The sequence below is a fragment of the Hippocampus bargibanti genome, linkage group LG09, assembly GCF_051943395.1.
Source record: "Hippocampus bargibanti isolate YZ-2025 linkage group LG09, ASM5194339v1, whole genome shotgun sequence".
Lineage (NCBI taxonomy): Eukaryota > Metazoa > Chordata > Actinopteri > Syngnathiformes > Syngnathidae > Hippocampus > Hippocampus bargibanti.
In genome coordinates this window covers 11,422,501-11,480,000 of record NC_142742.1, presented here as the reverse complement: position 1 = coordinate 11,480,000, position 57,500 = coordinate 11,422,501, and the positions used below count along the sequence as shown (strand labels likewise).

General features: G+C 42.2%; 2 protein-coding genes across 6 annotated transcripts in view; one reads left to right on the top strand and one right to left on the bottom strand.

Annotated features, from left to right (window-relative positions):
- Positions 1–17,742, bottom strand: part of impg1b (interphotoreceptor matrix proteoglycan 1b) — a 34,385-nt gene extending 16,643 nt beyond the window's left edge. For 2 of the 5 annotated variants that reach the window (XM_089004633.1, XM_089004632.1), the window contains exons 1-11: positions 17,260–17,741; positions 6,104–6,322; positions 4,333–4,499; positions 4,048–4,076; positions 3,259–3,293; positions 3,129–3,175; positions 2,852–3,001; positions 1,287–1,345; positions 902–1,086; positions 452–823; positions 1–384 (exon numbers count right to left, since the gene is read on the bottom strand). The exon at positions 1–384 is cut by the window's left edge and continues 947 nt beyond it. In XM_089004633.1, coding sequence (XP_088860759.1) covers positions 1–384; positions 452–823; positions 902–1,086; positions 1,287–1,345; positions 2,852–3,001; positions 3,129–3,175; positions 3,259–3,293; positions 4,048–4,076; positions 4,333–4,499; positions 6,104–6,322; positions 17,260–17,329 — 1,717 coding nt within the window. In that variant the 5' untranslated portion in view covers positions 17,330–17,741. Of the gene's footprint in view, positions 385–451; positions 824–901; positions 1,087–1,286; positions 1,346–2,851; positions 3,002–3,128; positions 3,176–3,258; positions 3,294–4,047; positions 4,077–4,332; positions 4,500–6,103; positions 6,323–17,259 lie in introns of all 5 variants that reach the window. The other 3 variants (XM_089004630.1, XM_089004631.1, XM_089004629.1) reach the window with 3 other exon arrangements.
- Positions 17,743–23,153: 5,411 nt separating this feature from the next.
- On the top strand, positions 23,154–32,699 carry LOC148893666 (uncharacterized). Its single transcript, XM_089004935.1, has 5 exons — positions 23,154–23,963; positions 24,254–24,299; positions 32,308–32,376; positions 32,460–32,534; positions 32,673–32,699. The coding sequence occupies exons 1-5, from the start codon at positions 23,872–23,874 to the stop codon at positions 32,697–32,699; spliced, it is 309 nt and encodes a 102-aa protein (XP_088861061.1). The 5' UTR covers positions 23,154–23,871.
- The last annotated feature ends 24,801 nt before the right edge of the window (positions 32,700–57,500 follow it).

The window sequence follows — 57,500 nt, the reverse complement described above, 5'->3', positions numbered from 1 at the left end:
TGGGTATTTCACTTGAGACTTCATTTGAAATTTTGCTGGAGGCCTCATTGGGACCTTCATGAAAGATTTTGCTGAGTTCTTCCATGGGAACTTCATTGGAAGACTCACTGCTGGCTCCACTGGAGATGTCGATCAAGGTTTTGGTGGCGGCAACACTTGTTACTTCATTGCTAACCTCGATAGGGGCATTTTCTTTGTCTGCAGGCGATGATATCGGCTGTATGTCAGACTCAGAGTCCATGACTACGATATTATCCTCATGAATGGACAATGGCGATTCTGTGCCAAAGAGGTGAACTTCGTCGATGATCATTATTTCAGGATGGGGGTCTGGTGGTGCCGAAGTGACATAATAATTCTGTCCTGTGTCCCCCCCTTCAAGTTCTTGCAAATGAAAAAAAAACATTTTTAGATGTTGACCCTCAGAGAAATTATCGATTAACCGCCTCACCTCCGCTGTTAATTTCAATTGCACTTGTGTCTTTGACGCCTGCTTCTTGTCCCTGTTCTTGGATGGCCTCTGGTGTTATAACTGGTGTGGTGGCATCATTCATCTCTGCTGAAGGATCAACTCCTGATGCATCCTCCCCTGATACTACCACTGGCACCTCACCGGTGGCTGAGGGTGCAGAGGTAGATTCTGGGAGGGTGGTCAGTATATAAGATGCCAAAACGTGTGTTTGAGGTTTAATTTTCATACGTTCAAATGTATTTTCTGTCGCTGAGAAGAACTTTGTGGTCATGTCTTCTTCAATGACCTTGATGACATCCCCGCTCCCAGTGGTGTACATGCTGAGTGCTGCATCTGGGTAAGCTGTAGTTACTGTGAAGACACACCGGAAAAATCAATTGTACTTTCTCCTCAGCAGCTCAACTCAAAAAACGTGAAAATTGTGCTCACCAGCTTCAAAGGTTAGATTCTGAATGTCCAGAGGAAGCGATGGCTCCTTTTGTAAAGCTTTCACAATCATGTGCCTCAGTTTAGGAGCATCAACATTTGTCTGGCCATCTGGAGACTCAGGGTCATCGCTGAGTTCAATGTATTTGTCAAAAACGGCGGCATAATGAAGAATCGCACCCTCAGAGCTGATGCACACAACAAGTCAAGTCACAAAGCTGCATGAAGGTGACAGACAATTTGTGAACTTACGAAACAGCAACAAAAGTCACTACAAAAAATGGATTCGGGGAAGAAATAATCCATGCAACAATTGTGTTCTGCTCATTTGTTTATCAGACTATTTATTTAAAAAACACACAAACACATGCACACACAGTAAACTAACTTGAATCTCAGCATGCGAATTTCCTTGAATCCTGGAATTTTTTTCAGGGCATGAAGCAACTACCGGAAGAAGAGAAATAAACTCAAATACAAACGAGAATGGCATGATGTCAAAAGTTGCACAAACATTTGTTTTCTTCATAAAGTTACATTCAGTCTGATATTAATCTTATCTCTTAATCAGCGTTAACTTCATTTCCATCACTAGCTGCATCTCACTGAGCGCCCTTTCTGATCTTCAACTAGATAACATGTTACATCATACAGTGGGCATTGATATTGATGATCACTAGATTTACGTCCCTATAAAACCACGCATGACTTTCATCATCTATTCACCACTCAAAAACAACCATGGCCATCAATTCTTGATGTTAGGTGAAATCTGTTCTTCTCCTGGTTCAGTTGCACTGATCTTCAATAAAACAAGTCAACGTCATCTCCATGAACCAGGTGTCTCTAACTCAAGTCCTTGAGGACCGTTTTCTTTCCTGTATTGTTTCATCTCTCCCTTTCTGTCACACACCGGATGGATTTTTTTATAATTTGAGACTGCTGCCCTCAACCTCTCTGGATCCCTCCTCACTCAGAATTATTTGTCACCTAGTCCTGGTGGTGAGCCCAGATGCATCACTTCTTTGATGCCGCTCACATCAAACTATGCAACATTTCTACAGGATCTTGATTCTGCCCATTAATCCCTTTAGATGAATGAAATCCAGCGAAATAAAAACTTTGGCAAATAATATACTTACTTGGAATCGACTTCTGTAAAATCTCTGAACACACGCCAACCTTTTCCCAACATATTCACTGGATCTTTCAACAGGACAGTTTTGTGTCCACTTGGTTCTTCAAATCTCAATGACTTCCTCGCATGTTACCCCCTAGCTCCTCAACCCCAACCTTTCAGGATCTCCGCCCCAGACAGCTGCAACTGTAGATCACTCAACTGATTTAAAAGCCAATTAAAAACACCTCTGTTCAGAAATGCAGATCATCCGACTCCCCTACTGCCTCTCAATACCGTGTCAGTGGCTCTAAATGATTACTTCCATTTCCAAAGCAATGCTGGGCTTGCCAAGAAATTAGTGGCTCAAATACAGCAATGTGTTTCTAGTCCAGTAGAAGTTGCCGCACTGCCAAAGGCGGAAAATTTGAGTTGGTTATAAATCATGACAAAGATGGTACCATTCTCTCACGAGTGAGAATATGAGGTGACACTGGAGTACTTATTCACCTAATTAGCTCAAGACCTAACATTCTGGCCTGCGAGCTGTAGGATCCCTTGTGGACGTTGATTCATGGCTGTGTTTGGGCCAAGAGTAAAGTGGGCACGCTTCTCTATCCCAATGTGGCTGTAGGGGGAAAAGTCACTTGGCTTCAGTCCAGGTCATAACATAGCTCCAGCCTCCAAAGCAAGGCCAATGCAGCCTCCAAGATGAAGTGCTTTTGTATAGGGCAGACTGAAATATCGTTTAAACAAATCTATACTTATTTCAAGAACTCAACTCATCCAAAGTGTTTTCAGAGGAGAACATTGTCAAAATCCTCAGTAGTTAGTACCTTGTCTGTTATTTCTCCAGTGATATCATCAGCATCAGCCGCCTGGGGGTCATGCAGCAGCTCAATGTACGATGGTTCCACAATGGCAGCATTGAACTCTACAATGTACTCCCCGCGGTTTTCTTTGATCATGTCTGGCTCTTCTATGATCTGGCAAAGACAAAAACGTCATTTGATGCAATTGATGCAATCATTGAAAAAAATATACTATATATATATATATATATATATATATATATATATATATATATATATATATATAAGTGTATTTTAATACCACATAATCTTCTGTTGGAATAAGAATCACAGGGGGTGTCCAGGTGCCTGCAACCAATTTAAAAAGGCAGGTATTGTTACTCTGTCAGTTTAACACATACTGTATCTTAGGTCACTTGTTTTGAACTCACATTCCACCCCCGGTCCTGGTGTTTCCATGACAACACTGGTAAACAAGACATTCGCAATTAGAACTCGACTTAGACACTCCAGTTTTCTGAAATAAGTCCTATTTTCAACAAATAAGCCTATTTAGTAACATAAACTCCAGTCAGAATGTACACAACAGTCACATTTATGAAACCCTTTCAGGGAGAGTGGTTAATGGTGTACAGCACAGGTGTCAAAGTCAAGGCCCGCGGGCCAAATCCGGCCCGCCACATCATTTTTTTTCGGCCCGCGAAAGCAAATCAAACTTGTTAAATTCCATGATGATTGCTAAAATCTGAGCCAAAATGTCATATTTTTGGATGTCAACCACAATAAAAGTCATTATTCTTGACTTCAGATTTGAAAACGAGTTATTCATTAATTTGCTGTGTGCTCTATATGTAATATTTGAAGGGATTTAAACATTCTAATGGGTTCCCCAAATTCATAACGGCCCTCGAGAGGAAACCATAACTACAATGTGGCCCGCAGCAAAAAATGACTTTGACACCCCTGGTGTACAGCTTATAATGTTATCAGGTTGTACGTTGCATGAAAGGGTTAAAATATATCTGAGGATGCCATACTTTTTTAACAAGTATTGAAACATATTTTTAGGCGCAAAACATTGAATGACAAAACCAACAAAATCTTGATAACATCAGTGATAGCATACTTAAATAAAACAATTGTAATCTGATCTAAATAAAACTATAATTGTGACCTAAAATGACAGGAAAAATACAAAATGTTAAAAAACGTTAACCTACCCTTCAAGTTCAGCCGGCTCAGCCACTCTCTGAAAGTACAAATAATATAATCAGGTATGATTTGTGAGTCTAAAAGTGTGGTTTGTGTACCGTGAATGATGCGCAAGCTCCCTCTCATGGTATGCCAGTAAATCACTAATTCAGTTGTATTTAACTTTGCAGTTCAAATTTTTAATATGTGGTTTTTTTTGCTATTATTTTTTCACTGTGTCATAATATTAATGTTCATGTAAAATGTTGTAGTAATTTTACAGTCGGAATCAATGCAAAAAAAGTAGCACTCACTTTGGCCACCATATCCAGATGCTCCTGAGAACTACTGAAGTTCTGAGCCAGGTCATCCATACAGAGGTTTTCATGTTGACAGGTGTAAACCCAATATTGGTATTCCTCTGTGTTTGGCACCCTGTCCAGGAAAATGTGAAAGGCCTCCCAAATTGCTTCCTGACAAACTTGAAAATGACATGAAATTTTGTGTTATTGCCAAATTTTAGTAGGAAAACCTCACTTGAAGTAGTGAAGCTCAACTCTTCCTTTCTTGAATCAGTTTCTGTCTCCTCCATATGTGCCCTGGATTTAAAAGGCAATGAGAGATGCCATTTCTGTTGGTCGTAAAGCTAATCGGTTGTGTCTCTGTCATGCCCAGAGTGGCGCACACTGCCCCTTTATAACTGCCCGAATTTGTGACGATACAAAAAAAAAGATACAACGGATTTAGTTTAATATGGGTTGAGAAGGATTTAGAAATTATTTTATTCAATTTTTATTTATACTTTTTTTACCAGGGACACCTGCAAAGAACAGAATCAATAATAATAATAATAATAATAATAATAATAATAATAATAATACATTTCATTTATAAGCGCCTTTCAAAACTCTCAAGGACACTTTACAGTCACAGGATATTTTTTCTGCGGCCAAGGGAAGCACTTTAAAACAGTACGTGAGCTATTATCGGATTGTATTGAATTGGATTAGTCTTTACTTGAATGTTGCTATGCCGATGACTATTTTGTGTGTAGGGGCCTTTTATTGAGCATATTCATCGTTGTTAAGTTCATAGAGTTGTTTGTTCTGTAGCCACAAGGCAGTGTATTATTGTGCCGGACCTAAGCCTGGATAAATACAGCGGGTTGTGTCAGAAAGAGCATCCAACGTAAAAGATTGGCCAAAACATACATGGAAATCAAACCTCTGAAGATGGAGGACACTAACTGTTTCACTGCGGCGACCCCTGAAGGGAAAAGCCGAAAGGAGAAGAAGATTTACGGTACAATGTTTCACCAAGTCCCAACTCCATTAAAATTGGCAATCTTCATTATGAAATGTTCTCAAAAGCGCTTTGCTGGTTTTCTTGAGAGACTTGAAGCGCAGAAAAATTATGCACAAGAAGGCATATGTTATTTGTAGTAAGGAGGAATCAATTATTTTAAATTAATTATTCCATTTTGTTAATTATTCATATCGTCATCCGTGTAATTATGTAATCCACTCTACAAACCGGATTGCTTCCTGATAGCAGTTGAGCACAACTCCAAATACAGTACAGTAATATCAATAAATAAAACATTAAAAGCAGTTGGGCCAATTCAATAAAGGTCAACTTTTTCATGTTTTTTAATCTGCTGCATTTGCATATTTTTATGAATATAAATATCCCGAACACAATGTAATCTTCTTGTGTCGAGAAGTTCTGACATCATCTTTATTCTCTGGCAAATTAATTTCGCCACAAAGCTATTACGTCCGGAACACAAAATCATCTCGATCCTTTTTTTTTTAATGACTCGTTGGAGTCTTGCACATTATCAACATGAATTGTCCCAGCCTGGGTGGCCATTTTAATGCACAGCTTGAATCAAACGCAATCAATTTTTCGTGACAGAAATAATTTGCCAAAAATGTGAATTATCAAGGCTTTCTTTCTGCCTCTACTCAACACGCATATTTTTTACATTGTTACTGACATTGTTTGTTTTTTTACTTTTTATTTTTAGTCCAGTGAATCTCATTTAGGAGGTCGTTAGGAATATAAGAGCAGAAGCCTCTTTACCTCTGAGCTTGTAGTATGCTCGATGGCTGCCGATAACCGCTTTCATGGTCTCATGGGGACATACTTTGACACCAGTGGTGAGAATGCTCGACCTCTTTCTGCGATGTCCATCCTCACTGGCTCTCAGTTTGTTGTTGTTATATTTTGTCATTCGGGGAGCTTCTAAAAAGTATCGGTACCTCACATCCCGGAGTCCGGGAATTCCATGATATTGGATGTCTGTTAGGAGAAATAGGAAACATTTTCTTTATACCTGCAATACATTTTTCACAGAGATGACTTAAATTGTTAACTTAAATCATATTATTAAATACAGAATTCAAACATTTGACAGGTCTTGTAAGAATGAAAAAACTAAGTAAATATACGGGTGGTGTTACAAAAATTTCTGGTCTAAACAAGGCGGATTGACTTTAGTGTGTTATAATTTTTCCACAGAATACTCCTGGAATTCTTCTGTTCCCAAACCAGGTTTACTGACCAGTAATGCCTCATTTACAACACCTTCATCAGTATCAAAATGATGACCACGTAGTTCATGTCTGGGCAAGACAGCGAAGTCTAATGGGGGCAAAAGCTGCCCTTTTAAAAGGGATATATTTGAGGCAATTTGTATCGGTGTCGTTTTATCTTAATCCATCATAGCTCTTCATTGGCTGGTGAAATTATTTCTGTTTGTTTGTCATTCTACATTTCAATTTTTGTGTTAATGCCTAATTTACATAATGGTGCGTTTAGGCACCCTCGTCGTTTTAGATTTTTAGGGACTCATCATTATAGATATACTGTACACTGTAAAGAATTAAAAAAACTGATACCGATGTGCCCGACCTGTGAGATATCGGCCTCGATTATTGTAAATTAGCCTATAGGTCATCCTGTTGCCACCTTTGTTCTACTTGTGCCTTCAGGCAACTGTTTCCGTTGAGTTCAATGTTACACTTCTCCTCTTGCTGATACTTTCTCACCCTGTGCTGTGCCCAGCCTGAGTGACTCAAAATGAAATGAAATGAAAATAATGTGCACATTGTCTTGGTCCGTTTCTCCTTTTCCCTGGCAGGTGTTGTAAAACGTTTCATTCTGTGCAGTAATTTATCCTTCTGGAAGGTGATTATGGGTCTTTTCCAGGGCATGCTTTCTCCAGCCAAGTTTTGTAGCTGTTCTCTCGTGTTGCATTTTGTTTCAATGTTGCTAGTCATTTGTAAATGTTTACACAAAGAAAGCCATCAAACTCATTCAGATTCTGATTGCAAATACAGTACTTCCTTATAGGTCCCACGTTCATCAGCATCTCGACAAAGTCTGACACTTTGTTCCATAGACTTGCTCGTAGTCCTACATAGTACTAGATCATCATTGGCTTCTCTAATTGGCAATCATTACCAGTAGCACTTATAAGGTCACTTTTTCTTCCCCGGTCAGTCAATTATTACATGTCAATTATGAAGGTCAAATGTGCCTGAGATTTCTTGACAGGGCAGCCCAGTTAGCACACCGGCTTCATAGTGCAGAGGTCGCCGGTTCGTGTCCCGGTCCGGCCTCCCTGTGTGGCATGTTCACCCGGGCCCGCGTGGGTTTTCTCCGAGTCCTCCGGTTTCCTCCCACACTCCAAAAACATGCATGGCGGGCAGATTGACCACTCCAAATTGTCCCTAGGTGTGAGTGTGAGAGTGACTGTTGTACGTCTTTGTGTGACCTGCGATATGCTGGCAACCAATTCACGGTGTCCCCCGCCTCGTGACCGAAGACAGCTGAGAGCAGCTCCAGCACCCCCCGCGACCCTAATGAGGAATAAGCGGTACGGAAATTGGATGGATGGATAGATGGATATCCTGACAGCACACAGTTTGTAGACGATTCCATCAGAAGTGCCCCAAAAAAAAGATGAAAATCAACAAATATGAGGCACCGGCTACCACACGGGCACAGACGAGGTACAACGTGTTGCCCACATGCAGGAGACCTTAGCTTGGACGTGGAGTATTACACAAGCCAATGCACCAGTCGTCAGTATTACATCAGAACTGTTTGAGAAGAAAAGGTAGCATTGTGATGCCAGGTGGCAACCCTCAGAGGGCTCCTTAAGACAATAAGCCATGATTTATCAGTCCTCCCCTCCAAACACAGACGGCAAGTCATCAGACCCAAAGGACCACCTTCGGATTACCTACCAAGTTTAAAGAAAACTAAAGATTTTGGGGGGAGTTGTTCTTTGCTGATTTTGCAATGAGCATGGGGGAGAAAAACTAAACACAAGATCAATTCGGCAATGTGATCCTCTTTTGATTCTGGCTGCCGTGTTGCACTCATGCTTGTTAGCAACAAAAAGACAGTGTGCAGCACCAAGCGCTCAGGTTGTGCTGTTTGTTCAAACGTCTGAGATAAATACTTGCTTTGATATTCGAACGGCCTTCGCATAATTCTTTTTGACATTACATTGTGGGCCGTTTGAGGAAATTAGACCGTATACACATAACACATTGCCACTCTTTATGTAAAGTCAGAATAGGTTGTTTTAGTCTTTTAGTATTTACAAAATAATTGTGTTTCGCACTTACACAGCTAGCTTTCTTGTTTGTATGTTTCAAAATTTATTAATAAGCATAACTGAGAAACAATTTTTTGGTAGGATTAAACAGTTATATCTGCCCATAGATTATTTATTTATTTATTTATTATGTATTCATGTATTTAGTTTTTATAGATTATTTCATTGATTCATGTATTCATTTATTCATTTATCCATCCATCCATCCATCCATCCATCCATCCATCCAACTATCCGTTTTCCAGACCGCTTTATCCTCATTAGGATCTCGAGGGGTGCTGGAGCCTATCCCAGCCGTCTTCGGGCATTAGCTTGGATTGCTTGGCAGCCAATCGCAGGGCACACAGAGAGAAACAACCAGTCACTCTCACACTCACATCTAGTGACAATTTTTGAGTGTTCATTCAGCCTTCCATTCCAGTCTGTCTGTGTGTGTGTCTGTCTGTTTTTCTGTCTGTCCATCTCTCCGTCCATCCATCTGTTCGGCCGTCCAGCCGTCCATCAATCCATCCATCCATCCATCTGTTCGGCCGTCCAGCCGTCCATCAATCCATCCATCCATCCATCCATCCATCCATCCATCCATCCATCCATTTATTTATTTGACGAGTGCTGTGAAAGGATGTAAAAGCAATATGCATGAGTTGATGCATTCTTAAGGGCCCATTTTGGTAGACAGGTGTACGAGCGCTCGGCGTAAAAACTGGCAAATCTTCATTTTCACCTGAGGACAAGTCAGTGATTGGGAATTTGGCTTGTTTTGCCACAGTGCGTGTTTCGGCGAATCGAGGGCGTTGTTGAACACGGTGCATTTGACAATTTGTTGACGGAAAATATAGTACACTTTAGACCAGCTAAAAGCAAGTCTAAGTTGCGGCGCAGGTAGTGCATATTTGGGTGATATAATTGATTCTGAGCTCAATGAACGTGTGGTGGATGTCATTGTATTTCATTCATAAATATTACATTGCAAAAATGTATTATTATTATGATCATCTTAACTCATTCACCGCGATTCCCGAATTTACTCGGAAATTGAAAATATGCCATGGAGCACCATTTTTGAATTTGTTCGGGTTTTGGTTTTTCTGGTGAGGGGGCGACGTTAAAGCACCAGTCAGAGCTCTTTTCATGTTTTTTTCCCTTCCACAAGGGGGCAGCATTTGCCTTTTTCTACAACCACCCACACTTGCACCTCAATATTACTCCAGACCCAGTTTCAGATGACCACAACAGATCTATGGGTGTTGGGGATGACACATAGAGCGCACGATCGGAAGTTGGTCTCCAAGTGCCAACTAAGAGACCAACTTTACATTATCCATGAGTGTAGATCTTGCAGTTCCTTAATTCCATCTAAATATATATTGCGCGCCCTCATCTGCATCTCTTTGTGTGCTTAATTTAAAGATAATGAAGGGTAGCTGCTTCCAGTGGATGGCAAACAAGTCAGCAAAAAGCTGTGCAAACCCCCCCTCTACCAGCACCATTCAAGAAAATAACAAAATAATGAAAACTTCCATGCACGCAATAAGACTGCACTTAGTACTTGACTTGTGCAGGACATAAAAATAGGGCCTATATTAGACTTCACGTGAATGTATTTATTTATTTATTGTTCACTTTAGGCGTCCCGGTCGACAAGTGGTGAGTGTGTTGACCTTGCATTGCAGAGATCATAGGTTCAATGCCACCTTTGACTTTCCTGTGTGGAGGTTGTATGTTCTCCCCCGTGTTCTTTCTCCGGGTACTCCAGATTCCTCCCACATTCCCAGAACATGCATGGAAGGCTGATTTAACACTCTAAATTGTCCCTAGGTGTGACTGAGAGCACAGTGGGTTGCTTGTCTATGTATGCCCTGCGATGGTCTGGCAACCGGTTTAGCGCTTCGTCCAATTGACTTGTCCAATGCACACCCTGAGCTTCGTTGGTCATTTTGTTTTGACAATAGTTCATTTGGTCATGTAGATTTCAAATACAATTGCAGTAAACAGCAAATACATTTATGGATATTTTTTGTAATTTTGTTGCGACACTGTCAAATGGTTATATACTGTGTGGTCCACAGTTTGCATGCAGTTATGACATGATGTGATGATGAACACAATGCGTTCTTCATGAACTTCCCTGCTAATTCAACTGTGAAAAGGTAGGCTAATAAAAATGCTCAATGTTCACAATGTGACTAAGAGAGAAAGGATGTGGCGTGGGTGCGTTTTCCTCCTCCATCAGCCTTGAGAATTGACACTCCAAAGCATGTCCTTCAGATTTCCAAGTTAAAGAGCAATGGCATGGCCCTGAGAGTGTGAATAGTGCAGCTCTGACATGTCATGCGAGGTCCACATTTAAATGAACTTTTGTGATGTCCGTTATGTGTCCTCATTCAACTTTTCTTTTGTTCATGCCTTTGCTTCACATGCGCGCATTGTACAGTTTTGCCTTGTGAGATATCTTCGACGTCATACACGAAACGGAATGGAGAAATAACTTTATTTTTGGTCCTGAGAAAATAAAAATAAATTTTAAAATGGTCTCAAATTGAGAAATTCAAAGAGTTTTTGTCAGAAGAGACAACGGGTGATCTTTTGCACTTCTGTGAATTTGTTGGCCGTAAGATTTTGTTTCCTAAAATCAAATACGGACAAAACTTTGCTGCTGTGAAATGTAAATTTCTCCACTGCGAGACTAATAAAGGCAAATCCAATCCAATCCAATCCAAAACTATAATCCAAAACAAATACCTTATTTTCCGATGTATAAGGGGCACCTGAGTATAAGTCCCACGCCCAATGAATGGTGTATTTTCAAACTTTATCCATATACAGTGGGGCCTCGGTTTACGAACACCTTGCCTTACGAAATTTTCGGTTGACGAACGTTAAATTTATGAAAATTAAACCTTGGATTGAGCACTACTTTTCGGGATACACATGGAGTGCCGCCCCACCACGGCTGGTGGAGTAATCTTCGGCGGAAGAACACCAAAGCACACGACCGAACAGCGCCCCAGCGGGCCTACCTTTCCACACCCCCTTTCTATCAGTGCACACGTCAATCGTCTTCAACATTACTTTTGCTGTTATGGGACCGAAAAAGATCCCAGCCGAAGAAGACACAAAACAAAATTACAGTCGAGGAGTATTCATTCATCAAGGAGATCATTGAGAAACACGAACGAGGTGTGCTAAGTCCACCATTGCTATCCTCCTTCACAACAAAGCTTTACACAAAGGCTTTATTTACTCGATGCTTTCACGTGACTAATGACACCGAACTTGTCACGTGCGAGTTGACAGCTCGGGCGGGGCCGCCGCTCCTGCCCTCTGCCAGCTGCTGTCAATCCCCCAATCACCGACACTGGGACATGTAAACGAGTCGCTGTCACCAGTGCCAGACGATTACGACGCCTCGTGCCTCGCCAGTGCCTTGGACTTGCCAGCACAAGAGTTTGCTTCGCCCGAGGTGATTGTTAGCCACGATCACGTAACTTTGTTGACTTCCGGGATCGCGAGCTTTTGCACCCCTGTGTGCCATTTTATTTTTCCTTGCTTGATCGGCTGCACAGATCGCCCCCGCCCACCTACTCGCTGTACCCCTTTTTGGTTTCTTTTGTCGCGTTATTCCGGGTCCGTGGAATCATCGGACTCCTTTTTTTGTAATAAAATCTCTGCCAGCACCTTCGGGACTCGAAGTGGATGCAGATGACACCGAGGAGCTTGATGCTGACCGTAATGAGGTCCTCAACACAGAGGATTTTGATTTGCCTTCAAGAGGACAAGCAGAAGCAAGCCATTCAGGAGTTGTCATCTGAGGGCAATGAGGGGCAACATCAAGTGAGAGCATCGAGGCAATGTTGGATAAGTGGAATGATGTGCAGGCTTTTATTGAACAGTTCCATCCAGAAAAGACTCTGGCTATGAGAATCATCAACATGATGAATGATAATGTGATGCCTCAGTTTCGTAAGACCTTACTAGTCAGAAAGCAACAGGTGTCAATTAAGAGCCATCAACGACCATCACAAATGTCAATAAAGTGACCTTATTATACAGTGCAGTGTATTTCTTTCATTACAATACAATAGCACAATTGTTATACATAGAATATGGTATATTGTGTGTAGTTTTAAGGCTTATTTAGTTGAAAATTATTTATATTATATATATTTTATATATAGTTATATATATTTTATGGAGACCTGGGAACGTATTATTCTCATTTTAATGGTTTCCTATGGGAAATAAATTTTTGGGATACACACTTTTTGCCTTACACACTCTGTCTGGGAACCAATTAAGTTCGTAAGCCAAGGCCCCACTGTATAAGCATTGTTTGAAATAACGTCTGCCCGGAGGCCCGGGGCGTACAATTTTCAAAACGTCTCATCCCGGGTGACCGACAACTTCTTCGAGAAAGACAAAAAAGATTTTTTTCAAATCAAAAGTTTGTTTTATTCAATAAAGCAAAAGCTACAAGCAAACCGCTACAAGCCACATGGACTCCTCTTTCTAAGCGGCTTTCAAAACTATCAAGTACACTTTTCAGTCACGGTGTTGTCCGAAGCACAAAACAGGCTTCTGATTGGCTGCCGTGTCAAGTATGCAAAAACGAACGTTCGTTTGGCAATTTGGCATCCAATCAGAATCCTCTTTCGGACTATACTGTGACTGAAATGTGTACTTGAACACCACTTAGAAAGAAGAGTCCTCGGTTAGTCGTCTTATTGTGTTTCAATTTGTGAAAAATGGGGCAGGCAACTTTATGGCCGGGCAGACAACTTTTCAGACATGTCTTCCCGTGTTTCCGCTGACTTTGTGTCATGATTTTCAGACACTGATATAAGGCGCACCGGACTATAAGGCGCACCTTCAATGAATGAAACAACTTTTATATATATTTACAATATATCAATATATCAAAAGTTTTCCCAAATATAAGGCACACCACTTTACAGTATAATGCTACAGTAGAGGCTGGGATAAGTCAGTGGCTGCTTACAGTTGTTGTGAGACCTGTTGTGCCTAAATATTACTTACATACATAAAGGCACACCTGTGTATAAGGCGCTGGGTCATCTTTTGAAGAAAATGAAGGCTTTTGGGTGCGCTTTATACATTGGATGATCTTTATTCACTTTCAGTGACAGTGGTCACTACAGTGGACAGCCTATCATGTTGACAGGTTGCAGGTTATCATTATTAGAACAAGAAAGGATTTACATTCAGTCCCACTTTTATTGGGTGGAAGGATGGATATGATCCGGGAATAAATCATTCACTTTGGATTACATGCAACATTATTTTAAAACATGATACTTTGGGCTGAAGTGAGTGTGATGCTTTTCAGTGATCAGTCGACGACCAATCGTGGGCGTATACCCCACTTCTCGAGAAAAGTCCATGTGAACAGGCTCAAGCTCACCTGCAACTCTAATGACCACAAACACTTGACAAATGAAAAATGTAATGAAAAAATAATGGATTAATTTGAAGAAAATAGGTCATATCCCAGTTTTTAGGCTTCCAGGTAAACCACAATGATTACCGTGTTTTCTGGTGTATAAGGCGCACCACCAATGAATGTTGTACTTTAATTTTTTTTTCCATATATAAAGCGCACTGGACTATTAGCCGCACCTTCTATGAATGAAAAATGTTTTCCAATATAAATAGATCAAAATTTTCCAAATATAAGGCACACCACATTACAAGGCACGACATTAGAGGCTGAGGTTACGCACTACTTCTACAGGGGGTAATGGAGTTGATTGCTGCTGACAGTAGTTGCAAGACCTGTTGAGGCTCAATATTACTTCACATATAAGGCACACCTGTGTATAAGGCGCAGGGTCATCTTTTGAAGAATATGAAGGCTTTTGGGTGCGCCTTATACACCGGAAAATATGTTATACTTTCAGGCATTAAACGTGGTCTGATTTTTGATAAAACAATGCTGAAATGACAATATTTGTGTGTGTGTGTGTGTGTGTGTGTGTGTGTGTGTGTGTGTGTGTGTGTGTGTGTGTGTGTGTGTGTATGTGTGTGCATGTGTGCGTTTGTGTGTGTGTGCGTGTGTGTGCGTGTGTGTGCGTGTGTGTGCGTGTGTGTGTGCGTGCGTGCGTGTGTGTGTGCGTCTGTGTGTGTGTGTGTGTGTGTGTGTGTGTATGTGTGTGCATGTGTACGTTTGTGTGTGTGTGTGCGTGTGTGCGTTTGTGCGTGTGTGCGTGTGTGTGTGTGCGTGTGTGTGTGTGTGTGTGTGCGTGTGTGTGTGTGTGTGTGCGTGTGTGTGTGTGTGGTGTGTATGTGTGTGCATGTGTGCGTTTGTGTGTGTGTGCGTGTGTGTGTGTGTGCGCGTGTGTGTGTGTGCGTGTGAGTGTGTGTGTGTGTACGCATGTGCGTGTGTATGTGTGTGTGTGTGTGTGTGTGTGTGTGTGTGTGTGTGTGCGTGTGTGTGTGTGTGCGCGTGTGTGTGTGCGTGTGCGTGTACGTGTGTGTGTTTGAGCGCATGTGTGTACACATGCACAGCCACGGGGATGAGAGTAGGGAAGGAGGGACGAGAGGCCTTAATAGCTGACGCAGGCGCAGGAGGCTGCCCTGCAGAGTTACGAGTCAGAAAAGATTAGCGTCCTGTGACGCCGGGAACAGAATGGCTTTTGTTTCCTTCGGCGTAATGAGCTCAAGCGGGCACATCACAGCAATCAAGACACCAGACGTTATCACATTATATTATCCACACTCACACAACCACCTGTTTTGTTCATGGAGGAGCACTTGTGAGCTTCACCTAGCTTTTGTGGCTCTCATAAAAAGTTCCTCATTTGAGCCTTTCAGCGTGCTTGTAAATACCACTGCCGATGTACTCCAGCACGCTCAAGGGCAAGATTCTACCATGCTCAGCTTTGACTGGCACTGTTTGGTAGACTGGCTGTGGTTTGCCTTGGTGGACAATATTTCCTTACTTATTATTTTTGTTCGTGGTTTATCTGTTGTACTGTTGTACTGTTTTTTTTTGTCCTGTTGCTGTTATAATAAACAGCTAAAATTGAAACCTGGAAAATAGACAATAGGAAGCAATTTAGCATTGATAGCATTGCTAGAGTTATGACCACTGATGATAATAATGAAAAAAATAAGGAGAAGAAAAAAATCTATCTATCCCACCTGACTATGTGTTATATCACCCGTGTCAAAGTCAAGGCCCGGGGGGCAAATTTGGCCCGCCACATCATTTTATTCGGCCCGCAAAAGCAAATCAAAGTTGAAATTCCATGATGCTTGCTGAAGCCCAAACCAAAATTTGAAATTGTCCTTGGTAAACCACAATAACAGTCATTATTCTTGACTTCAGATTTGAAAACAAGTCATTCATCAATTTGTTGTGTGCTCTGTATGTAATATGTAGAGGGGATGAAGCATTCTAATGGCTTCCCCAAATTCATAACAATCCTTGAGCAGAAACCGTAACTACAATGTGACCCGTGGCAAAAAGGTTAGTTTGACAACCTTGGGTTAGATTGACTGGTTGTCAACCATTAGAATGACAAACAATAATGATAATAATACAGTACAAACCCCACAAGGTTCTTTTGACATTTCCCCATTTCATCCTGCTAAAACGTTGAACATTTCCAAGAGACTTAAAGTGCCTATTGATAAAACTTTTCCCTATAGCTAACTACAAGCAGATACTTGCTTGTAGTTAGTTACAAGGACAAGTGTCCACCTGATCATGACTAATTTATGAACTTTTTGGGGTATTTCACCAGGGCAAAGTGGACATGTTAAACCAAACAAGACCCAGCTCAATTCAAAATCTAATGAAAATGTCAAAATCAAACCACAAAAATGCTTTTTTTCTAAAACTACCCACCACTACTTATTTCACAAACACTTCAGAGTAGTGTGTAGGACATGCCAAAGTAACATACACCCAAAGACAAAACATGTATCAAATGACCAAAAAGCATGTTACAATTTATTTCCATGTACTATAAGTGTCATTCGTCGCCATATTTTCTGTCTAACGGACTTATTCTGAGGAGGATATTAATGGGCCCTTTTAATGATATTGACGCAGTCCGACAGAAGATAAACAGCTCTCGAATAGATGCGGCAAAATGCGACATGAATGCAATCTGCAGCTGCAATAAGAAGCATATTGCATTGCGTCATGAGAAAAAAAAAACATTTTGAAATTGTCCCGTTGAAATTCACTGTCTTCTCTATTGTATTTCGATATCCTTACTATAATTACATTTTCTTTCATCAGATTTTCTTTCATTATTTTTTTTATCATAGTTAATATCAAATCTCCACTTTCTTGACTGATTTATGCTGAAGTCAGAAATGGTCATAAAACAGTCACATTTTAGGCGAAATCAGTTTGATTAATTTCCAGACATCCACTTGGAATACTTCTGAAGATGGATTCCTACCTTTCACAATCAAAACATGATAACTGTGAAGACTGATTGTTTTGATATACTGTCGCTCTTGCATTGGCTCTCATTAGGTGGTGAAGGTACTTAATTTTCCTCGCCATTCTTCACAAAATGATGTGGACCATCTTCCAAAAATAAGTCAACATCTTGCCCTGGTGCTGTCCTACCTTTAACTTGACTTGCTTGGAGGTCCAGCGGACACCAAACGAAGAAGACTAGTCCCAATTTGAAAAGCATGGCGGGTTAGTTTTCCGAGGTGGTATACAGGATATCCAGGATGTGTACAAGTGTCCTCATCAATGCCGTTCAAGTTCCTGGGTGCCTCACCGGGGTCCTGGTGGACAGGAGTGACGGCTGCATGGATGGACGAGTAGAGGGAGCAGAAGAGTGGGGTGGAACAGCAGCGATAGGGTGGGACACGCTCGGAATCCAGGCTCAAGTTTGGCTTCACTTCCCGTCAGAGCAACAACAGTGATGAGGTAAAAACAGCAGATTCTTTTTCGGGTCTAATCTCTTTACCTTCTTCTCGCGTTTTGTAATCCGCCACGTGGCCGCCTGGCCTCATCCTGTTAGTCGCCTTCTGGACACGAGCAAAACCTGTCAGCTGACCACACGTTTGGGCCACTTCCAAACAACCTGCTGGATGGCACCGCCCACTTCGTTCTGGCCTCGGTCCTGCCTGGCCCCTCGTCCTGCTGTGACAAAGTGAGGAGCAAAATGGGACAGAAGGCCTTTATTTTTGCAAGCACACAATGAGCTTTAGTCCCACTCCTTACACAAGCAAACGTGTGATCTGGAATACTGTGCGTCCCACGAGGTAATGCATGCTGGTGGATGATGTCAATTCCAAATACAGTAGTGATATATACAAACAAATTCCTCCATAGACTCTTTGTTGCGACCCTGAAACGGAAAATCCATCTGTCTCTGGGCAATAGGCGGGGGACACCTTAAACCGGTTACCAACCAATCACAGACCATCCAACAACCATCCATGCTCATACTCACACTTTGGGACAATTTTGAGTGTTCAATCAGCCTGTCATGTATGTTTTTGGAATGTGGGAGGAAACTAGAATACCTACAAAAAAACCACAAAGGTACTGGGAGAACATGCAAACTCCAAACAGGAAGGCCAGGGTTGAAATTGAAGCCGTGACGTGTGAACCACCCATGCCCTCCGAGACACTTCTTCTTTTGTTTATTACTGTTTTTTGATGTTTGTTTTTATTCTCTATTTGTATTTCTATTTTTAATAGTTATTACGATATTGTTTTTTTGTTTCTTTCATTAAGGTATCTCCCTTCTGAATTTTCATTTGTGCGTGTGTGTGTGTGTGTGTGTGTGTGTGTGTGTGTGTGTGTGTGTGTGTGTGTGTGTGTGTGTGTGTGTGTGTGTGTGTGTGTGTGTGTGTGTGTGTGTGTGTGTGTGTGTGTGCGTATTCCTTAGAAAGGGTGTGTGAAAGTGACTGCTGAACTGTGTTCCAAAACAATCCTAAAATCTTGAATGTGTCGTACAGTGCTGACAACAGTTTTAAGTACACAACTATTAAAACATCGATGAGAAGGTTTCTTCAGCCGTCATCTGTACAAAAGTGGAAAAAAAAAAAAAAAAAAAAACTATTAAAACAGTGTAAATGTTTGTGGCATTCCAGACTCCTTTAATTGCTTTTGGTTTCATTTCTATCTGTCTGTGTGTCATTGTTTGTTCACGTCCTAAGCAAAACAACAACAACATCATCGCTTTGGCAGCGTGACACAAACGTGTTGCCGTGCGGCCTTGACTGTCATCGGGGCGTATCGGGGTGGGAAAGCTCCGTGAGGCTGGTCTCCGCCCTCATCTCCTCCCGTGAAGAGGATTAGCCGCTCATGTTAGTTGCTAACAAATTGCTGCTGTTAATAAACCTCTTCAAGAGCAGCTTAATCCCTCTTGGCACTTTTCTGACACACTAATCTCAATTTGGAACCAGCGAGGGATGTGACGCAATGCGTTACAATGTGAAGCGATACAGTATTTAATTGCTGCTATGTGCTTACTTGCATGGCGCCCATGTCCGTGTTAACTCTGTACGCGCATTGTCTAACTTCATTTGTCATTTGGGATGTATATGTCTATTCATTTTCAATTGAGCTTGTCCTCAATAAGGTTGCAGATGAGCTGCCACCTACTTTAAAGTGAGAGGTGGAGTCAACCCCAAATTGGTTTCCAGCCAATCGCAAGGCACTGGGGCCTCATGTACAAACAACTTGTCATACACACTCACATTCATACCTAAGAAAGATTTGAAATATTTATTTTACCTAATAAGCAAATTCTTGTCAGTGAATTTGAATGTTATAGAAAAAAATAATCTCATGTTTCAGCAAACGTATTTCATACAATTTTGCTCCCGCACACACAGCCCCAAAGATTACGTGAGTAGCCTGTAGGCTCACTCATCTAAAAAAAAAAACTCATCAATGGTGGGACATTGTGATTTTCTTCAAAAGTTGCAGAAGAAATCAGATGAGAATGTGGCAAGTGCAATTATTTGTCATCTTTAGGAATACAATTCACATTTGACTAATGTCAATGCATATCTATACAATAAATATCAAGGTTAAATGTTGAGGTGGATAGAAATGCTTCATCATGATGCATACATTCTGTCAGCCTTTGTAATTATGTTTATTGTGATCATAAAATTCTGAAAGCGGCATTAGCTCCTATTGTTCTTTATAAGAGAGTAATAATCATGGATTTTCTGGAACCTAACCTCCGTCATTTATGAAGAAACTGCTTTGTTTTTTTTTTTCTATCATGTGGTAAATATATTGCAGCAGAGGGCATTAGACGGTCACATTGTTCATGTTTTGACCTGTACTGCACGACTGAATTAATTCATCGTCATCGGAATTGTTCAAGTGCACCGGATATGCAGCAATTGTACATTTAATGTGTGTCCGTCTTGCGAACTGTGAACTGTTTCCTTAATTGTAATCTTAAGGATCCAAAATATTTGGAGGCATTCAAAATTTTATTCAAGTACTTTGTGATTTTAGTTTATTGTATATTTATGCTTTAGAGTTCATCCTCAAATTAAAATATTTTGTTCAAGAGGTCAAATCAATGGCAGGCCGTGCATGTCACTCCTAGGCCTTCAGTAGTGCTCCGTCTGAATCACTCCACAGCTGCGAGTGTCAAGTGATTTCCTACAAGTCCACTAGAGGGTACCGTTGGCCAGGAAATAACTGATGGAGAAACTTAAGAAATACTGTATTAAACCATTTTTACTATGAACATGTGTATTCATGACATCCTTATAAAATTGCAATATTATTTGCTATTTATGTGAGCTTAACCCTTACAAAACAAAAATATATTTTCCACTACATCAATGTAATATATTATAATATAAAAATATATTGTTTTCAATGGTATTTCCCCATATATTATATATTGTCAAATCATATATTGTTCAATATATTTTTATACAGTGTAATATATTGCAAAATATGCAAATGATTACCGCTTTCCATATATATTGCAATATATTCAAACATTCTGCTACAACAGCATCTGTGGAAAAGAAAAACATTGATTATACCCATCCCAGTCATCTTGCTTAATTGTCAGTGGCGTCCTAGGACAATTTTTGCCTGGGAAAATGGCTATGAATATGGCCCCCCTACTGGGATTGTGACGTATCAACAGTGTGTCTGTGTGCGCGTGCGTGTGTATGTGTCCTCCTGCAACTATTCTGAAGTAAACGTCACCATTTTTTTCAAATCCCCTTTCAATAACTTTACAATTTAATTTCCCTTAATGTCACTTCTAGTAACCACCAATTAGATTTTCTGAAGCGATTGAGAATTTTATTTTTAACGTTTTTAAGACCCTAAAAAAATGAACATTTAAAGTTATCTATTCAACAAAAACAAGTATGCAGCAACTGAACAGAAACCACCCACCAACTCAATAATATTGAAATGAACAGGCTGTAGGTTTATTTATCGCACTGACACTTTGAGAAAAGGTGTTTTGAAACAAAAATAGGGCATGCGGAAAGATTAAGCCCTACATAATCAAATTACAGACTTTTTGAAGCTTTAAATTGGGACATGAAACATTTTATGTTAATTAAGGCATTTATAATTATGTATGTGGGATAGAACACCTTCAAGGCAAAAACAAATGTAAAATTTTCTGATTGTTTTCAGAACAATATTAGGCATTTACTAACCATACATTTCATTGATTTTGATTAGAGATGGAACCAGTTGCAATAATCAGTGAATTTTTTTCACATATATATTTTTTCAAATTTAATGTTGAGTGAAAATAAGTAGCACCTGTGTCTTGCTTTTCTTCAATCTCTTACTATTGGGGTAAAGGTTTACGGCAACACAAAATTTAAAAGCCTGACGCTGCAATTAAACAACAGAAAGACGTGTTGAGGACCCTGAGGACATGCTGCTCAAACAAACCACGTTCATTTTCTGGATAACCAACAGGAAAGTTATCCCCCTGGCAGAAATGCTACGAAGCTAGAGTACATCTGACTGATTAATTTACCTAGCAAGGCTTGAAGTTTCCTTGGGTCCAGAGCCTGCCGCCGCTCAGCACTGGGGTCCAATTTGCTCAACCCGCCTTTAAGGTTGGATTTCAGGAGGACTTCGAGATCAAAGAGTCCCATTAATAGCACCCGTGCCATCCCATTGGCTGTGGTACATGTTTTTGCAGTCTCCCAACAATGTGAGGAAACTGTGACACTGTCCGTTCCGATTTTCACCTGATGTGAATGAAAGCAATGTAAATCCATGAACAAGGAAATAAGGAAAGTCACTCCAATCTTTAGAATGCATAGATGAAGAAGAAACAAACATTTCAAAGACATTTGATGCCAATAATGTGTTAAGTTTTAATGTTAGAGATGTAATAATTATGAAATACATACTTGTGAGGGTTTCACGGGTGTGCAAACTGATGTTTCACCCGGACAACCATTCTCAGCACCACATTCATCCGCATGTTGAGTAGGACGGCTGTCAACTTCTACGCTGGTGGTGTGAATTGAGATAAGTTTTCTCACCTCCCTTAACAATGTTGGAATTTCTGAGAAAGAATAATGAATACAAACTTATACAGATGGCAACTATAATGTAATGGGCATATTACACTGTAACCATGAAGACCGATATCCTCCGAGGAGCTACAAAAAGGGCCTATCGTGACAAGTATAATAAGAGGAACATGTTATGGGATTGACAGATACTTTATGTACGATAGCTGTAACGGGTTTGCTAACCTATGGTTTATTTACAGCAACAATCTGTGTAAATGATGCAGACAGTGATTGATGGTTGACACACGCACAATCACATAGACAATTTGAAACCTCAATTACTCATTATTATGTGTGTGTGTGTGTGTGTGTGTGTGTGTGTGTGTGTGTGTGTGTGTGTGTGTGTGTGTGTGTGTGCGCGCGCGTGTGTGTGTGTGTGTGTGTGTGTGTGTGTGTGTGTGTGTGTGTGTGTGTGTGTGTGTGTGTGTGTGTGTGTGTGTGCGTGTGTGTGTGTGTGTGATTCTTGGAACATGCTCTGTGAATGCAGCATACATGGTCTATATATATATATATATATATTACACACAGGTATATTGTGTATGTATGAAATATCCAATACTTGCCCTTAACTACAATGTGGCGCAGTTTGGCATTTTCTTCTTGTAAATTCTTGATCTGGCTCTGCTGATCTTTTGTCAAATCATAGGTTTCCTGGTTCGATGATTCTTCGGTACCAGGGCTGGATTGACTGTGCCCTGAAAGTATTTCCTCTTCCATTCGTCTTTGAGCTGCTACTTTGGTTTTTTTTTAAAGGGAAGATATTTTTTTTTAATTATTATTATGGCATAAATGTTACATAATCTGACAACTCTAGATTACCTGTTTTGGATATTCAGTGCCAGAGGCTTTGTCACTGGCACTGCCTTCACCAAAGAAAATGCGTTTTCCTTTTCTCATCCTGTATATCTCCGAGCTGAATTCTGGCGAGTGAATCTCACGCTCAGCAGCTCTCAGTATAGCCTCTCTTTCTACACAAATTTAGAAGGATATATTTCTATCAAATTTGATTTCTAATACTGTAGAACAAATATTTATGTCCCAATTTTACACTGCAAAATGGTGAAATATGGGATACACATTTTAATAGCTTGACCTCTGTACAGAACAAAAAAACAATTTGAAGGAACTAATCGGAAAGACAAATTTGAGAGTGTAAGAAAGACTTACCTGCTAACTGTAGAATTAAAGCCAATTCGACCGGCCATCCATTCACCGGTTTCTTGGTGTTTGTCGTTCGACATTCTACTAGATAGTTCTTGTCAGTAGTGGCTGGGTCAAAGTCAATTATCCAGCTCAGTGGAACGATGCTGGTTTTGTCTTTGTCAGGCCCTTTGGCCCAACTGACAAGTGCAAACCTATATTTTGACATTTCCACAAAAGACAGTATCACTTCTGTTTTCTTGTGTGATAATTGCGCCCAAATAAATTGATTTGAAGTTCTCCCGCTCCTTTTACGAGCCTAAACTATTCGAGGTTTTTCAGCAGAGGGCGGGCTTTAAATATCGCGAGGGTTGGTTCGTGATTACTGTTTTGCGCATGCTCCATATACGCCAAGCATTCTAGTAAATGACTCGTGTTTTTATTTTTTTTACTGCGTCTTTTTCCAAACCACAACCGACCAACGAAAGTTAGAGAGTGCTTTTTCATCACGATTGGAGTAAAACAAAAGTAGAAAATGGACCGACTTCGACTGAAAAGGAAATATATCCTCTTGGGTGCTCATCATATGGATATTCCAAGAAGAACAAGACGTTTGTGGAAGAAAAGGTTCGTATTTTTCATTGAATTATGGCTATACAGAACACGGCAAAGCTAACTGTTTCAAACATCTTAATACTGATTTTATACAGAAGAAAAATGGGCAGCGATTATAAGAATAGCGATGGTGTTAACACTTGTAAGACTATTTTCACGTTAATGTTATTTTACTCAAGCAATAAAGGCATATCCAATCCAATCCAATCCAATGTACGTGTTTCCTCAGAGATGAATCAGACGGATTGACTCATGAATTGAAACATAAAAATGAATCTATTTTGTATTTTATTTTAACTCAGGAAAGCAATGAGAGATGAAAAGATTGATGATCCCGAGCAGGATCTGGTAAGTAATGAACTTTGAGAATACGTCTGTGTAGGCTCTCAGTCGTACAGGAGTGGTCCATCGATGAGAAGGTTTCTTCAGCCGTCATCTGTACAAATTTGAAGGTTTCGGCGTTTCGCCTCCTATCCAAGAGGCTTCGTCAGCGAACTAAAGTCTGACTGGTCGTATCGGCCCTATTTCTATATCCCTAGGGATATATATATATATATATATATAAAGACGACCCCGCCATCCACGAGTCTCCTGCTGCCTTGCGGGTTAGGCTTTATAAAGCCAAAGGCTCATGGGAGCGGAACCTCCCAAGGCGGTTTGGTGGTGAACCCCACCCCCCGTCCGGCAGCTCCTATGGGAGTAAACCCGAAATCAATCCGGTAATGGCGCACCTAAGGCGGTCTGGTGGCGAACTCCGCTACCTCTCCGGCAGCTCCTGCGACCATACTGACCCCAAATTGTATCAGCTCAGCTGTTCCTTTGGTCCAGTCAGCGTGGTGGAGAGGGGGAGCAAGTTGCATGGGCGACAACCTGCTCTCCATAATACACCGCCCAGGCACACTGTCCACACCACAACACAACACAACACAACATAACAACATACACCTACACTCACACCCACACCTGGAGAGGATACTCCAGCTGCGTCCTCCAACGATGACGTTGAAACAAATCGGGAAGCAACAGTTTACCGGTTATAAGCCATGTAGATTGGCGTAGTTCATGGCGCCAGGGGTTGCTTCTGTCGGTGGGAGAGACCATCGTGTCTCATTGGACACTACCGCCCGCCTTAAGCTGGGCAGCCCTCAGCCAATAAGGTGTTGTCCCGTCACCGTCTGCTATCCTTAGAGGGTACCTAGGGAATGGGACAAAATCCGAACGGCAGTTCGTTAAACAAAGTACCAGGCACCTTTGATTTTGCCAGAAACGGAAATGGAAACAAAAGGAAAAAGAAAACCCCCACTCTTAGACTTGGATGCTGGAACGTCCGCACAATGCTACCAGGACTCACAGAAGACCTTCAGGATATCAGTGACACAAGGAAAACGGCTGTCATCAACAACGAGCTCAAGAGATTGAACGTCGACATAGCGGCTCTGCAGGAGACCCGCTTAGCTGACTCGGGCACTCTGAAAGAAAAGGACTACACCTTCTTCTGGCAAGGGAAAAACCCTGAGGGGCACAGGCATCACGGAGTTGGCTTTGCTGTAAAGAACAGCTTGCTGAATAAGGTAGAACCAGGCAGCAAAGGCACAGAGCGACTCCTGACCCTCCGCCTCAACACCACAGAAGGCCCTGTCACCCTCATCACTGCGTATGCCCCGACCTTGTCAGCTAGCCCAGAGGCCAAGGACGAGTTCTATGAGCGCCTGTCGTCCATCCTAAGGAACATCCCCGTCACAGAGCGAGTTGTCCTGCTGGGTGACTTCAACGCCAGAGTGGGTGCAGACAACGAATCATGGCCATCTTGCATCGGGCATTTTGGAGTAGGAAAGATGAACGAGAATGGACAGAGACTGCTTGAGCTCTGCACTTACCACAGCTTGTGCATCACCAACTCATTCTACAAGACCAAATTCCAGCACAAAGTCTCTTGGAGACACCCCCGCTCCAAACACTGGCATCAGCTGGATCTTATCCTTGTCAAGCGAACAGCCATCAAGAATGTCCTCCACACACGGTCTTACCACAGTGCAGACTGCGACACAGATCACTCCCTGGTGTGCTGCAAGATCAGGCTGATACCAAAGAGATTCCACCACTCAAAAAAGCAAGGGAATTCTCGCATTGATGTCAGTAAGATGTCCCAGCCAGATCTTGTCCAGCAATTCTCAGAGGCCTTCAAAAACGAGTATGACGTCCATCTCCAGAACAAAGCTACATCTATGTTTGCCACAGACAAGTGGGAAACCCTGCGACACACCATCCACAAAACTGCACTGGCTACCTTTGGGAAGAAGACAACGAAGTCACCTGACTGGTTTGAAGCCAAGTCGGCTGAGATGACCCCCGTAATTGAAGCCAAGCGGGCTGCATTTGCAGAATACGAACGGATGCCCAATGAAAGGAACCTGCAGATCCTTAGATCAGCTAGAAGCAAGGTTCAACGCACTGTCAGACTCTGCGCCAATGACTACTGGACAGAGCTCAGTTAAAACATCCAGACAGCAGCTACAAATGGCAACATCAGAGGGATGTATGATGGCATATAAACGGCAATGGGACCAACACCAAGCAGAACTGCCCCTCTGAAATCTTCAACAGGGGAAGTGATCACAGATCAGGCACAGCAGATGCACCGCTGGGTGGAACACTACTCAGAACTCTACTCCAGAGAAAACATGGTAACACCCTTAGCCCTGGATAACATAGAGTGTCTGCCAGTCATGGAAGAACTGGATGTAACACCAACAGAAGATGAGCTCAGTAAGGCCATAGATAGTCTGGCCTCCAGAAAAGCCCCTGGCAATGACAGCATCCCTCCTGACCTCCTCAAGAGCTGCAAGTCAACCCTACTCCACCCCCTGCATGAACTCCTATGCCTGTGCTGGGAAGAAGGTGCCGTACCACAAGACATGCAAGATGCCGAAATTGTCACCCTATACAAAAACAAAGGAAAGAGAAGTGACTGTAACAACTACAGAGGGATCTCTCAGCGTCGTAGGAAAGGTCTACGCTCGGGTCCTCTTAGCTCGCCTTCAAAAGCTGGCAGAACGTGTCTACTCAGAATCACAGTGTGGCTTCCGAGCTGGTAGATCCACAACGGACATGGTCTTCTCACTCCGACAATTGCAAGAGAAGTGCAGAGAACAAAACCAGCCACTGTACATTGCGTTCATCGACCTCACCAAAGCCTTCGACCTCGTCAGCAGAGATGGACTCTTCAAGGCCCTCGCAAAGATTGGCTGTCCCCCCAAACTGCATAGCTTGATTGAATCATTCCATACTGACATGAAAGGGACTGTACAGTTCAATGGAAATCTCTCTGAGCCTTTTGGCATCCGCAGCGGCGTCAAGCAAGGCTGTGTGCTCGCTCCAACACTCTTTGGGATCTTCTTTTCTCTTGTTCTAAGGCATGCCTTTGGAACATCCCATGAGGGAATCTACCTCCGCACAAGATCAGATGGCAAACTTTTCAATCTAGCTCGCCTGAAAGCCAAGTCGAAAGTTCGTGAGATCATCATCAGAGACATGCTGTTTGCTGATGACGCTGCAGTGGCAACTCACCAGCAGTCGGAGCTGCAATCATTGATGGACTGCTTCTCTCGAGCTTGCAAAGACTTTGGACTGACCATCAGCCTGAAAAAGACCAATGTGCTCGGGCAAGATACCCCATCAACACCAGTCATCAACATCGATGACTACGAACTTGAAGTCGTCCACCAGTTCACCTACCTTGGGTCCACCATCACTGACAACCTCTCCCTTGACACAGAATTAGACAAGAGGATTGGAAAGGCTTCTACAACACTCGCCCGACTCACAAAACGAGTGTGGACAAATCATGATCTAAACATGAAGACAAAGATGGCCGTGTACAATGCCTGCGTCCTCAACACCCTGCTCTACGGCAGTGAAACATGGACCACACATGCAAGCCACGAAAAGAGACTCAACTCATTTCACCTGAGGAGCCTTCGCTGCATTCTCGGCATTTCTTGGCAAGACAAGGTGACAAACATTGAAGTCCTATCCCGTGCAGGTCTACCCACCATGTACACCCTGTTGAGGCAACGTAGACTACGCTGGCTGGGCCATGTGCATCGAATGGAGGATGGCCGCATTCCCAAAGACATCCTTTATGGGGAGCTTGCCGCAGGGAAAAGAAACACCGGCCGCCCCCAACTGAGGTTCAAGGATGTGTGCAAGAGAGACATGAAGAGCCTAAAAATCAACACAGAATCCTGGGACGATCTAGCCTCAGACCGCTCCAGCTGGAAAAGCACGCTCCACTTTCGGCTGCAGGACGGCGAGAAAGAACTGACAAAAAAGGCAGCGGAGAAACATGCACGCAGAAAGAATTCCGCAGCCAACAAACCGGGACCACCACGAGCAAACAGACCAACAGCATTACACATATGTGACTCCTGCGGCAGGAACTGCCACTCTCGTATCGGGCTCTTCAGCCATAGGAGGCACTGTACAAGCAAAACAACATATGACAGTCATCCATGGTCAGCCATGACCGATGGAGGCCGACGATATATATATATATATATATATATATATATAGCTGCTGATGGATGGGACTCACCCAGGATGGCTAACCGAAGGGCGAACAATCCTGATCATGAAGGATTCCTCAAAGGGTGCAGTTCCTTCCAACTATCGGCCAATAACCTGTCTCTCCACAACATGGAAGCTCATGTCAGGCATCATTGCGGCTAAGATAAGTGGACACATGGATCAATACATGAGCAAAGCACAGAAAGGCATTAGTAGAGATACTAGAGGTGCCAAACATCAGCTGCTGGTTGACAGAACAGTCGCTCAAGACTGCAGGTCCCGACATACCAACCTGTGCACAGCCTGGATTGATTACAAGAAAGCATATGACTCGATGCCACACACATGGATCACTGAATGCTTGGAGTTGTATAAGGTCAACAGGACCCTGAGAGCCTTCGTTGCAAACTCGATGAGGATGTGGAAAACCACACTTGAAGCCAATGGCAAGCCACTAACGAAAGTGTCCATCAAATGTGGCATATATCAAGGTGATGCACTCTCCCCACTGCTGTTCTGCATAGGACTGAACCCCCTCAGCCAGATAATCGCCAAGACAGGCTATGGATACCGCCTCAGAAATGGAGCTACGATCAGTCACCTCCTCTACATGGATGACATCAAGCTGTATGCTAAGAGCGAAAGGGACATAGACTCCCTGATCCACACAACCAGGATCTACAGCAGTGATATCGGAATGTCATTCGGGATGGAGAAATGTAGTCGGATGGTGACTAAGAGGGGCAAGGTAGTCCACACTGAAGGGGTCTCACTCACTGAAGGAACAATAGCAGACATTGAAAACAGCTACAAGTACCTCGGTATACCACAGGCCAATGGCAACCTCGAATTAGCAACAAGGAAAGCGGCTACGACCAAATACCTCCAGCGGGTGAGGCAAGTCCTCAGAAGCCAGCTCAATGGCAAGAACAAGACCCGGGCAACAAACAGCTATGCCCTGCCAGTGATCAGATACCCTGCAGGAATAATAAGGTGGCCAAAGGAAGAGATTCAGACCACGGATGTTAAGACCCGAAAACTCCTCACCATGCACGGAGGGTTCCATCCCAAGTCCAGCACCCTGAGACTGTACACAAGCCGTAAGGAAGGAGGCCGGGGACTAGTGAGTGTGAGAGCCACTGTCCAGGATGAAACATCCAAGCTCCATGAATACATCAAAGAGAAGGCTCCAACGGATGATGTACTCAGAGAATGTCTCTGTCAATGGGGAACAGAGGATGAGGTGCTGGAAGAGGGACAATCATGGGAGGAAAAGCCCCTACACGGGATGTACCACCGAACCATAGCAGAAGTGGCTGATCTCAAGAAGTCCTATCAGTGGCTAGAGAGGGCTGGCCTAAAGGACAGCACAGAGGCACTCATCCTGGCTGCCCAAGAGCAGGCCCTGAACACCAGAGCCATAGAGGCAGGGATATACCACACCAGACAAGACCCAAGGTGTAGGTTGTGCAAAGAGGCACCTGAGACAATCCAACACGTAACTGCAGGGTGTAAGATGCTGGCAGGGAAAGCCTACATGGAGCGCCATAACCAGGTGGCTGGCATAGTCTACCGAAACATCTGTGCGGAGTATGGACTGGAAACCCCAAGGTCAAAATGGGAAACACCTCCCAAGGTGGTGGAGAATGACCGAGCAAAAATCCTGTGGGACTTCCAGATACAGACTGACAAGATGGTAATGGCCAACCAACCAGATATCGTGGTCATAGATAAAGGGGAAAGGAAAGCCGTTGTCGTGGATGTAGCGGTCCTGAGTGATGGGAACATCAGAAAGAAGGAACATGAGAAAATCGAGAAATACCAAGGGCTCAGAGAGGAGCTGGAGAGAGCCTGGAAGGTAAAGGTGACAGTCGTGCCTGTGGTGGTCGGAGCACTTGGGGCAGTGACCCCCAAACTCGACGAGTGGTTGCAACAGATCCCGGGAACAACATCGGATATCTCGGTCCAGAAAAGCGCAGTGCTGGGAACAGCACGGATACTGCGCAGAACCCTCCTTCCTGGCCTCTGGTAGAGGACCCGAGCTGAAATGGGGACAGACACCACCCATGGTGGGTGAGACGAGGATTTTTTTATATATATATATATATATATATATATATATATATATATATATATATATATATATATATATATATATATATATATATATATATATATATATGTATATATATATATATATGTATGTATATATATATATATATATATATATATATATATATGTGACGGGTTTCACAATAGTGACTGTCTTCATCCCCACGATGCTGCCGTATCAATGAAGACGAGACGCGTGGATGTGTCTTTTTATTTCTTTTATTTCTGCAACACAGTATGGCAGAAGGGATGGGTGAAGTCGCATGGGTTTCGTCTTGTGATTAACCTGAATCTCCTCGAGATTGTTCTGGAAACTATTGGCGGGACATAGTGCCACACTGTGCGCCGTTGCGTCACTTCCTTCATAATTTAATAATCTAAGTGCACAACTCCGTTACATACACCCCCCTTAAATTATGCAGAAGTGAGGCAACATACACACGGAAGACAACAGAAAGACCAACAGGCACAATAGACAAGGTTATCGGGCAAGGATGTACAAAAATGCTGTCTAATTATGTCACTCATCTGACCAACTACGTCAGGTGACTGGAGTAAGGGATCTGTCGCCGGTGTGTCAGGGTCTGTGCGCTCGTCGGAGATGCACTGTACTGGGTCTGGGAAGGAACTCTGTCCCCACTAACATAAGTGGCCTCAGCTCGCACCTGCCCATTCCCCTCTGTACAAACTACATCACCCTGCATAGCACTACATAACTGTGACAGACTGGAGAAAGGTATCTGTTACTGGTGTATCAGTTGTCTGTGCGCTCGTCGTAGATGCACTGCACTGGGTCTGGGAAGGAACTCTGTCCCCACTAACATAAGTGGCCTCAGCTTGAACCTGCCCATTCCCCTCTGTACAACCTACACCACTCTGGATTGCACTATACAACTGTTACACGGTTGGGAAGCCTCTACCAACACACTCAAAGGTGTGCTACTTGTTACATGTAAGGAGCTCATTCTTAGACTTAACACACGAAAACACGTACATGAAAAAAAAACACACTAATTGCAAAACAGCAGGTCAGACAATTAACACACTACATGTATTTTCAAAACGGGGGTCGACACACCGTCCACCGAGTGATGGGACTGCACAGCGTCTTCATTGTGCAGCATCGCGGTCCCGGTCCGAAGTGGAGAGTCACTTGTGATCCGGGTCACGGCACCAATGTGACGGGTGTCACAACAGTCACTGTCTTCATCCCCACGATGCTGCCGTATCAATGAAGACGAGACGCGTGGATGTGTCTTTTTATTTCTTTTATTTCTGCAACACAGTATGGCAGAAGGGATGGGTGAAGTCGCATGGGTTTCGTCTTGTGATTAACCTGAATCTCCTCGAGATTGTTCTGGAAACTATGGGCGGGACATAGTGCCACACTGTGCGCCGTTGCGTCACTTCCTTCATAATTTAATAATCTAAGTGCACAACTCCGTTACATATATATATATATATATATATATATATATATATATATATATATATATATATATATATATATATATGGATATATAAATAGGAGGCGAAACATCCGAAACCTTCAAATTTGTACAGATGACGGCTGAAGAAACCTTCTCATCGATGAACTTTGAGAATGTAAACAAGACCATACGTATGCAGTTAGAAAAAATCTGCGTTTTTACACATTTTATTATTTTCTTAACGACAGACCCGAGATAAGAATTCCGCTCACTTTGATTCTAACAATGGGCATGAAACACATGTCAGCCACATTGGGGTGAGTATCCTGTCCAGATGTTGTTGTATTTCACATTGATATTGCAAATTATATTTTTTTTTTTTTTCTTTTTGTTTCTGCAGGAAACCGATGATGATTCCTCACCATGTGGTACCCGGAGTGGACAGGAAAGATTGTCCGGAGGACCTGAACTCTATGTAAGTTTTAATTGTTTAGTGTAAATAATATAGACTTGAGAACCTGTTTCACTTGGACCATCAAGTGAAATTGGTATTCAGATTATTGTCACTGACTGTCTTGAATCGTGCGGAATTTAACTTTTGACTAATTCACAGTTACAAGAACTAAATGGTATCCACTGAGAATACAAAATGATACTTTGTTTTTTTTTCTTTTCCAATTGCAGAATCTGCATGCTGACTGCAGCAATTCTGTTGGCAGATGTGTTTCTTCCCCACTCTTGTTTGAGGATGAATTTTCCAAAGAGGATGAAGCTCTCTTCAACGATGAACTTAATTGCAATGAAGTGTCACCAAATAGCAATAACGGCTTGGATGACAGTGTTGCATCCGCTGTTGAAAGTGAAAGAAAATCTTCCCTTTTATTTGAAGATAGTCGTGATGAATCAGTACATGAAGAATCACATTTAAAAAAAAATAGTAGTGAGCTGGAAAACGAAGAGACACTTTATGCTGGTTCACGACTTACCCAATCTCAGAGTTTTCTACTTATACTTTCATTTGTTTTGAGACACAGACTCACAGGCACGGCTCTCTCAGATCTCCTAGATTTGATCAATATTCACTGTCCAGAAAACACACAATTAACCTCAAAGCATTTGTTCCTAAAAGAACTTAAGCCAGTAGAAAGTCATTTACAATGTCACATATTTTGTCCAAACTGTGAGTACTATCTTGGTGACCAGGATGGTGATGGACAATGCGTTGTATGCAACACAACCTGGAATAAAACAAACTCACTGAAGAATGGAAACTACTTCATATATTTGCCAATCCAAACACAGTTGGAACATCTTCTTCAAAGAGAAGATATTGTGCATTGTCTGAAGTCAAGAGATGGCACATCTAATTCTGACTCTTTTGAAGATATCCGAAATGGTCGAATGTACTGCAATCTGAACAAAATTGGAGGCCCACTTGACTGTAGTCATGGATACTCCTTAACACTCAATTGTGATGGTGTGCCTGTTTTCAAATCCTCACTCTTTGGTATTTGGCCATTTTATGGGATTGTAAATGAACTACATTACCTTGTGCGCAAAGACAATGTTTTACTTTTTGGCTTGTGGTTTGGTGCTAAAAAGCCAAATGTCAATACTTTTTTAAAGCTATTCATTTCAGAGTGTCAAAAGTTGTCAAGCGAGGGCTTTCAGATAACAAGCAATGGCACTTTGGAACAATGTAAAGTTGTGGGTGCTCTCATGATGTGTGATTCAGTAGCTAGGCCCATACTTCAAAACATGACCCAGTTTAATGGCCAGTATGGATGCAGCCTCTGCTTGCATCCTGGTGAACAAGTTGAGAAAGGAAATAGCACAGTCAGGGTGTACCCATACAAAGATGTTCCAAAGAGGGACCGCACTTCGGCCATATGTGATGCAAAGGAGGCTTTATGTACCAAAAAAACTGTGAGGGGTGTTAAAGGACCCACATGTCTGATAAATATTCCACATTTTGACTTCATATCTGGTATGCCTCCTGATCACATGCATAGTGTACACCTTGGAGTGGTTCGCCAAATAGCAAGCATGTGGCTGGACAGTGATAACCACAAAAAGCCATATTATATTGGCAATAGAGTAAACGAACTTGATCAACAGCTGTTACTAATCAAGCCTCCTTGCAATATCACAAGAGTTCCACGATCTCTTCAATAGAGGAAGTTTTGGAAGGCGTCAGAATGGCAGAATTGGTTACAGTTTTATAGTGTATTTGTACTGAAAGGAATTCTCCCCAACATGTTTTACCAGCATTGGTTAGTCCTTGTCACATTCATGTTCTTACTTTAAAAAATATATTTGCTTATACAGCTCGCTACAGTGTGCTAACTAGTGCTAATGGCTCGTGATACTATGATTGGCTACTGACGAGCCAATCATGTGACTAGCCAATCATAGTTTGCGAAGACTCTGATGTTTCCAGCGTCTGCAAACAGGCCTTGGGTGGCCAACTCAAAATGTGATTGGTTAAAGCACCAAATTCATCAACACTTGTTTTATTCTCCAGGGCCTGCAGAACTGATGATGAAGGAGTCCGGGAATTTTTCTGACCCGAGCAACAAATGATGACTGAAATATGATTGGTTAAATTCTTAAATACCAAAAGATCCATTTGGAAGCAGCGCAACAGGGGAAAAGCAATGAAAGGAAGGTGAAAGACAATTTGAAATTATTTAATAAGAATTCATGGACAAAATATAATTAACATCAGTCTGTCATTCAGATATTTTTAGGCCAGCAAAAAAGTCCTTGCAGGCCCTGACAGCCCACCACTGAGTCAAATGTGTATTTGCTGAGGTCAATCACATGCGATGATGCCGAAAATATATTCAAAATAACATGTCATTTCCACTTAACGCGGCAAATAAACTCATGAAACCTCAACCGTAACACCATTAACTGAGCATGAACTGCGATGTCAGTGGATTCATCCAAATGCACTCTGCATTTTTATTCCATCACACAGCTGCTTAAATAGATCACCAGACAATACTTTGGCGCATCTGGTTGCTGCGGAATCAGAAAGGGGGAGACTGGGAGTGCTTTTTTAGCTGAAATGACAGCTAAAAAAGGACTTTCTCTTTATATTCTCCCTCAGCGAGTGTGTACGTCACATCAGTCATGCATTGTTTCATTGCTTCTGCATCTGAGAAAAGTCCATGTCGTGCTTGTTTGAGGACTCCAATGCTTTTTACTCTTGAGTCATAAATGGGACAAGAAACCGACTTGCAGTCTCATATGGCAATATCAGAGTACAATATGAGTGCATAGACTTTTTTCTTTCTCATTACTGAATTTGGAATTATTGTGTCTTTAACTCAGTCACTGCCATTCCCGAATTTGATATGGAAATATGACACGGAGCGCCATTCCCAAATTTAGTCGGGCTTTGTTTTTTCTTGCGGGACAGTGCAAATAAAGCTCTGGTCAGACCTCTGGCAATGTTTTCCCACACACGAGGGGCAGCATTTGCGTTTTGTACAGCTGCCCCCACTTGCACCTCATTATACTCCAGACCCATATAACCTCGGAATTAACTTTTTTATGATGAAAGAAGAGAGTGTAAGATTTCTTAAAATGCATTGAATGTTTATGTAGTCTTAAAACTCAATATTCTGTGAGTCCTGCAATTTGAGTGAAAATGACCCCAAAAAAAACCCTGGCACTGGAATGGACACATTTTTGCACGTCTGGCAGTGAATGAGGTTTTAACATGTGATGCCGTTCCAAATTTTAGTGTCTCCCAGAATATTAAGCACATTTATCTTCTTCTGCTTGAAAGGGGCACAACTGAGTTTTTTCTCTGTCCATTCTTTTTGGAATTGCCGATTTTGACTACCCTTTTCGTTTAACAGTCAAGTCAAACCCTGTCATTTTTGTGCCAGCTCCACTCCACCACTTGGCAAAATGTCAGCAAAAGTGGCAATGAACTCAGTGACCCAGTAACAAGCTGTCTGTGCATTTGCTGTCGCACGTGTAGGAGACAGGTCCCAGTGCACCCGCGCTGACCCCAACAAGACACGCAGTGAAGTAAAACATTGTTCAATTTCGGTTCACCTGCCATGTGGCCGGTCCCCACTGCATCTAACGTCCACAATGAATGATTGGTCCATGATGCATTGAGATGGGCAAAGTAAAGAGGGGTTTAGCACCATACTACTACGTTTGTTGTACCCATCTCAGAAAAGGCCGTAACAATTCACAAGTTCACAAATAGTCCACTAGTTGGGATCATGATTACAGGTGATTGATGTATCATCATTTTTCCGGGTGGGCTATTCACTATGTGCATGACAGTGACCTTCATTTGTCTGGATTAGGGTAAAAGTCAAAATAAAGTCAAAGATAAGGATTAACAATATCGACTCACTCACAGACTTCGTGTGGAAATGCAAAAGTCATGCTGCACCGTCGTTTGTGATGAAATCAACTTTGCATAAACACAACACAACTAAAAAGTATTAATTATGCATAATAATAATAAATGATGATGAATAAATGAAATACGTTTACGGCACTATTAAGTGTGACGCTTAAGCACAATGTGTTGGCGACAAGCCTGACCTTCTCATGCAGATGATGGCTTGAATCATAGTGCAATTACAGAGGTCACTTTAAATTATGCAGTAGGGGGAAAGGGGCCCTTGCCATCTGTCACGAGAACTTATTTCACTGCTTCAAATGCCTCCACGCACTATTGTCCTCTCAGTGCCCACATCCCTCATCTGTAGCTTTGCATTTGGATTTTATTCCATTTGTTGTACTATATTTATCCCAAAGGAGAAATTATCTTGCAACTCGATGCACAGTACGTCTTACGTGCATTCTTCCACACCGAGAACAATTGAATACATGGTAGGCAGGGAAGAATGATGGTGGTACACCTTTGGGCACTTTGGGTGAAGTTTGTGCGATTGATTTCCTTGTATTTACTTGTTGCCACAGTCATGTGGAAATATTAGACCAGAGTTACACATTTAAACAAATTGGATTGAATTCATTTTAGCTGCATGGTGGAATGGTGTCAGCCTCAGCATTCTAAGTTTCAAAGTTCGAGACAGCACTCACAACAATGACTCAGAGCAGGGGTCTCAAACTCAATTTACCCAGGGGCCGCTGGAGGCAGAGTCTGGGTGAGGCTGGGCCGCATCAGGATTTCTCCAAGAGAAGCACAGATAAAACATTCCAATGTTCTCAAAATCTTTATTTTTAACACACAAAAAAATTAATGAAATGAATAAATGGAAAAATGAATAACAAATAAATTAACCAGTAATAAATAAATAAAATAATTATAATGATCATAAGGCAGATACAAACGACTGAAAAAAACACAGGAAAACTAATTGTTTTAATAAAGTTTTCACAAGAGAGTGTAAGATTTCTTAAAATGCATTGAATGTTTTTCACAAAGTCGAGCCACATTTGGCTTGAGGGAGGAGGCAGTGGAGACTGAGTAGGGCTTGAAGATGCTCATCAGTAAGTCTGGACCTGTACTTGGACTTATTGAAGTTCAAGGTGGAGAAGAGCTTCTCACATAAGTATGTACTCCCAAAAAGACACATGGCCCGCTTGAACATTCGGGAAAGTTCAGGGAAGCTGGGGGTTAACTCTCTCAAAAATTGCCCAAGCTTGTCTGCTTCTCCATTCACATCCCTGAACTTGGCTTTGAGTGCAGAGTTACACTGTAGGTCACAGAGCTCCATTTGGAACAGAGGAGGGGCATCTTGCACATCAAAAGAGAATGGGTCCGCAAAAATTTGAAATGTGGCTTTATGCGTCTTGAAGTCTGTAAATCTGTGATTAAATTCCCTCTGTAGCTCCAAATTGGTGGTTTGTTCCATGGTTGTTCAGCGGTTTGTTCAGCTCCACACACAAGTTTCTTCATATCAATCATGCGGGCCGCACTAACATTATTTTTTCATATCAAGAAGGGCCGCAAAAAATATTTCGGGGGCCGCAGTTGGCCCGCGGACCGCGAGTTTGAGACCCCTAACTCAGAGTGATGATTGTAATTAATATTATTCTTTTTGTTGTCATTATCCATCCATCCATCCATCCAACGCTTTGTACAACTTATCCTCACAAGGGTCACGAATGTGCTCTCTCAGATGTCTTGGGGTGAGAGGCAAAGTTCACCCTAAACTGGTCTCCAGCCAGGGCACCTAAAGGCAAACGGCAAGTCGCACTCATGTTCTCATGAAGTGGCATGAGTCTTTGATCATCATTGCATGCATGTCTTTAAAATGCCAGAGTAAACTGGACAACTTGGAAAAGACCCACACAAATAGAACATAAATAACCAAGAATCAAAACCACAACCTCAAAATTGTGAGGTGCTTGATTTTACCAGTCGAAGCCCCCAATAATTTTTGTTGTTGTTGTTGTTGTTGTTGCTGGGCCTGGGATTTCCATAGATGTTTTTTTAAAACATATTTTACACAAATGTTTTTTTTTTTGTTTGTGATAAAGAATAAGAAGTTATCATGTTTAAAAGTGCCATGCTTAGTTGGTCAACTCAACAATAGGCCCACAGCCAAAGCGCAGATGGCCACAGTAAATCTGAGTGAAACAGACACGGCAGGGTGAACTGTCGGCTCCATCGAGGAGGTCCGGCCTTGCACAGAATTTGGGGCTTGGGATACTCCTTTATCACCAAAGTTATTTACGGCTTGAACATCCTGCACAGGCGCCAGGTTACAGACTCATCGGTTCATGGAGGGGACAACCAATTAGAGTGTCTATGTTTTATTGCATACATCTGTGGTGCCCAGAACGTCCAGAGGTGTGGTATACTAATCAAGAAAACTATGTTTTACTAATGTATCACTTTAATTTACATATACTCTCAATAAATAGCTTGGCAGAGGGGCGCAGAATTCAGACGTATGTCATTGATGACTGCGTCTCCTGCCGGCAGTAGGGACAATCTTTCTGGTTCCGAATCTCTGTCCACGGTGTCTGACTGTCATATCTCTGACAGTTTTTATTATTCATTTTTGGTGAGAAAAATCTGATTTTTTTCTTTTGTTTTGTTTTGTAGATGAACAGTCCTCTGAACTGTCTAAGGCTTGTGGGTGCAAACCTCACACCTTGATATCATCTTAATCATAATTGTTTACATGCTGTTGGTCTGAGACAGCATCCTGGCATAGCAGAGAAGTCACAGTTGTCCAATTTTCAGAAGGTGAGAGCGTTATAATTGTCTAATGAAGCTATAATAATAGAACCACTTATCTTTGGCAAAATGTACCGTAGAGTCAGTGAGAGTTGGCATTAGAGTGTAAATATCAACACCTTAACTGCTTTTCTTAGCACATGAGGATTGTCCTAATGACCTAATCTGTCGTTATCTGTTATGAAAATCTGTTCATAAGAGTAGTCGCTGTGTGATTCATCAGCTCCCATGCGGTAAAAGGCCTTGCCTGGCCAGGCAGCCTGTTAAGTGGATGATAAGCATCAAAAGTGCCAGCATGTATCAATGGATAACCATCAGGAAGTGGGAAGCAATTTAATATCTTATAAATGTTTCTGCTGGCTGGAAGGCCACAAGAAAGCAAAGTGGATTGAATGTCGTGCTTAAGGTTCACTTCCAGTATGCTGCCAGTCCGTTTATTTTGAAAAGAAACAATTATGCAAATATCATACTCCATACAGAGGTTTTTATATTACAAGACTCAAGCAAAGTGGCAGTGCATGATTGGTGGTTCATGGTGTTTTTTGAGGAAGGGTAGGGAATAGATGTATCAGGGGTATGATTTCTTTCCGAGAAAGTGTTCCTACTAATTTGCCTTTGATTATTTCTGAATTTTTGATTTAAAAAACTAGGAGACATGCACATGTGCATGTGAAAGGGTTTGCTGTCGCAATGTATCTTTTAATGTATGTACAGTAAAGTCTCGTTATATCGATATCGGATATATCGATAGTCCCGGTTATATCGATACTATTTCTATGCACGCACGGAGAAAATTACATGCAAACAGGGTCGGATATATCGATAGTCCCGGTTATATCGATATTTTTTCGGACTCCCTTGAATATCGATATAACGAGACTTTACTGAAATTGGATATAATGTTGGAGTCGAACCAATCTTGGATAGACAGAAACATAGCCCTGGAAAGACAGAGTACATGTCTAAAATTCATTTTAAAAAATATGCACACGTGAATATTAGAACTTGCACCTGTATGCGATCTGTGTCTGTGCTCTGTAGAATGGGAGATAATAACCCTGGCAGTCAGTATGGAGGGTGTAGGGGGTTGCGTTCAGATTGAGAAAGGACAAAGAAAAATGTTGGGTGGTCTTCGATTAAGCTGTGCAACTGTATCCTCGGTTTCAGGAGAAATGAACTTGAGCTGGTCGTCCAAATCGTTTCAGGACATTTCAAACTCCAGAATCACAAAAACACCGCAGGCCTCCGAAACACAATGGCACCAAAGTGTCTCTTTGGATAAAACCGTATCGTCTCCAGCCAGGGCACCTAAAGGCAAACGGCAAGTCGCACTCATGTTCTCATGAAGTGGCATGAGTCTTTGATCATCATTGCATGCATGTCTTTAAAATGCCAGAGTAAACTGGACAACTTGGAAAAGACCCACACAAATAGAACATAAATAACCAAGAATCAAAACCACAACCTCAAAATTGTGAGGTGCTTGATTTTACCAGTCGAAGCCCCCAATAATTTTTGTTGTTGTTGTTGTTGTTGTTGCTGGGCCTGGGATTTCCATAGATGTTTTTTTAAAACATATTTTACACAAATGTTTTTTTTTTTGTTTGTGATAAAGAATAAGAAGTTATCATGTTTAAAAGTGCCATGCTTAGTTGGTCAACTCAACAATAGGCCCACAGCCAAAGCGCAGATGGCCACAGTAAATCTGAGTGAAACAGACACGGCAGGGTGAACTGTCGGCTCCATCGAGGAGGTCCGGCCTTGCACAGAATTTGGGGCTTGGGATACTCCTTTATCACCAAAGTTATTTACGGCTTGAACATCCTGCACAGGCGCCAGGTTACAGACTCATCGGTTCATGGAGGGGACAACCAATTAGAGTGTCTATGTTTTATTGCATACATCTGTGGTGCCCAGAACGTCCAGAGGTGTGGTATACTAATCAAGAAAACTATGTTTTACTAATGTATCACTTTAATTTACATATACTCTCAATAAATAGCTTGGCAGAGGGGCGCAGAATTCAGACGTATGTCATTGATGACTGCGTCTCCTGCCGGCAGTAGGGACAATCTTTCTGGTTCCGAATCTCTGTCCACGGTGTCTGACTGTCATATCTCTGACAGTTTTTATTATTCATTTTTGGTGAGAAAAATCTGATTTTTTTCTTTTGTTTTGTTTTGTAGATGAACAGTCCTCTGAACTGTCTAAGGCTTGTGGGTGCAAACCTCACACCTTGATATCATCTTAATCATAATTGTTTACATGCTGTTGGTCTGAGACAGCATCCTGGCATAGCAGAGAAGTCACAGTTGTCCAATTTTCAGAAGGTGAGAGCGTTATAATTGTCTAATGAAGCTATAATAATAGAACCACTTATCTTTGGCAAAATGTACCGTAGAGTCAGTGAGAGTTGGCATTAGAGTGTAAATATCAACACCTTAACTGCTTTTCTTAGCACATGAGGATTGTCCTAATGACCTAATCTGTCGTTATCTGTTATGAAAATCTGTTCATAAGAGTAGTCGCTGTGTGATTCATCAGCTCCCATGCGGTAAAAGGCCTTGCCTGGCCAGGCAGCCTGTTAAGTGGATGATAAGCATCAAAAGTGCCAGCATGTATCAATGGATAACCATCAGGAAGTGGGAAGCAATTTAATATCTTATAAATGTTTCTGCTGGCTGGAAGGCCACAAGAAAGCAAAGTGGATTGAATGTCGTGCTTAAGGTTCACTTCCAGTATGCTGCCAGTCCGTTTATTTTGAAAAGAAACAATTATGCAAATATCATACTCCATACAGAGGTTTTTATATTACAAGACTCAAGCAAAGTGGCAGTGCATGATTGGTGGTTCATGGTGTTTTTTGAGGAAGGGTAGGGAATAGATGTATCAGGGGTATGATTTCTTTCCGAGAAAGTGTTCCTACTAATTTGCCTTTGATTATTTCTGAATTTTTGATTTAAAAAACTAGGAGACATGCACATGTGCATGTGAAAGGGTTTGCTGTCGCAATGTATCTTTTAATGTATGTACAGTAAAGTCTCGTTATATCGATATCGGATATATCGATAGTCCCGGTTATATCGATACTATTTCTATGCACGCACGGAGAAAATTACATGCAAACAGGGTCGGATATATCGATAGTCCCGGTTATATCGATATTTTTTCGGACTCCCTTGAATATCGATATAACGAGACTTTACTGAAATTGGATATAATGTTGGAGTCGAACCAATCTTGGATAGACAGAAACATAGCCCTGGAAAGACAGAGTACATGTCTAAAATTCATTTTAAAAAATATGCACACGTGAATATTAGAACTTGCACCTGTATGCGATCTGTGTCTGTGCTCTGTAGAATGGGAGATAATAACCCTGGCAGTCAGTATGGAGGGTGTAGGGGGTTGCGTTCAGATTGAGAAAGGACAAAGAAAAATGTTGGGTGGTCTTCGATTAAGCTGTGCAACTGTATCCTCGGTTTCAGGAGAAATGAACTTGAGCTGGTCGTCCAAATCGTTTCAGGACATTTCAAACTCCAGAATCACAAAAACACCGCAGGCCTCCGAAACACAATGGCACCAAAGTGTCTCTTTGGATAAAACCGTATCGTTTTCAATCATGATCAGCGTCCATGGAACCATGGATGGGGTTCACACTATTCGAGACATCTGACAATCTCATTTTTGTTGACTATAATTGGGAGAGAAATTCTTCAAATGAAAAGAAGATTAAAATTAGGCCCAATCATCGTTTTGTGTGAGCCTTTTGTAAAGAGAAGTAGAACTCTGAACGAGTTTGGGATGATACATGCAGTTGGCATGGATGGCGGACATTTGGATGGACTGCGGGACAGGATTGCCTGGCAACCTCTATTAACACAGATGGACAATGATGTCAACACATTGAGTGTGCGCTGCATAGAAAAACACAGACAGGCTCTAAAACAAAATTGAATCAAAATGGCATAAACTTGTAAGATGTTTGTTTGAATCTATGTCAACCTTACATATTATGCAAGCACGCACACTGATAACCTGATAAAATACACAATGAGCAGAAAGGTGAAAGGAAACACTGAAGCTGTCATTCTGGAGATGACATTAATTGTCACACTGGGGAAATTTCTACCGAAGAAGCTCTGATTGAGACGCTTAGGTGACAAGATGTTTGATGATTCGGAAATAAGTGGCCCCGTGGCGTCGCATAGGAACCTGAAATGGGGCTCACACGAGGAATTATATCCAGCGCCGCTTATAATACAAGACCACAGCTGGATGAAATGCTCACGTCCTGGCCCTGGAGGGATTCCGGTATTCTGTTCAATGAGGAGGAGGAGGGGGAGGTGTGCAGGTAGAGAGAGAAGATGAGAAATGAATCGTGCTATCCAGTGTGTAATATCCCCGGCGGTCAGGGCACATTTCATCGGGGATGGAAGATCTGGGAGGAAAGCAAAGCTGATGTGTGCAGCTGTGATAAGAAGCAAGTGAAGGACAATGGGCCAACAGAGGTGACCAAAGTGGAGAAAAAGGACTTTGTGAAATGGAGGCAGACCAATAAACCTGGAGGAGAGGTTAGTGCAAGTAATAGAATGGAGTGAGAACATAAAGTCATTGGAATCTGAGAATAAGGTCAAAGTGAAATGCAGCCCATCAAAAGTGACCATGATTACTGTGGAGTGACGATGTGCATCATCATCGCTGTGACAATGAGGATAACATGATAGAGAACAGTGAGTGAGTAGCTTCCACTTTACCTGTGTGTAATGCATGAATCCTTCATAGTCTGTCTTCCTGTCTATTTTTAACTAAAACTGACTAAAACTCGACTAATAACTTTTTTTTAATTTTCATCTTCTAAAACTAAACTAAAACTGTCATGAATAGGAACGACTAAGATGTGACCGAAGCATTTTTGCCCAAGAGGAAGTACTACAGTACGATAGAATCCATATTGATTTATATAGCGCTTTAACAATAGCTGATGCTATAACAAAGCGCTTAACATGGACAGCTATACAGGAATTAAAGCAGTGAGAAACATAGGAGAAAGCTCCATGTAGTAAAACCAAGATCAAGTCTGAATCTTGCTGAGTCGAATGCCAAAGATCACAAGTGAGTTTTGAGATGGGTTTTAAAGATGCGCAGCGAGGAGGCTTATTCAGTGGCAAGTCATTCCACAGTGTCGGACCAGCAAAGGAAAAGGCTCGATCCACTCTGAGCCTCCATTTAGTTTTTGGCATATCCAATAATGGCTGGTCAGTAGACCTGAGGCGCTGGGAAGGGTTATAGGGTTGGATGAGCTCTGAAAGGTATGGAGGACCAAGGCTGTTTAAAAATTTAAAAACAAATAATAAGATATTGAAAAGAACTCTAAAATCAGAATCAGAATCAGAATCATCTTTATTGCCAAGTATGTAGAACACACAAGGAATTTGTTTCCGGTAGAACACGCTGCACTAGTATCGTTGTCCAAAAAAACTGCTAAGTGGCACTACACAGTTCCATTTTGGCTACTGTTGAAAGACTTCAAAGAGTGAAGGTTTCGGACGTTTCGCCTCCTATCCAAGAGGCTTCGTCAGCGAACTAAAGTCTGACTGGTCGTATCGGCCCCATTTATATATCCCTAATGTAAATGGGGCCGATACGACCAGTCAGACTTTAGTTCGCTGACGAAGCCTCTTGGATAGGAGGCGAAACGTCCGAAACCTTCACTTTTGTACAGATGACGGCTGAAGAAACCTTCTCATCGATGGACCACTCCTGTACGACTGAGAGCTTACACAGACGTAAGACTTCAAAGAGTTAATGGCTTGGGGGAAGAAGCTGTTTAAATGTCTGCTGGATTTGGTGCGCATGGATCGGTAGCGCCTGCCTGAGGGGAGTAGCTGGAAAAGGTGGTGGGCAGGGTGCGGAGGGTCCAGTAGGATTTTCCGCGCCCTAGTTTGGATTCTTGCAGTGTGCAAGTCCTCGAGAGTGGGTAGGGCGGTGCCAATGATTTTTTCCGCCGTCCTAACTGTCCGTTGAAGTCGGATTTTGTCCATTTTTGTGGCGGCCCCGAACCAAACGGTGATGGAAGAACACAGGATGGATTCGATGACAGCCGTGTAGAAATGTTGCAGCACCTCCTGTGGCAGGCCATGCTTATTTAGCAGCCTCAGGAAGTACATTCTCTGTTGGGCCTTTTTCAGGATAGAGTTGGTGTTGACCTCCCACTTCATGTCCTGGGAGACTGTGATTCCCAGGAACTTGAAGGTCTCAACGGTTGACACCAGGCAGTTGGATAGTGTGAGGGGTAGCTGTGGTGATGGATGTTTCCTGAAGTCCACCATCATCTCAACTGTCTTGAGCGTGTTCAGCTCCAGGTTGTGACGGCTGCACCAGAGCTCCAGCTGCTCCACTTGTTGTCGGTACGCAGACTCGTCGCCGTCTTTGATGAGACAGATGACCGTGGTGTCGTCTGCGAACTTTATGAATTTGACAGCTGGGTGCGTTGAGGTGCAGTCGTTCGTGTAGAGAGAGAAGAGCAATGGAGAGAGGACGCATCCCTGCGGGGCTCCAGTGCTCGTGGTTCGTGTTGTGGATGATATATTTCCCAGTCTGACCTGTTGTGTCCGTCCTGTCAGGAAGCTGAGGGTCCACTGGCAGATCGTGGGGGACACACCAAGCTGGAGAAGTTTGGGGATGAGGAGTTCTGGGATGATGGTTTTGAACGCAGAGCTGTAGTCCACAAACAGAATCCTTGCGTAGGTTCCTGTGTTGTCAAGGTGGTCGAGGATGTGATGCAGTCCAATGTTGACTGCATCCGCCACAGACCTGTTTGCCTGGTAGGCAAACTGAAGAGGATCTAGCAGAGGTCCGGTGATGTTCTTTAGGTGGTTCAGCACGAGGCGTTCAAAGGACTTCATGACCACAGACGTCAGAGCAACAGGTCTATAGTCGTTCAATCCCGAGGGTGCTGGTTTCTTTGGAACTGGGACGATAGTAGACTGTTTCAAGCAGGATGGGACTTCACACTGCTCCAGGGATCTGTTGAAGATTTGTGTGAAGACCGGAGCCAGCTGGTCAGCGCAGACTTTCAGGCAGGAGGGGGACACTCTGTCAGGTCCTGCAGCTTTCTTGATCTTTTGCTGCTTGAAGAGCCGTCTAACGTCCAGTTCGTGGATCTGTAGGGCAGAGGGCGGAGATACGGTAGTTTCTGGTAATGGTGGGCAGACCGGGGAAATGGTGGTGTCCTTTTCAAATCGGCAAAAGTATGTATTTAACTCATCAGCCATACCATTGTTGTACACTGCTTGGGGGGAAGGTAAACGATAATTTGTTATTGCTTTCAGGCCATTCCACGCCGATGCAGAGTCGTTAGCGGAGAACTGTTTGTTAAGCCTCTCCGCATAACTTTTCTTTGCGATGTTAATTTCCTTCGTCAGCCTGTTTCGGGCGAGTTTGTAAACTGCTCGATCGCCGCTTTTAAATGCGGATTCTTTCTCTTTCCTAAGCTGCCTGAGTTTGGGAGTGAACCATGGCTTGTTGTTGTTGAATGAGCGGAAGGACTTTGTTGGTACACACATGTCCTCACAGAAACTGATGTATGATGTTACAGTGTCTGTGTATTCATCCAATGTGCCCGTTGAAGTTTCAAAGACGCTCCAATCAGTGCAGTCTAAGCATTCTTGTAGCGATAACTTTGCTTCATCTGTCCATGTTTTAACTGTCTTGACTACCGGTTTTACACATTTGAGTTTCTGTTTGCTTGTGGGAATTAAGTGGATTAAATAGTGGTCAGAAAGACCCAATGCTGCATGCGCAACAGACCGGTATGCGCCTTTGAGTGCTGTGTAACAATGATCTAGAATGTTTTCTCCTCTGGTGAAACAGTCAATATGCTGCTTATATTTGGGAAGTTCACGGTTTAAACGTGTTTGATTAAAATCGCCCAAAATGATCAGGGGTGATTCTGGATATTTTAGTTCGAGATGGTTTACATGGTCCGCTAGCGTTTGTATACACGCGTTAGCATTAGCTTGTGGCGCGATGTACACGGCAACGAGAATAAAGGAAGCGAACTCACGTGGCGAGTAGAATGGCTTGCAGTTGAGAGACAGCGATTCCAAACCAGGGCTGCAGTGTGCGTCGAGCATCGTGACATCGGTGCACCATTCTTCGTTGATGTAGAAGCATAGTCCACCGCCTTTGGATTTCCCCGATTGCTCCGTATCACGGTCGGCCCGAAGGAGACGGAATCCGGGTAGGTGTAGTGCGGAATCCGGATGCCGGTCACTGAGCCAAGTCTCAGTGAAGCACAGCGCAGCAGAGCGGGCAAACGTTTTATTGGTCTTTGTGAGAAGCAGAAGTTCATCCATCTTGTTTGGTAGATTAGCGAGGTGGATCGATGGGAGCGGCGTTCGAAATCCACGCTGCCGAAGCTTGACGAGAACGCCGGCTCGCTTCTCCCTCCTACGCCGGCGTCTCAAAGCTCCGTACAGAGCTGCTACGCCGCTCGCGAGCAGCCCCGAAAAACCTTGTAGATTTTGATGTGTCGGTGAAAATATTCCAAGAGTGGATTCCCCAATGCTCAGTAACTCTTCCCTCGTGTAACTGAGTCGCGTAGGATCGCAAAAAACAAATGAAAATGACAAAACCAGGAACAATACTAGGGAGCGTGTCACCGAGGCTGCCATCCGCGGCGCCATCTTGGATCAAGTAGTAGTAGTAGTATATCAAAAATGTATAGGGAGCCAGTGAGGGGATGCCAGAGTAGGAGCTATGTGCTCCCTCTTACAAGTACCAGTCAAGAGGCGAACAGCAGCATTCTGGACCAGCTGGAGACTCAAACGTAAAGCACATTACAGTCATCGAGCCGAGAAGTGACAAAGGCATGAATTACTGCTTCAAGGTGCTCATGAGAAAGGAGATGTTTTATTTTAGCCAGCTGCCGAAGATGAAAAAAAAACTGGATTTAACAACAGCACCAATTTGTCGGTCAAGTTTAAATTCACTGTCCAGTTTAAGACCCAGGCTTGAGACTGTTGACTTCAGATAAGCAGCCAGGGGGGGCAAGTCTACAAGATGAGATGTACATGGGCCACTGGGACCAAACAGTATCACTTCTGTCTTCATTGAAATTCAAGAGGTTTTGTGCATCTAAAATGACTGCTAAACACAACAATACACTCAAGTTGGACCGTGAACATTTCAGTATTAACTATAAAAGTGTTCTATACATTTTCATCTGTGGCTGTGATAACCATAGAACCACAAATATAATATAATATAATAATATAATATATTTTATATTTTATATTTTATTATAATTTATATTTTCATCACTTTGCTGCTGTGAAATGTAAATTTCTCCACTGTGAGACTAATAAAGGCATATCCAATCCAATCCAATCCAATCCAATAACAACAGAAAATAAGAAATGAATCCAGCAAAATGTATTGTGTATCAAATACAAATACACATCAGTGTTACAGATCAAATATAAATATGCTCTGACTCTTAAATATGTGACAGGATCCATCTGGTATTGCTACAAACTTGAGAATTTTGTGAAAATTATTTTAGATGAGAACTCACACAGGTTAGATATTGGCGGTTGCACTATCGAAAGTTGCTTGCCTCTTAGTACTTTTATTCATATCATGTATGCTCAACTTTCAGTGATTATTTTGTCACATTAAAGCGGACGATGCTATTAGTAGTCGTTTCATGACCCTCCTTATCGATCATCCCCCCCACCCCCTGCTTCATGAGTCTTGTAGGCTTTGTGGCACAGTGAGCACTTACGTAACCATGACAACTAGTTTCTAGGACTTAAGCTGACACAAAGAAAACCTTGAAAAAGTAACAATGATGGAAGATAGAAAGAAAAAAAATGTTACGTGAGGATCTCGGAGGAGGAACCAATGTATTTTTTAATCAAAGAAAGGAACACTTGACGGTGCTGAACAGTGTTGACGCATCGGATGATGAAGAGTAAATAGAAGTGTGGCTTTGGTAAAACGTACCCCCAAGCTGTTCCAAATACCAAACCTGTGTCAAAGCATCTGACATCAGTGGGACGTTTGCAGGCGGCATGAAAAATCCGCGTTGACAACCAGCTGGAGGGTTGGAGGCCGATGTGAAGCATACCGAATTAGGCCCACGTCAGGCAAATTTCATGCTAATAGCCGCTGTGACATTTGGTGTTGTTATTGCATGTGAAATTGAGAAATTACAAACACAACTCGTCGAGTTTCCGTTTCAATGAACCTTCTCATGCTTAATATCAAAAGGTTAATAGCCAATATGTAAATGGGGTCTGAAGGTGCAGGGAAAGTACTCATTGATATTCCTACAGGTTCTCCACCAAGTGTGATGCTTTGTTTTGATCTTTCTCCAAAGACGTCATATAGGCACATACTGTATAGTAGCAGCTCGGAATGAGTACATAGCAAGAACAGTGCAGCAGTGCAGTTAGCTACCAACAAAGCTCACCCACCAGGAAGTTTTTTCCACACTGTTCTACCCTCATTTTAACTTCTAGCATCACTCGAAATCTATTTTGCATTGTGTGAGAAAGGGCAAACCCAAGCTTTGTTCTTGACGCGCTGTCTTCTCTGTCGCGTGACGAGTCTACCCTCTGCATTTTAAAGCACTTTGGAATGAAACTGTGAGCTTGACCCCTAAGTGGGGCTTGCAGTCAATTGTGTGTTTTGTCTCTCATATTTTTTTCTTGCTCCAGTAAGTTCCCGGTGAACTCACAGAGGGATTTTTTACATCAGAGAAAGAACAGAGTGAGGATGCAGGAACACAATATCAGTCAAACATAAAAATCTGTAAATGATTAATTTTCTAAAGTCATTGAATGAAATTACAATAAATTTATTTATTTTGACATTCAGACACAATGACAACAACACCACGCCACTTATCTGCGAGGATGTTCTCGGAGATTTGTGGAAGGAATTGTCACACCATAGATTTATAATATTGTCCATAATATAAGTCCAAGATGGCCCCCGAGGAGGCAGCCGTCAGTTCTTTTTTTTTTTGTTTGTTGTTTTTTTGTTTTCTTTTGTCACCTTGAGTTGTTGTGCGTCGTGTGGAATGGATATGGATTGTTTTTCAGCATTTTTGGCAATGCCATTCATCAAGGAGGAGACCCTGCTGAGCAATTGCGCCTTTTCGGCAGCGCGAATATACCAGCACTGTTTTTGATTTGGAAGGAATGTCAGAGCCATTTGACTGTCATCGCCGGACAGCTCTAGGCTGATTGTGCTTTTTTTGCACCAGTAATGGGCACACAGCACTGCTTTAGAGCAGGTCCAGTATTTTGTTTTTTTATTTCCTCCTTTCCTTTCCTCTTACTTTCATCACTTTGCTGCTGTGAATATGTAAATTTCTCCACTGTGAGACTAATAAAGGCTAATCCAATATATATTCTGTTTGACAATAATACTCAACTACATAATTTGCCATCAATGATTGTTAACATCATCGCAAAACAGTGTCATTCTCACCATTATTATCACCCACTTTCTATCTTTATGGCCATCCATTTATTTCTTGAAATTAAATAAAACAAAATGGAATGGAATAACATGAAATGAGATAGATTTTTAAGGCTTTTTTTTCAACAATAAAACACATCATTGGTAATAAATGTATCACTTGAAATCGTATGACCAAAGCAGCCGAGCGGAAACTGCTCTTTTCTCTCAGGGTGGCCATTATGGCTCCTCACCACTATTCCACACATAACCAAGTAAGTAATTTGGTGGCATGGTGCCTATAGGCGTGCGCGTGGCCATTTACCGTGATACATTTCGGCTGCAAGTTCCTCGCAGTACAGCGAAGGCGCCTCCACCAACGGAAATACGAGTAGCAACTTGTCAAGTGGGTCAATGAAAGCTGAGAAATTTGTTCGTTTTTATGAATGTTTTTCTGTTTTTCTTTTTCCTTTATGACGACTATCCTTTACGGCGAGCCACAAACAGTGTGTCCAATTGTGTGACTCGAATAGGCAGGGTAACATATATTGGCCTCATGGCCGACAAGTAGCGCTAACACGAGGTGCCAGGGGTCGTTTAAAAGCACCTTTGGAGCATGTGATTACTTTGAAGCGTGCACAGCATGCACACGATTATTAATAAGATGAAGCGTGCATTGTGGCTGTCATCCATCTTGCCTGTTAGCTGCTAATGTAGACACAAACACAGAGTGGAAAGGCATAAGAGATTTTTGGCCCCTGAAATTTTGTGTTGGTCTCACTTTTTCTTTATTTATATGTCATTTCCCAAGCAAAAGGAGTCTTATGGAATTGATCGATCCTGAAAAAATGCGCAATCGTTTCAAGAGACCGAATATAGTGCAATTAACTCATTCGCTGCCATTTCCGAATGTATTCGGGAATTAAAATGTAACGTGGAGCGCCATTCTTGAATTTGTTCGGGTTTTGGTTTTGCTTGCGGGGTGCCGATAAACCGCGAGCAATGTTTTTTGCATTCCAGGAGGGTGCAGCATTCCTTTTTTCATTTTAGGGTTTTGTTACAGCTTCAGCTTTTCTTCAAGCACTATGTAAGCCAATATGTATGTATTGCATTGTATTTTGGACAGCCGCCCTCATTTCTAGTTCATATGATGCCAGACCCATATAATTTAGGAAATAACTCTTTTTTTCTCATGAAAGAAGTGAGTCTAAGGTTTCTTAAGCTACATGTTTATGTAGTCCTAATACTCAATATTCTGTGGATGCTGCAATTTGATTGAAAATGACAAAAACCCTGTCACTGGAGTGGGTACGTGTCTGCACATTGTCAGGCGTCACATTGTGAATGAGGTATATGATGATATTGATGAGCTCAAGCTAGTTCAACATCTGTAAACGATTCACTCTTCTTACCTTTTGGTCCGCCGAATAGATAACCTGCTGACTTATCCCACCGCACGTCAAGGTCAATTGTTCTTACCTTGGTAGAGCAATTTATTTTTCGCAGATGGGCTTGCGTGTTTCCAATTTCTGCTGATCAATGCCACCAGGCTTTTCCTCTGCCACAATAAAGCTGTTAACCAAAACTGAATTGAGCAGCAAGCAACATACTTTATGGCTCCATTATCCACGTGTTGTGCCTCGCTGGCCGTTAGCATCAGCGGCGCCCTTGACTCCATGCAAAGCACCTAATATGGAGAATGCACTGTAATTAATGTATTTGCTCGAGAGATGGCATCTTACCGTGTCAACAGAGGGCATGTTTACAGGGGATAGAAGGCAACGAAACAATTCTTTGGATATGCAAAATCATATTTGGGTTGTTTATGAAACAGAAAACATTGAATATGCATGTGTTACTCTCAATGTCTGGCATTTTCTTTCAAAGAACTTTAACATTTTCTCTCAAAAATAGCATTAAAATGTTACGAGAAATAATATGACAAATGTAAATATTCAATTGTGTGTGGAATTCTAAAAATGTAAATAAATAAAAAACAATCAAACATCAAAACACAGGCACTAAAAAAATGACGTTTTTTTCATGCTTGTGTGTTCTGATGTATTGCAGAATAACGCCCCAACACAAAGTTCCTCCTGTTTCTCCTGTTTCTCTTAACAGCGAGACTGGTTGTCAACCTCCCATTTTCACAGAAGCACTATGCGATCAAATCCATTAGGTAACAATCTTGTCAGTTTTTGCTTGTGAAGTAAGTTAAGTGCCCAAATATTTTACTCAAGTCAGACTACAGCACTATGACTTTGGAATAATATGATTAAAGTAAAAGTACAAGGTAGTCCTCTTAAAACATGCTGTACTTCAGTAAGAGGTAAGTACAACTCTATTACCACAGAACAAAGCCACTTTAAGTCTAGTATTTATCTCACGTTTTAGGTTTCGATTAGAGTTTACCAATGGTGGGCCGTCCGTGAATGTCACTTCTAGGCCTTCAGTAGTACTACGTCTGAATCAATCAGCTGCTAATGTGGTGCGATATAACTACACGTGAACTAGAGGGTGCTATTGGCTATGAAATACCTTGTGACTTGAAGAAACTTAAAGGACAACTGATGTCTCCGGACAAGTTGTGTCCATAATTTGTAAAATGGCTTCAACTGAGCGTATTTTACAAAGATTCCACCGCATAAAGCTATATTTTACGGTTTAAGACTTGCGCTGAATATTCCGGAAGTCTTGTTTTTGAGTTGGTGACGAGTCCTCACCCTATGTCACTGAAGGAACGCCCCTGACGGTAAAAAAGGACACATTGTAGCAGTCCTTCCATCACGTCAATGCATTTTGCTGGACTTGTTTGGTCTGAAAACTTCGTGTTGCACCAAAAAGAGGCAGAAGAAGAAGCCTGTGGAAACGGCCTGATTAATTCCTTACACGGAGCTTTGTCGCCATTTTCTGCTTCTTTTTTAGTGCTACAATTCCCACCACCCTATTGCCTCAAAATGGCACGGAATAAATTCTTTAATCGATTGCAAACATGTATGCTTTCCTCTTCAGAACTATTTGAATCATATTCATCACTGGATGAGTAACAAGAAAGCATATTCTCCGAATCTGAAGGCATTGTTTTGATTCTCCAGCAAGGCAAGACGTCTTGGGGTGACGCCACGAACAAAGGGGCGGGACCTTCTGAAACTGGCTACTTCCTGGTTCATTTTTTGCAGATTTTGGTCACTTTACGTCATTTTTATTGTTTTTTTGCATTTGACTAAAATATCATACTGCATGTTTTGGGTATTTTAGATGCTATAAAACGTTTTTCTGATGTCAGTTAGGAAACAAAAAAAGTGATTGGCGGTTGTCCTTTAAGGAATGCTGTAATTAAACTGTCCGAATTTTTACTATGAACATGTGGATTTATGAGAACCTCAAAAAATATGATTTGTTGTTTTTGCTAGCTTTGGAGATGTCCAACCTTAATGATGTCCATGTATACTTGAAAAGTCAATATTAAAAATGGCTTTAACAGTATATCTGCAACCAAATCTATTTCTCCTCCTCCTTCTTCCATTGTGGGTTGACAAAACCGCTATTAAATCGACACAAAAATGTATTTACTTATGCAGCTCGCTACAGATAGATACAGTGTGCTAACGCCTAGTGATACTATGATTGGCTAGTGACTAGCCAATCATGTGACTTGCCAATCATAGTTTGTAAAAACTCTGACGTTGTCGGCGCCTTCGAGCAGGCCTTGGATTGCCAACTCGAACTCTGATTGGTTAAAGCAACAGTTTCATCTACATTGATTTTCATGCACCAGAGCCTGCAGAACTAATTGTGAAGGGGTCCAGGTAGACTGCGGTAACAAATGGTGCCTGAAATGTGATTGGTTAAATGCTTAAATACGAAAACACATACCTGGAAGCAGCACAACAGGGGAAAACCAATGAAAGGAAGCTGAAAGCGGAATTATAAGCGGAATTATTTAATAAGAATTCATGAACAAAATATAATTAATTAGTCTGTGCTTCAGATATTTTTAGGCCAGTAGAGAAGGCCTTGCTGGCCATGACGGCCCACCACTGGTTTACAGACTGTGCTAAATGTCGTCATTATCCAAGCTGTGATCGAATGGCGAAGAAGGAAAAAGAAAGACTTACTGGTCATTGCATCACAAAATTTTGTTCAGTCCTCCTGGGGTACAAAACAATGGGGACATTTCGACAAGATACATGTTATGAATACAACACCATAGCAATACAAAATATCTAATCCGAAAAGTAGTGTCTGTAGAAAAATGTCGGTCAATATATAATGAAATAAATAAACTGAGGCAAGCAGACGCTGCAGTGGCTGAGCCCTCTCTTCCATTTACGGGACCGCGCCGTCAGTATTTCATGCCCAAGCCCTCTCAACCAACACCCCAAATATGAATTCATCATGTCCATAAAGCTTTGTATGAGTTACTAACGAGAAAATTTTTGAAGGTCATCGCCGCCAATCTGGGACTTCATCTGTGTGACTTGATGGAAAGTACACTAATTACACGGGTGTTGGGTCTCCTCACAAACCGAGGGTTGGAATACCTTCAGGCTCCACCCGCCTATTGCAGTGTGCATGAGCGCTTTGGCTTCGGCGGATGGGGCAGGTTTCTGGTTTCCCGGTATGTTGTCAGAGCTGTGGCGTCTCCGTAATACCTTAGCTTTTGTGTTTTTTTTGCCACCATTAAATGTAAAAACTCGCATTTTGTGTGAACCGCAAAAGCAAATCAGGTGTGTCACCTTCAATGTTTTGCGAAAGTATGAATAAAATAGCATATACTTAACAAGTTGTGACTAATAACTTTGAGATAGCGCAATCATTTTTTTTGTGTTGACTTGTGTTGACTTTCGTTGAACAAGCTCTTCCTCAACTTTGGATTTCAAAAAAATAGTTATCCATCAATTTGTTGCGTAAGAATATGTTGATGCAATGAAACCTGGCGACACGGTGCTCAACTGGGTAGCACCACAGCCTACAGTGCATAAGTGCAGTTTGATTTTGGCTACACCCACCCTGTGTGGGATTTGTATGTTTTCACTGTGCCTGCATGAGTTCCGAAAACACATAAAACAAAAAAGAAACATGCATGGCAGGTTGATTGGGCACTCATTATAGTCCTATGATTGTGAGCACAAATTGTTGTTCGGTCTGCCCCGCTATTAGCTGCCAATCAGTTCACGGTGGTCCCCACCTACTGCCTGAAGACAGCAGGGATAGCTTCCACCACACGCATGACCCTGGTGGATTAGAAAATGGATGGATAGATAGATAGATGCATTGAAACCTTGAGTTTCACACACATAATAGCCCTCTGAGACAAATGAGGCCCGTCAGCAAAATGAGGGAAACACATCAGTCGTAGCCCAACACTTCAGCAACCATTGCGACCCAATCTACAATGCTGGTCGGTAAAACTCACCGTACTCAGCTGAATTTGATGAGGCGGATCTGGTTGGGGAGGATGATCTACAGTTGCATTCACAAACCATGCTTTACCGCCTGAGTTTTAAATTAAGCAAACGCACTATCGTCTTTTATGTTTGTCAAGTGCCGTTTTTGTAGGCTGAAATGTGAACGTTGTCTTGAAAAACGAGGGTGACAGCATATGGCATGCAGTAGCTTTTCTGCTTTGTAGTCCACCAGTTTTCTGCATGTCTTCACTCGTAATGCAGACCAGTGGGAATTCATTTGTAAATTCTGCCAGATTTTCATCAGCAAGTCAGTAAAAATATTTCTTCTGTGCGCGTCGCTCGAACCTGTTACAAGTATTTATTTTCACATGTTAATGAAGTGCTGCCTCATGCCCTTTGTGTTAAATACGGACGCATCCAATGAAGGTCTGGGGGCTGTGCTTTATCAGCAGCAGGGAGATAAACTTCGCGTTGTTGCTTATGGATCCAGAACACTCTCACCTTCAGAGAAAAATTATCATCTCCATTCTGGAAAGCTTGAGTTTCTGGCGTTGAAGTGGGCAATCTGCGACAAATTTCGAGATTATCTCTACTATGCACCCACATTCACTGTGTACACGGACAATAACCCTCTCGCATACGTTCTAAGCACGGCCAAACTCAATGCTGCCGGACATCGCTGGGTGGGTGAATTGGCGGATTTCCACTTCACAATAAAGTACAGGCCAGGCAAGGCGAATGCTGACGCCGACACACTGTCGCGTTATCCAGTTAAGCTGGAGGGACACACAGAGGAGTACACTGAAACTTTGCCCCCAGACGTGGTTTCCACCATATGGCAGGGGGACAAGGCTGTGGCTGAGGAGGATGTGCCATGGATGGCGGCGTTGCAACTCACCTCTGATGGTGAGGATTTTTTTCCGGTGACAGTCCCCGTTATCACTCCAGATGATATCAGAGCTGCTCAGGAAGAGGATGCGTCAATCTCTGAGGTAATGACACTGAAGAGGAGGGGATGGAACCCCAATGACAAAGATAAAAGACAAATGGGACCAGAGGCAAGGAGACTAGTACACGAATGGAATAGACTGAAACTGGACAAGGGGATTTTATACAGACAGGCGGGGAAATGGAAACAGCTCGTTCTCCCTAGTAAGCTGAAGTCGACGGTGCTTAAACACCTGCATGATGACATGGGTCATGTTGGAGCTGACAAGGTGATCAACCTTGCAAGGCAGAGGTTCTATTGGCCATTCATGCAGCACGAAATAGAAAACTACGTCATTCGCCAGTGTTCCTGCATTAAACAGAAACGCCCCACCATTCCGGAAAAAGCACCCATGGGCAACATCACTACTAG

Coding starts and splice junctions, on each gene's coding strand:
- LOC148893666 (XM_089004935.1), top strand. CDS start 23,872: ATGGACCGACTTCGACTGAAAAGGAAATATATCCTCTTGGGTGCTCAT. Junction 23,964..24,253: donor AGACGTTTGTGGAAGAAAAG/GTTCGTATTTTT, acceptor ATTTTAACTCAG/GAAAGCAATGAGAGATGAAA. Junction 32,377..32,459: donor CACATGTCAGCCACATTGGG/GTGAGTATCCTG, acceptor TTGTTTCTGCAG/GAAACCGATGATGATTCCTC.